Here is a 72,089-nt window from a genome sequence, read left to right on the forward strand (position 1 = left end):
GTTGACAGCCATATGTCCAACCAACGATCATCGTTTTCAGTGAAGAATGACCTCCCGCCTGCTGCAACGAGATTGGCATGCGCACTCGCCAATGCCTTCCGTCGACGCCTGTCCAACCGCTCCTCGCGGCGCCTTCGCGTGTCCTCCTCGCGGTGCCTTGCCCAGTAGTCCTTCTCGTAGGCGACGTCCTCCAGGTGGCGCCGGCGCCACTCCGCCGTGACCCGCTCGTCCTCCTGAGCGACGAGGAGGCGGCGCTGCCGCGCAGTGTGCTCCGCACGGTCTTGTGCAGAGTTAAGACGAGGCGGCGGGGCGACGTCTAGCGCCTGCTGGAGCGTGTAGACGTCCTGGAAGTTCATCTGACGGCGCGGCCTGCCTAGGCGCCACGCCGCTGCGTCGAACGCGCGGGCGGCCTCATGCACCGTCTCGTAGGTGCCGAGGCTGAGCCGAAGATCGCCGGAGCGTATCTCGGCGTAGTACCCGCCGTTGGGGCGCAGGCGGACGCCGCGGTAGCCCGATGCACCTCGGCGGCGCGGCGGTGGCGGGGCGCTGGAACGGTGGAGGCGCGGGAGGTAGACGAAGAGAAGAGGAGCGGTGGAGGAGCGGCGGAGGCGCGTGTGGCGAGCGCCGCATTTTATAGACGCGCCGGACGCGACGCAGCAAAATTGGCGCGCGAGCTCCGCCTTTTCGCGCGCGTGCGCAAGCCCTTTCCGCGCGCGCGACTTTCCCACCACCGCTGGAGCGCCCCAAACCCTCCCGCGCGCGCGCGTCTTTTGGCGCGGCCGTTGGAGATGCTCTAATGATCCTGGCGCTGGCAGGAGGTAGTCACGTGAAGCAAAAATCCGAGATAATAGCATCCCAGGTCTAGAACTTGCACTGGATGTGATGATTTGGTCCTAGAACTTGCAAACTGATCCTATTTAGTCTCAAAACTTGCAACTCATGTGCAAACTTAGTCCACAGCCAATCAGAACGTGCCAACTGGACAGGGTAGGGTCACTCTGGTCGTTTTGCACACAGCCCCCTACGTTTGACACCAATTAACTCTCTCACCCTGTGCAAAAAGTTGATCCGCCTGGCTGCTGCGCGGTCAACCGGTTGGGAGAGAGCTGTAGATGCATGCACGTCCAAGTGCAGCCTCCAGCCTCGTGTGGAGATCCGCGATCTGACCACAAAACTCCTTTCTGCCCTGGATCTCGTCTTTCCTCATGCAGCGCAAGAAAGGAACTCGTCCAGGCAGTCCTCGATGTTAAGTGAATAATCCGTCCCTACATAAAACGCTACAGAACTCCTATGAAAGTGAAGAAGGTGCATGCAAAACCAAAAGGAAACTTCGTAAATAAATAGTTTTATACAAAATTTATTTTGTATTTCAGTTTAAGGTTAAAGGCAGAACAGTGATTTTGGCACGTCAAGTTAGATGTTTGTCCGTTTCCGAAGAGAGAGAAAGAGACAGTGGCCAGTCAACTCTGCATTACCTCTGACTAATGATCCTGGCGCTGGCAGGAGGTAGTCACGTGAAGCATAAATCCTGACGCGAGTAGACGGTGAGGATAAAAGGTACCCTGTAGCTCGACCTGAAACTTTCCCTGGAGGCCTGGGCTAGGCGTCTTGCATGTTAAACAATGTGTTTGGAGAACTGCTGGACACCCTAAACATGGGTGCGGCTATCTCATTATATAGAGGTATCAAGAGATACAGTACAAGTCATATATAGTTATATACAGACACGCTACGTATATACAGTCTAACACCCTCCCTTAATCTTAACTGTGGCCTGAAGTACAAAGCAAGTTAAAATTGTGCCTACATCCTACAAACTGAGGCTGTGGAAGAGGCTTCGTGAAGATGTCAGCAAGTTGATCCTTGGAAGAGATGAACTTGATACGAAGTAGCTTCTATGCAACACGTTCCCTGACAAAGTGATAGTCAACTTCAATGTGTTTCGTTTGGGCATGGAATACCGGATTCGATGAGAGGTATGTAGCACCGATGTTGTCACACCAAAGTATCAGAGGCTGATCTTGAGAGACTCTCAACTCTCTCAACAAAGACTGTACCCATATGAGCTCAGTTGTGGCATTAGCAACCGGCATGGGCAACACAAGCAGCAATCCATGCAACAGTCCCATCAGTGCGCTCCTTTGGACGAAAAACGCCAGCCTGACTGCGTGTACGAGGGCGAAGAGCCACAGCAGGAGGTGGCACTGGCGGCGACGAGGCTGGTGACGACGTCGAGCCAGACGCAGGAGAGGCGGTGTTTGGCGATGCTGGGCCAGCGTCCATCACTGGCGAGGCCGGTGATGATGGGCCGGGCGAGGCCGGTGCGCTCGGAGCCGGGGCAGAGCTGGCCACGGGGCCAGGCGACGAGGAGGTGGCCGGGGAGGCTGGGCCAGGCAAGCCCAGCTTGGGCGAAGCTGGGCCGGGAGAAGTTGGCGCGGGGGAGGCCGACACGGGCAAGGTCCGCACAGGCGTGACCGCCACGGGCGGCACGACAACGGGCTGGCATGCACGATCCGGCGTGCATGCGCCATGCATGGGATCGACAACACCAGCGTGATCGACTTCGGTCGCCTGATCATCCAGAAGCTCAAGGCGAGCACCACGTCCAATACCTGCAGCATGGTTAGGGAGCAACATAGGAGCATATGCAACATCTACAAATTGATCAGGCGAAGGTAAAGCGGAGTGCACAGGTGGTGTAGGAGTAGTAGAGTTGTTCGGAAGTGCAGCAAAAGGGAACACGCTCTCATCAAACACGACATCACAAGATATGTAAACGCGATTGGTAGGAACGTGAAGGCACTTCTACCCTTTATGAAGGGAACTGTACCCAAGAAAAACACACTTTTTAGACCAAAACTCTAGCTTATGTTTATTGTACGGACGAAGGTGAGGCCAACATGCACATCCAAAAACCTTCAGAAAAGTGTAGTTTGGGAGTTCATTGAGCAAGAGTTCAACAGGAGTTTTCATTTGCAGGAGTCGTGAAGCAAGCCTATTTATTAAAAAACAGGTTGTGGAGAAAGCATCACTCCAAAACCGAAACGGAACGGAGGCATGAGCTAGTAAAGTAAGGCCAGTTTCTACAAGATGACGATGCTTACGTTCAGCGGCGCCATTCTGCTGATGTGTATGAGGACAAGACACACGGTGCGAGATCCCAAGCTTGTTAAAGAACGAATTGAGATGATGATATTCACCCCCCCCCAATCCGACTGAACATGAAGAATCTTATGCTTAAGGAGATGCTCAACATGTGCTTGAAACTGAATGAAAACATCGAACACATCAGATTTACGCTTGATAAGATAAAGCCACGTAAATCGACTGTAAGCATCAATAAAACTGACATAATAATTATGGCCACTGACAGACGTTTGGGCATGACCCCATACATCAGAAAACACTAGCTCAAGAGGCTGTTGAACTACACGACTAGACTCAGAAAACGGAAGCTGATGACTCTTGCCTTGCTGACAGGCATCACAGACAGTTTCAGCAATTTTATTGGACACAACTGGAAGTTCATGACGATGCAGAACATGACAAACTATGGGAGCAGCAGGATGACCAAGGCGCGCATGCCAGTGTGAAGACGACACGCGAACACCAGTGAACACCTGGGGGGCATGCGGCGCAGGAGGTGCAGGTGGCGCATCAAGCGCATAAAGGCCATGGCGGAGACGACCTTTAAGCAGAACGGCTCTCGTGTACCGATCCTTAATAAAAAAGAAGAAACGGTGAAATTCAGCGAAGACAGGATTATTACGAGTAAGCTGAGGAACAGATAACAGACTGCGTGTAGCAGAAGGAACACGAAGAACATTATGAAGGTGCAGTTTTCTAGAATTGTGTGTAAGAAGAGCGGCCTGACCAAGATGTGAGATGTGCATACCTGCTCCGTTGGCGGTGTGGACCTGATCATGACCGCGGTATGGCTCCTGGGTGGAGAGCTTGCCCATCTCACTCGTCAGGTGATTGGTAGCTCCCGTGTCCATGTACCATGCCGGATCAATGGAGTAGGACGGAGTGTGCCCGTGCTCGGTGCCCGCCACAGCAGCAGCCGCCTGCTTGTCATTGCCTTTGCCATTGCTTCCAATGTCGAGGAAGTCCTTCTTGAAGCGTCGATGACAGTGTGAGGCGATGTGACCCTCAAGACCGCACAGTTGGCAAGCTTGCTGAGCGCCACAGCAGTTGCAGCAGGCGCGCGGGCGACCCCCGCCAGTGACGGAAGGCGCAGCGGCGCGGGGCGGTCGCCGGCTTGCCGCCAGCTGACGCCTTCTGAGGTTTGCCGCGGGCTGCGGCGTTGGCGGCGGAGAAGCTCGGGGAGGCGTGGCGCGCTTTGATACGCTGTTCGCGGTCGAGGAGGCGTGAGTAGAGCTCACGAGGCTGAAGGGGAACGTCGCGACCATTGATGTTCTCGATGAGATTATCATAGTCGTCGTCGAGGCCGTTCAGGACGTAGGTGGTGAAGTCCTCGGGGCGAAGCGGCTGGCCAATGGAGGCCAGCGTATCGGAGAGGCCAGTCAGCTTGTTGAAGTAGTCCGTGATGCTGCTGTCATGGAGCTTCGTCTCGCCCAGCTCAGTGCGGATAGCATGAGCACGAGCATGAGACTGAGAGGCGAAGCTGGTGTGGAGCGCCGTCCACGCATCCCGCGACGTAGAGGCGAAGAGGACCAGCAACGAGACGCTCGGGGTGAGCGACGACTAGATGGCAGAGAGGATGGCCTTATCCTGGGCCACCCATGTATGGTACGCTGGATGATACACCGGCGGGCACGGAAGGGTGTCGTCGACGTAACCCTCCAGGTAGCGGCTCCGAAGGAGCGGCAGCACCTGTGCACGCCAAGACAAGTAATTGTCGGGCGTGAGCTTCACCGGTATGAGGTGCGAGAAGTAGAAGGGCGACGGCGTCGCAACATGATCAGCGTGAGCCGATGGCGAAGGCGCGTAGTGATCCATCGGTTGCGCCATCTCCAGGGACGGTGCAGGAGCAGCAGGCGCCATACCATCATACGCTGACGACGGGTAGGCGCCGTAGGTCGGCGCAGGTAGGGCCCCATAGGGCGACGCAGGTGAGGCCCCGTAGTGCGGCACCGTAGGCGTGGCGTAGGGCTGCATAGGCGGCGCACCGTAGGGAGGCGCCAACCAGGAGGACGGCGGCGTCGATGGGGCCCCATAGGCAGGGGGGCCGTAGTGCGGCGCGGGCGGGGCACCGTAGGCCGACGCGTGAGGCGCGCCGTAGGTTGGCGCGGGCGGGGCTCCGTAGGTCGGTGTCGAGTGGGCGTTGGAGGGGACAGGCGCGGAGCCACGAGGGGGTGGCGGCGCGGCCACGTTGGTCGAGGCAGACGGGCCACCGGAGGAGGCCGGCGGCGGCAGATCGCCCCCCGCACCAGGCCCGACGGCAGGCGGCGGCTGAACCGATCCCAGCGAGGGCTGAACCGGGGATCGAGGCTGCCACCACGCGAGGGGAGTGGAGGCGAGGAAGGGCGAGGCACAGGCTGAGGCTGTCGCGGCGGGAGGAGCGACAGCAGCGGCTAGGGCCGGCGCTGCGGATGAGCCGGCGGCGGCGGGTAGGGCAGCGGAAGACGACATCGTAACCTAATCTGATACCATGTTAAACAATGTGTTTGGGGAACTGCTCGACACCCTAAACGTGGATGCGGCTATCTCATTATATAGAGGTACCAAGAGGTACAGTACAAGTCATATACAGTTATATACAGACACGCTACGTATATACAGTCTAACATTGCAACCGATATTTCTTGGCGCTCTTGTGAATTTTCTGAAGCCCTACCACTCTGCAATCAAAAGAGGCTCTCCCAACTTGTCCGCTGCTCTTGGTTGCCTTCGGATGACGTTGCTGCTTGTGTGGTAGATTGGATGGATAAGCAAGAAAGGAAGCCCAATAGGAAAAGATAGAGAGCGTATCCGTTGGTTCAAAACTTAATAAAATAGAGGATAAGACTGTGGTGGACGAATATCATCGGCTTATCAACAAACTTGGTGCCTCCTTCGTCTTGGAAGCAAGACGACCCTAATTTTATCTTGTGAATGCATCAATTTCAATTTTGTATCTTTTAAATTTGAATACAACATGGTACGATCGCGTACACACGCCCGCTCGAAACGTATGCACGCACACCATACCACACGAGCTGCATACATACACGCACATTCACAAGCGGTTTTGCGATCATGATCATCATTCCATAATAGGGGAATAAAAGAGTAGCATCTGGCTCAAGGCAGCTGTTCATGACCGTGCATTTTTTAAGGGATTAAAATGGAGTAGATATGTGATACTTGCAACGTATGAGCATATGATAATAAGGTTGGTGCTGTATGCATGGTTCCCTAATAAAAAACTCGACCACTATTATTCCATACAAATACAACGTCCCTAAGTTAATTACGTTCAATTAACATGTGCATGCCTTATACGGTGTCGCCACTAGGTGCAGCGGGTTTTTCCTCCTTGAAGTTAAGGCAACCACCATCTCCATGTCCAGCTCCCTGGGTTGCGCTCCCGCAGGGAGGCTCCAATCAAAGTAGTAGAGAAGTCGTGCCACCATGATCTCCAACACGGCAACCCCAAAGGTATCACCAGGGCAGACTCTTCTCCCGCTCCCAAACGGCAAGTAGTCGAACCGTGAGCCTTTGTATGTCGCCGTGCCATCCTCGAACCGCTCCGGCCTGAACTCCTCCGGCTCATGCCAGCTCTCGGGGTTCCTACCCAACGCCCACGCATTCACCATAACCCTGGTGCCCTCCGTGACCTCAAACCCGCCGACGTCGCAAGTCTCTCGGCAGACACGGGGGATCAACAGAGGCAGCACTGGGTTTAGCCTCATGCTCTCCTTGATCACCATCTTGGTGTAGTGTAGATCCACCATGTGTCCCTCGTGGTCTTGGGAGCTCTTACCGTCCAATGTGCGCCGCACCTCAGCCTGGGCTTTGATCATCACCTCCGGGTTCCTCATGAGGTCTGACATGACCCACTCTGCCGCCGACGATGTAGTCTCGGTCCCGGCTGTGAACATATCCTACACAACACAAAGTAGACGACATTCATGCAGGAGCAAAGACAATGGAATATACATAGTAAACTACTTTTTCTGTATCTAAATAATTATGGATTTGACTACATAGCCGCCGCATCCTCGTCCTGCCAATGCGGCGGCTACTAATGAATAATCACTCGCAATAGCGTGTCTCGTTGTGAGCTCATAGAATATAAAAAGAAGCTGCATGCACTGGCAGACTATCGCAAAGGTGCAGGGCAGGCATGCATACTCCAAAAAGTCAGGGGACCGACACTAAACTAGTGTCCTGTGCTGCAATACAAAGGAATAGGGTCCTCAAATCCTTCCTGGAACGTTGCATGCAACTATCAAATATCACTATTTTTTCTCCTTGACCCTAAACTGGTAAGTTGTTCTTGGTTGCCAGGTTTAAACTTCTTACTACATTACAAGTAGTTAAGTTTAAAATGTCAGTTCCCAAAATTACGAACTACTTAGTTGCCAAAATTTAAACATCTTAATTGTCAGATTGTAGGTACTTAGTTTCCTGTCCATAAAAAATAGATGTCAAATTTACATGTACTTAGTTGTCATATTACAAAGTGATTAGTTGTCATATTCAAACATATTTAGAAAATTACACAACTACTTAGATGCCAAAATTTGGAAAACACTAGCTGTGAGATTGTAGGTACTTAGTTACCTGTTTTTTCAAATTAGATGTCGAATTTACAAATACTTAGTTGTCATATTACAAAGTGTTTTAGTTATCATATTCAAACATTCTTAGCGAAATTACACAACTACTTAGTTGCCAAAATTTGAAAAACACTTAACTCTCAGATTATGTGTACTTGGTTGCATGTTTTCAAACCTAGGTGCCCAAAAATACAGCTTAGCTGTCAAGTTTTGGCAAATTACAAGTACTTAATTGCAGGTTTAAACATGTTTAAATTTTACAGTATTGTTGCCAGAATAAAACATGCTTAGTAGTCATATACTAGTAAGTAACTAATCACTAATGAAACCTGGTAATTAAACTTGACTCATTTCAGATGTGTGTGTTAGAGAGAAAGAGTAGATGTGCTAGTTGAAAAAAAGCACCGCCATAAGCAATGGGAGCATCACCTCACGTCACTGTAGCGCACAGCAAAACGCCGGTGTAACATCACGTCAATATACATATAGCTTACAACAAAATGTCAGTGTAGCACTAATTTCCTGACATATGCACATGCAACTTTTTCCATGTAACATGACGGATAACGCCCCCCGGGGGTCCGCGCGCGATCGCAACCCGCCGCACTTGTGTAATATAGATTTTCTCAATTATTATACTTCCTCCGTTTCTAAATATAAGTCTTATTAGATATTTCACTAGTAGACTACATACGGATGTATATAGACATATTTTAGAATGTAGATTCACTCATTTTGCTCCGTATGTAGACTTCTAATGAAATCTTTTAAAAGACTTATATTTAGGAACGGAGGGAGTACGAGTATACGGGAAGAACTAGTTTATTTCTCTACAACTATTATTATTTAGATAGGGAAGGAGTAGAAAATTCAATCACTTGTTACTTAATTACCATGATAATTGCCTTGACGTTATCCAGTTCCATCGGGACGGAGATGGAGTCGATCTCCCCCTTGTCCCTGATGCTAAGCAGAGAGCCGAGGACGTGATCACCTGGCCGCATCTCAGACTGAGAGATGATCTTGTCGAGGAGCTCGTCCTGCTGCCGGCGGGCTCGCCATAGCCGGCCTCTCAGCCCGGTGACCACGTCGAGGAACCACAGCGAAGGGAAGAGGTCCCCGACGCAGAGCCCCGTGCCGAGCTTGAGCACCTCATCCATCACCGCCAGGAACTGCTCCTGGAGCTCCGAGCTGCACACCTCCCCGAACGCCGTCTTGGCGGTTATGGAGTTGGAGCACAGCACCAGCAGCCTGCGGAGGCTGAACGGCTTGCCGCCCCTGCTTGCCTCGCCAACGCCGGCAACGAGGGACATGGTCTCGCCGTCCCTCACCGCCCAAAACTGCCTCACCTTCCGCTCGCTCAGGAGCTCCGCCGCGCAGATCTTGCGCAGCGCCCGCCAGTACGCGCCATACGGCGCGAAGGCCATGTCGAGGTTCCCGTACAGACTGATCTCCGACATGAGGACTCTCGGCCTCGACGCGAATGCAGCATCCTTGTCCCGGAGCACCTCCCGCGCCGCCGCCGGCGACGACACCACCACCGCGTCGACCTGCCCCAGCCGAAGGTACATCACCGGCCCGTGCTTCCTGGCCAGGTCCCGGAGGACGACGGGCAGCTTTGACGTCATGATCTGATGGAGGTTTCCGATCAAGGGCAGACGCCATGGCCCAGGAGGCTGCCGCCGCTTCTTCTTGGAACCTGGTGGTGCTAGTTGGCGGCTAATAAGCAAGGTAAGAACAAGAATCAACACTGCTGAAACGACGAACAAGGAGAGGGTGGCTCCGGTTATTAGCTCCATGATGAGGATGCTTTGATTGATTGATTGATGCAACTAGCTAGCTACGAGAGGCTCGACTTGGAAGGAGTTCCACAACCGCCGGTCCAGTGGTATATATTTATGAGAAAGGTGTGACAGCATCAGGGTGCCTAGACACTCCTTATGAACAGTAAAAATAAAAGAAATAGAAAATAAAATTAAAAAAATCTAAAAATTACAGTATCAAAGATGATCAAACTTTACAGCATCAAAGAAACACCTATAGGCAGGAAAGGGACACTATTGAAAGCTGACGATGATGTTGTTGTTGTGTTGCGTTTGCCGGTAAGCATGACACGTGCAGACAAGGGTGTCCCGGGCCGCATTGGTGGCCATCTTTCATCCAAAAACGTAGAACAAATAGATACAAATTTGTCACGGTCACAAAAATGTAGAGCACAGTGTGTGGTTCGTCTGTCTGCTGGCCTCTGTGGAGATACTATTATCTCACATGGGTCATGGGTGCTAGATAAAATATCATGCTCCTTCCTTCTGAAGCTTCATGTCATGTAGTGTATTGGGCGGGCCATCATCTTTGAAGCAGCGACTGATCAGTTTGCCTAACTGATTAAAATGGGATGTTTGCCTCAAGAGTATATGGACCGCATAAGGAATGCTAAAGATTCCAGATATACATTCCAACAAAATAAAAAAAAATATTCCAGAGATACCCAGCAGTTGATGGGCCTTTTTGGTGTTCATCAGGGGCGCGAACACACCTTGTGGTACCAGCAGTTCGTCAGAGTCGAAACTGGAATGGACACATTGCTTGCAGATTCAGTCACCCTCTTCTTAATCGGCGATTCGAACAATGTGGGTCTTCACTGATCTTAAACTTCCTCCCGAAGTTGCGGGAATAGGAGGGATCCAACATATGTTGTTTCAAACACCTTTTCATATCTCTCTCTAATAATAAAGCAAATAAAGTTTTTGATCGTCCGTTATGAAAATTATCCTTAAAGTTTGCATAAATTACCCACCATGCCGCCACCGGTAAGTAATAGAAAACGTTTCACAAAGCAAAAAATCTTGGACTGGGCCGGCCCATGTAAAACCTCCTATATTACGCTCTGCACGCTGGAAGAATATCCAGCACACCGTATGAGCCGGCCCACGCACAGGCGCCTGCTTTTAGTTTCGTTTATTTATTTATTTTCGGTTCTGTTTTATTTTTTTATTTTAAATAATTTAGAACTTCAAATAATCTTTAAAATTTTAATAAACTGAAAATTATAAATCAACATATTTAAAAAATAAAATGTTTGTGACTTCAAAAACTGCCCGGAGTTTTGTATAAAATGCTCGCATATACAATAAAATGTTGCAATTTTAGAAAACAAATTGTACAATAAGAAAAGTCCATGATTTCAAATACAATTCCATGTATTCAAAATTATTAAAGGCATTTAACAGAATGCTTTCTAATTGAAAATATGTTAATGCATTAATAAATGTCCTAAAATTTCAAAAATAGCTAATGCCTGTTTTGATAGTTTCTTTTTTTATTTAAAATTTTCCATTCCATTTTTGTTTATTTCTTATTTAAATAATTTAGAATTACATAAACTTTTGCATATTAAAAAATAGGAATTTTGAAATAAAATGCTGACGAAAACATAATGTCCATGAATTTAATAAATATATTACTGATTTATAACAATGTCCATGAATTTAATAAATATATTACTGATTTATAAAAATGTTTGTTTATTTAGAAAAACTTCATGCATTTCAAGAAATGTTTGTAAATTTAAAATAAAATCCTGCAATATAAAAACTTATGTTCGCCTTTTCTTGAATTGGTCGCCAATTCAAAAGAAAATATTTAAACCCGTTCGAAATATAAAAAACATTCATGATTTTTTATAAATGTTTGTAAATTGTAAAAAATGTTCTCGATTTTAAAATTGTTCCCATATTTGTAAAATTGTTCATGAAAGATCTAATGTATGTAGTTAAACATTAATGCTTCCAAGTCTTTGTGATAATATAACTTTGTGAATTTTGAAGAATTAACTGTTGGATGGATGGAATTATTATTGTATGTTTTCTAAATTTTTTTATTAAAATTCAGAATAAATCTTTGAGTTACCAAGATTTTTGACAACCATGATATATATTTTTTGAAAATGTAAAGATTGCTTTAACTTGTGAATAAATTTAAAAGAAAAAACATTTTCTTGCATTTGTGTATAAAATTTCAAAATCAAGCGATGATATGTGAACATAATGTGGTCACCGTCATTGGAGATTATGTTTTTTTCCGTGGCAACGCATTTCATATTATAAAAAAAGCACCCTTTCATCGGAAAAAAAAGCACCCAGGATCATAAGGGGCCTCTGACAGAATTCCATCAAAGCTTCCAAAAACCACTAGTTTCACCCTGTGTTGCTCTCGATAGGAGTATAGGACTGCCTAAAACTTGACGGTTCTCCAGATCGGTCCATAAACCTGAGTGGCGGAGGTAGTTTATATACTTCCACAAACACCATACAATGGTACTTCCTCCGTTCCTAAATGTAAGTCTTTTAAGATGTTTCACTAGAAGATAATATACGGATGTATATAGACATAATTTAGAGTATAGATTCATATATTTTATTCCGTATGTAGACACGTAGTAATTTTTTTAAAAAGACTTATATTTATGAACGGATGGAGTAGAACTGACAGTATTCAATGCAGAGTTTTCGTTATTTTAGATCCAGAATCTAGCTAAAGATTGAGGGCTTCCCAATCCCCTAGCATCCACCCTCGTGCCCTAGTGCCACCATCCACCCTAGGCGACACGGGGGAAACCGCGCCGCCGGTCCTCGGCACCTCTCCCCGATCACTCCCTCCCATTGCCACCCGATTTCACACCGGCGAAGCCCGGGCTGTGGGCTGTGATGGCAGCGACGGGGTCTTCTTCCCTCGCGCGCGGTGGCGTCCTTCCATGTCGGTGGTGACATGGACTTCGGTGACCCGACGGTGGACATGGCGGCGGTGACAATGGCGGCGCGACCTTCCTGCGGGGGAGACGCCCTGTGGCGGCGGCCGGAATCTCTGAACTCGTCGGGCCTAGATGGTTTTTGGTGGGCCGATGGGTTTGGTATGCGGCGGCAGGTTGGCGTGATGGGCCTGGCAAAGCTGTCTGCTTTGGCACCGTGGTGGTGCCGCGGCCGGTCAGGCGGCGACGGCTAGGTCCTGTTGGTCTAGTCTCCGGCAGAGAAGGCGACGATCTGTGCACAAGAAACTGGATGGATTTCTTCGAACAGATCTAGGTGAAAACCTGTTCTTGGCTAGATGCCAAGGCCGATGATGGTGGCACTTTACTGTGTCGTTTCCTTCTTGATGACATCGTCGTGGAGAAGTTCTAGACCCCGTGTAAAGCAGATCCTGCTCGAAGTCGAGCCGCCGGCGCGGCAGAGACTTGTCGCTGACGGATCCGCGCGGCGAGGGTAGGAGGAGGAGGAGGGCGAATGCTGCTGCGCGGCCGACAAGATGCATTGGAGTGACGCTGCGCAGGGGGTGTTTTATAAGAAGACGAAACATTTTTTTTCACTTTTTTGCCAAAATGCCGACAACGTATGGACATAAGCTACCCGTACTTTAATAGTAGGTATAGATAAAATTCAGAAACTTTTTTGCCCGAACACCGATGATCGTACAACGATCCGCCCTTTAATAATAATATAGATATGTATATATGGTTGATATTATTTAGAAAAAGATGGTATAATTGATTAATGTGTATGTACTCCTACTTTAGCATGCATGTGTACGTGGAGTCTATAAGAGCAGCTCTAGTAGACCCCACATTCTGCTCCGGTCCGGAAAATAACCGCCAAAATGCGGGTCGGGGCAAAAAACCTGCCCTATCAGACCCCGCATACCGTCCCAGCCCGCAAATATTTTTTCGAGGCGCGACAAAATCTCAGCCCCAACCCGCGTATTCGCGGGTTCCCCCTCGCCGCTGCGGTGCCCTGCATATAAGCGGGAAGCGGTTGGTGGGGGACATTTCAGCCCGCGCTTTCCCCACCAACCACCTCCCCTCTTCCCCTTTCGCCCAAGATTCCGGTGAAAGTAGGAGCTCGCCGAAAGGCCGCCACACGCACAAAGCCTCGCCTTCCCCCTCCCCCCCTCGCCGGCAGGTCGTTGGATTTGCGGATCTACGGACCTTCATCGCAGTGCCGCCGGATTTGGCTTTTGCCGGCCGCCGGTGGCTGCGCCAAGCGATGGAGTGGTCGGGGAGTATCTCTCGCAGCCCCGACAAGGGCGCATCAACGCATGCAGGGACGGATTCGTCCTCCCGGCGCCGCCGACGATTTGCGGGCATGGATTCGTCCGGCCGTCCACCGGGCTCAGCGAATACATTGATTTATTGATAGAAAGAAAGTTAATAGATGTCGATGCACTCCTTAGTAGAATAAAAAACAATGATGCAGCTGCATGTGCAACGTCTACTTTTTCCGAACCAAAGATGAAGAATGAAGAATCCGCAGATCAACAATGAGTGCATGGAGAAGATATTGCTTCAACTAGTTGGAGCAGTTATGGAAGTTGGAAATCTTCTAAAATGCATACTTGTGGTTCTTGTTTTCTTTGGTCTTGCTATTCTAGCAAAGATGTGGTGATGTCTTATGTATCCAAATGTTGTTGGAAAAACAAAGAAATGCATTATTCTAGCAAAGATGTGGTGCAAATCTAGGTTTTCCGGGCCGGGAGGAGCTGCGTCAGATCAGACCCTGCAAAGCCGACCCGTAAAAAAACATATTACGTGAATATGCTTTTTACGGGTCCGTTATGCGGGGTCTACATCCGCGACCGTGCGTGCCGGTCCGCAAATGCGTTTTTCCGCAAACTACAAACACGTTTTGCGGGCGAAATGGATGCGGGGTGTGCTAGAGTTGCTCTAACACACCAGCGAAACGTACGTGGGCTGGAAGAGATAAAACTAGCCAGGCCTCGCCTGTGGATCGAATTCTGAAATCACTGTCAAGAAAAAAAAAGGTTAATGGTCCCAAGTCAATATGAGATATTCCCTCCGTTCATCCAATGAGTTTTCCACAATATCATAGTAATATATATATATATATATATATATATATATATATATATATATATATATATATATATATATATATATATATACACACACACACCTATCAGAAATTGCTTTTGGACCTCGACCTTCATGGTGGCCTTTAGATTTGAAATTAAAATTCATGAAAATTCATTTTTATACATTTTAAAAAATTCTGAAAAATATAGAGATAAGAGAGGACGTAACACACATATGTGTAAATTTTCAAAAAAAAAACGTTAAAATAAGGCATGTACAGAAAAGACAAATCTGAAATTTTTAACACATGATAATATTTATCGTCCAAGGCCATGAATTTCTCTTTTTTATACAAGTCATATTTTAAGAGATTCTATCCTAAAAAAATTACATCATACACATAACATCTTTCTATACTTGCATATCTTTTGAGATTTTTTCAAAACAAAAAAGTTTGAATTTTTTACAGATTTCGAGCTCCATCGAGCTCAGCCTCCAAAGTCCGTTCCCTACATCGATCCCATAATGTAAGAGTGTTACTATCGGAGTATCTCTCCCTAATAATAAAGCACTGATGGTTTCTATCGTCCGTCGTGGCGTTTTTGCAAACAAACCCTCCTATGTTTGGTAAATCAACCTGCGGTCCCTTCTTAAGTGGATCTGAGAAAACGCTTCATTGTTTCAAAAAGCCCCTACATTTATAAGAATTTCAATCACGATCCTTTGTTTCATCTTATCCACACGCTCCCTCTCCAGCAACGACGAGGTGAGGGGCGGCGCAGGAGGAGGGAGGCGCGGATCCGTCGGCGGCGAGTCTCTGGCGCGCTGGCGGTTCGGCTTCAACCGACACCATCAGAGGCAGTGGACAAACACGATGGTGGGCTTGCCGTGGAGGTCTGGGGCGTGGTGGCGTCGTGGGGCGGCGTTCCAGCGAGGCAGGGACAACCTGTGACAGCCCGATGCCGACGTTCTAGAAGCTTCCCCTCTCTTTCCGTTTTCGTCGTGTGGCTTATTTTAATTGTCGTGTCATCATCGCATCATGCGCATCATATGCATTGCATCGGCATCTCCGTTGCCGCCCGTTTTCAAAACTTGCATTCGTTAGTAGTTGCCGGTTCTCGTCGTCGTCCGTTCTGAGTCCGACCGCTCACGCACGCGCCCGCGGCACCGTCGAAACCGTGTTTTTAAAACGCGTTTAAAACTCTTTCTGATCGAGGTGAAACTTGGCACGCGGTCGCGATTAGATATAGATAGGCCGCCTGTCGAATTTCGTCGCGATCGGAGACCGTCTGGTACCCGAACGGTCGCCCGTAGCGGCACCGTATTCGGTCTACCGTCGGACGTCTGTCGGTGTTTTAAAATTCGTGCCGCGCCGCCCGTTCTCCCTCTCGTCTCCGGGTATTCCCTCTACACGGCCACGTAGCTCGTCCCGCGTTCGGAATTGTCCGAATCCGACCCCGCGGTTGGATCCGGATCGTGATTCCGGTTAACCGAGCCCCCTTTTCCTTATAAATAACCCCCTCCTCTTTAATTTTTGGACAGCCTCTCTCCTCCCACCTCGGGATCCGTGCATACCCTAACCCTATCCTCTCTCTCTCCTCCCTCCCTCCACTGCGCAGCCGCCGGCTCGCCCCAGCCCGGATTGGGCCCTCCCGGGCCCATCTGGCCGGCCGCCGCCGTCTGCCGGGCAGCAGCAGCCCGAGCCCCGCTCCTCCCGAGAGCCGCGCCTCCCCTGCGCCTGCGCGCCGCCGCCAACCGCCGTCGGTAGCTCGCCGGGTCCCGCGCCTCCCTCCGGCCGCCAGCAGTCGCCGGCGCCCAGCCCCGGCCGCCTCGCGCCGTTCCCCGCAGATCCCCGCCGGCCGCCGCCTCGAGCGCTCGCCGGAGCGCCGGCCGATCCTTCCCCCCCTCCAGATCCGGTTGATCCTGGCCGGGTCCACTCGTCCCCGCGCCTCCCACCGTGCCGCCGGTCCTCGTCGTCGAGGGGCTCTGCGCAGGCCGGCCGCCGCCAGGGTTCGTGCGAGGGGCGAGCAGGAGCGCTCGATCCCCTCCACGTCGGGTGCCTGGGCCATCCCAGCGACGCGGCCTACCTCGGCCGGCCCATCCCCCCGGCCTCGTTCCCCTGCGAGGCCCGGCTCCCACAGCGCCTCAGCCTGCCCCGGCCTCCTTCGGCCCATCTCCGCATCGTCTCCATAGCCCAGTCCAGGCCGGCCCAAACCGAGGTGAGCTGAGATCAATCCCTCGCCCGCGTGCATTTTTCTTATGTAACGACCATGCACTGTAGGCCCATTTAGCATCAGATTCAGCCCGAGAGGCATTTTTTTTATTACCTGGCGATTTAGTATTTTCAGGAAAATAGACGATATTTAAAACGCCCGTAACTTTTGTTCCGTAAGTCGGAACGAAATGTTTTATATGTCGTTTTGGGGTAGCTTCGCGAGTAGAACACGAATATCCAACATGCATATTTGTTTAACGCTGTTTAGAGTGCCTAATGCCTCGTTTTACGTGCTGTTTAACTAGGATCCATTCCGTAGTTAATTTTTGTGCGTATCCGGATTGCCCGTATGCCATAGATTTAATGTCCATGTTTTAGGGACCATATCTCTATGTATTTTAGAGCGGTCACTCGTATTTTTCCGTGTAGGGTTTTGCCGGTAGTTTATTTTCCCGTTTAGAGGTATTATCTCGCATTATTGTGTAGCGTTATTTTGTGTTGCAAACCCCACACATTATATATGTTTCCGGGGTAGAAAAATCTCATGGATTTTTCTGTGCAATTATTTTTAGCTTTTAAGGAAGTTAGTTCGCGAGATATTTTGACGTGAAGTCCTTTTGTTTAATCCGTAGGTTTTATTCCGGGCCTCGTTTGAGTTAGTTGTCAACTAGTGATTTGATCTTGGATGTTTTGTATAGCCTCTGATATTTTTGGTTGCAATAGAAATGCATGTTTAGGTGTTGTTTGACTGCCCTCGAGTTGCTTGAATAGTGCTGTTTCAGAGGAGCTGAAATATTTCTAAGTCTGGAATGTGTTATTATTTTGTTGCTGTCTTGTCTTGCTTGCATCTTGTGATCTGTAGCTCTTTTGAGGTTGGTCCAATGGAGTTAGTTGTATCCCTTATGTTTCTCTAGCATGCTGTTAAGTTTCATGCCATTTGGACTCCTGTAGCTATAGGTTTTGCTGCTGTCAATATTGCTTCAGGCTGAAAACTGCACTTTCAGGAGGTGTTATTTTCACTAAGTCTGAAATAGCGTGTGAGGTGCCATTTTGTGTCTTCTTTTCCTAGTGCTCCTTGCTGCCATGCTAGTTGTTGTTAGTTGTTTGTAGTAGTGCGTCTTGCCCTCTTTCATGCCATGCCTTGCTTGAGTTTATCGGAGTTGTGTAGCCGGAGTTGTGAGGCGTAGAAGTTGCTATGTAGCTGTTTTGGGTAGTTTGTAGTTATTTCTTGTTTTGCTTGTAGTTGTTGAACCGTAGCTCCGTTCTGATCGCGTCCTACATGAAACTTGCTTAGAATCTTGTGTAGTTTCATTTTCTCTTGCTGGTTGTTTGTGTCGATGTGCTTGTAGACGCCGTTGCACACATTTTGCATTCATGCCATCATGTCTTGTGGTGCTTGTATCTTTTGTTCCGTAGCTCCGTTGGAGATGTTCCTTATGTGTAGATTGCTTGCCATGACACGTAGAATCACGTGAACCTATTTGTTTTGCTGTTTAACAATCAATTAAAGGTGTTAATTCAGATCTGGACAGAATTGTAAATTAACATGTGAGGTCGAATCGGAGGTGCTATATGTCATTTCCGACCTCATTTAAAATGCCTAGATAGGTAGTTTAATTTCCGCTTCACCTCTTGCATGTTTGACAACATTAATATTGCCGGGTATCTAATCGGGATAGAACTAACTAATAAACGTGGAGTTTCGTCAATATGCAACTCGTGCATATTGAACTTCACTTAATGTGTAGTGTTTGATTGTGTGATTTGTCATGCCGTGACTTGCATGTATTCAGTAGCTCATGCATCATATGTGTTGTGCATCGTGTGATGAATATCGTGTGTTGATGCTTGTTTCCGTTTTCTCCGTATCGATAGAGTTCCGCAAGCGTGTCGGATGTGAGGACCCGTTCGACTACGTCGGTTCGTCTGCTTCACGGAGGCATTCTAATTCCAAGCGGGATCTCAGGCAAGATGATCATTTCCCCAGATACCATTACTATCATTGCCATGCTAGTTTACCGCTTCTATCGTTTATGTCTCGTTGCCTACCACATGTTAAATATTAGCCTCTCAACAATGCCATGTTAACCCACAACCTGTTCAACCTAGCAAACCACTGATTGGCTATGTTACTGCTTGCTTAACCCTGTTGATAGCGTTGCTAGTTGCAGGTGCAGTTGCTTCCATGTCAAACATGGGTTCCTTGTTATATCACCATATTAAATGCTATTAATTTAATGGACCTATATACTTGGCAAAAGGTGGAAGGCTCGGTCTTTCTAGCCTGGTGTTTTGTTCCACCTTTGCCCCCTTTAGTTACCGGCTACCGGTGTTATGTTTCATAATTGAGCGCTCCTAACACGATCGGGGTCGTTATGGGGACCCCCTTGATAATTCATTTTAGATTAAAGCTGGTCTGGCAAGGCCCAACATTGGTACTACATTTGCCTAATCACCTAATAAAATTGCATAGGGACTTTCCGGACCCCGAGGATAATTAATCAACCCCCGGGCCAGTGCTCCTCATGAGTGTTGGTCCAAAACAGAGCAGCTTATTAACGCTACCCGGGGCAACTCGGCGTTTGGCGTGGTAACCATCGCTCATCCGTCGTGTCCTGAGAACGAGGTACGCGACTCCTATCGGGATCGTTGACACGTCGGGCGGCCTTGCTGGATTAGTTTTACCTTTGACGAGATATCTTGTGCATCGGGATTCCGGTGATGCTTTGGGTAATCTCAGAGTTGAGGTCTTCCACTAGGGAATCTGACGAGATCGCGAGCTTCGTGATTGAGGATTTCTATGCGGCTTGTGGTAATTTGTGATGGACTAGTTGGAGCACCCCTGCAGGGTTAAATCTTTCGGAAAGCCGTGCCCGCGGTTATGTGGCAACGTGGAAACTTTGTTTAACACTGGTTCTAGATAACTTGAAGTTAACTTAACTAAAACATGCCAACTGTGTGCGTAACCGTGACTATCTCTTTCGTGAGTTCCTCCTCCGATCGAGGACACGGTGGGGTTATGTCTGTCGTAGGTAGGTGTTCAGGATCATTCAATTGATCATCGGTAGTTCACGTCCGCTACGCGTAGATCTTCCCCCTCTTACTTCTTGTACTCGTAAGTTAGCCACCAAATATATGCTTAGACGCTGCTGCAACCTCACCACTTAACCATGCCTCACCCATTAAGCTTTGCTAGTCTTGATACCTTTGGAAATGAGATTGTTGAGTCCCCTGTGGCTCACAGATTACTACAACACCAGTTGCAGGTACAGGTAAAGGTTACTTGACGCGAGCGCGTTGAGTGTTCATTTGGAGTTGCTTCTTCTTCTTCTTCTTCTTCTTCATCTGTCTAGGATGGGTTCCAGGCCGGCAGCCTGGGATAGCAAGGATGGACGTCGTTCTCCTTTTGTCGTTTGTTTTCGTCCGTAGACGGACCCTGCTCTTACTCTTGATGATTATGTAATGTACTGATGTGACTCTGATGTAGCTTGTGGCGAGTGTAAGCCAATTCTATATATATATCTCTTCTTTTCAGTACATGTACTTGTAACGATATCCATTCTTGCGACACGACGAGATGCGCTTCTATCCCTGACGAGGCCCTCGTGCCAAATTGAGGATAGGGTCGCATCTTGGGCGTGACACAACCGTAGATCGGGGATGGACGGTTCCCTCCGTTTCCCGGCCGAATCCGGCGGCAGCTTGAGCTCCGTCGAGCTGGAGCTTGCGGGGCGCGGCCATGGCTCCATGGGGCAGCTCCTGAAGAAAAGAGAAAGAGAGATGTGGCGGTGAGGAGGAGGAGAGGGAGAGAGAGAGCAAGGGAAGGAGAGGGAGAGGGCAGCGGGGCGTCTGCGGCAGCGGCGGGGACCTCCGCTCGTGGGTCTCCGTCTCGCTGCTCATCCTCGGGGAGGCTGCGCGCGGAGGGGACTCGTTGTGGGCGCCCTACCTCGCCATCCTCCCGCGCCAGACCGACTCCACCATCTTCTGGTGAGGTGACGCTGATGTGTTTGATGAAATGTCTTTGCTGCTTCTTCACGGCCTCGTGTTGCGCGTTCTGATGCTTTCGAGTGGTTGCTTCGTGCCTCCAGTGCAGGTCAGAAGAAGAGCTCTTGGAGATACAAGGTGAGCATGCAGTGCAAAATTAAATGCCTTCGCTGTCAAAACTTGATCTTCGATCTTTCGTGGATTAGTAGTTATCTGGTCCTGATGTAGTGATTAACTTTGTATGCTTTTTTTTACTTTTGTTTCGTAGGAACACAATTACTGAGCACAACGATGGTTGTGAAAGAGTACCCTACTGCTGCTACTTCTCTCCCCACGCCTATGTTGTTGTTCCTTCTAATTCTCAGATTCCTCTGCTTGCTCTGAACTTTTCCAACACACTCTGCTGCTGCATCCGAGTGCAGCCACGGTGCTGGTCTAAGTGGCGACAAAGTGGTGTTCAAAGCGATGAGGGCCTGTAGAGGGCATGTTGGGCGATGCTGCTATAGAGAAAGGTGAGGATAAGAGAGAGCAGAGAGAGACATTGATTGCTGCACCTCCTGATCTTGTCTTGTGGAGAAAAAAAATAGATATGTGAGGAAGAGAGAGAGAGGAGAGAGATAGAGACAACAGAGAGAGATACGCACATCATTGAACCCTTTCAATTCTATTGCAAAGTCTGGCATGGAGAATGGCGGACTGTCGCACTTATTCACTCCGTCGTCTCGTTCCCTTTCTCCGACCAGGTAACCCAACACACATGGGGGAGTTCTCTGACTTAGAAGGGCCTTTTGGTAGCAGTACTGAGTTATAAAAGATACATAAAAATTCCTTCACACATGCCTAGAAAAGAAGGCGATTATGATTCTAGACTCAACTTACCTGGACAGGGGTTATTGCTTGTTGTTTTAGAGATGAACTCAAACATGTCCTGGAAGCAGGTCAGTCTGATTCCCTTGCAACACCATATGAATTCATATATATGACCTAACGTTCCTGACAAAGATCGTTCCCGTGCATGACCTTACTGTTAAGGTCAAAGAACATGAAGAGATCACACAGTTACGAAAGCATCTGGATAATTACATAATAAAGGTGAGTATTTATGTACAATGAAAAACACCATATTCATGCTGTCTTTCCCTTTCTATCTTGTACCTGACCGCAAGCTATTGCTGTTAGGAAGTACAAATACTCAAGGAAAAATCCGTCTTGGAAAGACGCATCGCTTATATGCGTGTGGTAAGATAATTATATCTGCTTTATCACAATTCTTTGGTTCCTTTGGTTGAGTACGCCGTATTACCTTTGAAACGATTTTCTTTTTCAGGCATTTGATCACCAGCAGCAGGACTTAGTTGATGCAGCATCAAAGGCTTTAGCATATAGACAAGATATTATCGAGGAAAACATCCGCCTGACATATGCATTGCAGGTAGTTTCTTTCATTGGAATTTTCATGACTAATATGCTTGTTTTGAGTGGTTGCCAGATGTTATATCTTTGCATCATCAAGTAGAAACCATTTTAAATTGGTGATGATTTTACGATATCAATTTCAAATTGAATGAATTTGTTTGTATTCCATGAACTGAAGTTTCTAATTGCATCTTGCAGTAAAAGATTCAGAATGTGTGTAAAACCATTTATAGCAGATCAGATAACACATCCACTGAAAGTTTATGAATGCATTTGTTATCTTAGTTGGGTCTGTGCCTTAGGATTGCAGCTCAAGTTTCGCGCAGGGATGTTACACATAACCATGTTTTCAATAGCCAAGGAATCATTTCACCTTAAAATACTTACTTATGGAGCTCAGTTGCTACAATAGTTTGATATAGTTATGACCATCAACTTGCAGTTTGAGAAGGAGCTAATGCACGAGAGTGCTTGGCTGAGGGTAAGGTAAACAGAACGCCAATTGGTTTTGTCAAAATACATTTTTACATTTTGGAGACTTTCCAGATTTTACCATAAGATATTGACATGGAATTTTGTAGTTAGATTTGAGTTTTATTTCTTTTAATATGTTAGATTTTCTGTGTACCTCGATCATTTCATCTGTACAACCTGTTAACATAGTAGTAAAGAAACTGAAATGATACTGATTTTTTGTTCTGTTACTGTATAGACTGCACATCAAGAGAGGTCAATGTTCATATTCTCTTTGCTGCCTATTATGTCTGAATATGAGAACCTACGTCCGTCTGTACCCGATGTTCAATCCATTGTTGGTAATTTGAAGGTATAACTTATTTCTCGACGTTTTGGCAGGAAAACATCACTGAGTAGTTAGCACCTGAAAATATTCATTGGAGTACAAGGCCAACAAGGCCCAAAAAGGTTAAATGAAATTATATTAGTGCGACTGAGAAACATGGCACAACTTTCGATGGACAATAACAACATGAGCACAACTTAAAGTTCCGAACATGCAACCAAGCTGATTCTGTTTTTGTTCTGAACTGGGTTAGAAGTGGCCAGGGTTTGAGTTAACCTTTTGCTGAATGTGTGTTCCTCTCCCTGTAGGTTTTATTTAGGCATCTGCAGGAGCAACTAATGCTTACCGAGGTGAGCCACATGAAGCTACAGTAAATATGCATTTAGTTTTAGAACCACAATACACGCATACTATAGTCGGTAGTGAGCTTGTCATGCTTACACAGCTTACTGCTGATATTTTTCTTACAGAACTTTGAAGTTGCCTTGTGCAAACTTGGATGATGCAGGAGAAAGTTAAAGAGTCCCAGTATCAGATTACCCCATGGCAAAATGAATTGCCAACTAAAACCAGTCTCCCTGCACAGTCACCTAACAATCCTCTTGAAAAAGTACCGGTAACTTCACTATAGCTCTACACTGCTTGTGTGATTATGTTGCAACACATGCTTCCTCTAACCTTTTACTTTCCCAGAACAAAAGCAGCCTTGATACTGTGCCCCAGACGCCATATCCTCAAGTACAATCTCCAATATCTTCCCCTTCCCTTGTTCAAGCCAGAGGTAACTGAAAAAACCATCAAGTAATTCCAAGTGAGGTTTCTGCAAGAAATATGGATCCATATTACGAAGGAAGGGCCACTCTTTCAACCAGGTAGTGCTTATTCTTTGAGAGCTTAAGTTACCTTTTGCTCTTTAACAGTGGTATCTACGGTATTACAGTCGCATGTTTACGGTAGTCATGCAAATACTTAGCACCGGACTACATCATCTATGTTAATTGCTCAGCAACATCTTGTAGTCATCACACCACCTGCCATTTGTAAAAATAGTATGTATATGCTCCTTGCAAACTATTACGTACAGGGTTTGGCTGGGTCTTCATGGAAATTTTCTAGAGGAGTGGCAACAGCCTTGATCAAATATTCAGGTACATGCGTCTGATATCCTGTGCGTGCATGACGTGGATTGATCTTAGGCTGGATAGAAGTGTATAAATAATTTCGTAAATGTTTGACTGAATTTGATAATTTATGGGTGCTGAATGTCAGTTACATTGTTAGTGGCTCTAAATGCATTTAGTATGTGAAATCATGTGTTAAGTACTGTTCGAAGTTGTTACCTTTCGGAAAGAGAACGCAGCGGAGATCTTTACCTAATAATAAAGAGGCTACCGTTCCTGCCGGAAAACCCGCCGTGGCTTTTTACAAAAACATCCCTGCAATTTTATGTATTCAACCCGCGGTCCCTATCGCCCCGCCTCGCCTCGCCTGCCTTTGCATCACCGAGATCCGCCTCCCCTCTGCATTGCGGCGCTTCGACGCCATTCAACCGTTGCGTGCTGCTTCGGTGCCCGTCCGTGTCCTTCGAGGACGGGGGCGTGCTGCTGGACGGCGTCAACGAGCGCCTGCTCACACAGGACCGCCACTATGTCAACCTCAGCCGGGGCAGCATCCCCGCCGCGCCCGCCGGGCAGGGCGCGGGCGAGGTGTCCTACCAACGGCTCTGCATCCCCCTGGACGATGGCGGGGTGATCACGCTTGATTGGCCCGCTAACCTGGATCTAGACAAGGAGCATGGCCTTGATTCCACGGTGCTCGCCTGTTGGAATTATGCCCTAGAGGCAATAATAAATGTATAGTTATTATTATAATTCCTGTATCAAGATAATAGTTTATTATCCATGCTATAATTGTATTGAATGAAGACTCATTTACATGTGTGGATACATAGACGAAACACCGTCCCTAGCATGCCTCTAGTTGGCTAGCCAGTTGATCGATGATAGTCAGTGTCTTTTGATTATGAACAAGGTGTTGTTGCTTGATAACTGGATCACGTCATTGGGAGAATCACGTGATGGACTAGACCCAAACTAATAGACGTAGCATGTTGATCGTGTCATTTTATTGCTACTGTTTTCTGCGTGTCAAGTATTTATTCCTATGACCATGAGATCATATAACTCACTGACACCGGAGGAATGCTTTGTGTGTATCAAACGTCGCAACGTAACTGGGTGACTATAAAGATGCTCTACAGGTATCTCCGAAGGTATTAGTTGAGTTAGTATGGATCAAGACTGGGATTTGTCACTCCGTGTGACGGAGAGGTATCTCGGGGCCCACTCGGTAATACAACATCACACATAAGCCTTGCAAGCAATGTAACTTAGTGTAAGTTGCGGGATCTTGTATTACGGAACGAGTAAAGAGACTTGCCGGTAAACGAGGTTGAAATAGGTATACGGATACTGACGATCGAATCTCGGGCAAGTAACATACCGAAGGACAAAGGGAATGACATACGGGATTATACGAATCCTTGGCACTGAGGTTCAAACGATAAGATCTTCGTAGAATATGTAGGATCCAATATGGGCATCCAGGTCCCGCTGTTGGATATTGACCGAGGAGTCTCTCGGGTCATGTCTACATAGTTCTCGAACCCGCAGGGTCTGCACACTTAAGGTTCGACGTTGTTTTATGCATATTTGAGTTATATGGTTGGTTACCGAATGTTGTTCGGAGTCCCGGATGAGATCACGGACGTCACGAGGGTTTCCGGAATAGTCCGGAAACGAAGATTGATATATAGGATGACCTCATTTGATTACCGGAAGGTTTTCGGAGTTACCGGGAATGTACCGGGAATGACGAATGGGTTCCGGGAGTTCACCGGAGGGGGGCAACCCACTCCGGGGAAGCCCATAGGCATTTGGGGGGTTCACACCAGCCCTTAGTGGGCTGGTGGGACAGCCCACCAATCCCCTATGCGCCAAGAGAGAAAAAATCAAAGGAAAGGAAAAAAAGGAAGAAGTGGGAAGGGGGAAGGACTCCCTCCCACCAAACCAAGTAGGACTCAGTTTGGGGGGGGAGAGTCCTCCCCCCTGGCTCGGCCGACCCCTTGGGGATCCCTTGGACCCCAAGGCAAGGTCCCCCTCCCTCCTCCTATATATATGGGGCTTTTAGGGCAGATTTGAGACGACTTTCTCACGGCTGCCCGACCACATACCTCCATAGTTTTTCCTCTAGATCGTGTTTCTGCGGAGCTCGGGCGGAGCCCTGCTGAGACAAGATCATCACCAACCTCCGGAGCGCCGTCACGCTGCCGGAGAACTCTTCTACCTCTCCGTCTCTCTTGCTGGATCAAGAAGGCCGAGATCATCGTCGAGCTGTACGTGTGCTGAACGCGGAGGTGCCGTCCGTTCGGTACTAGATCGTGGGACTGATCGCGGAATTGTTCGCGGGGCGGATCGAGGGACGTGAGGACGTTCCACTACATCAACCGCGTTCTCTAACGCTTCTGCTATGCGATCATCAAGGGTACGTAGATCACTCATCCCCTCTCGTAGATGGACATCACCATGATAGGTCTTCGTGCGCGTAGGAAAATTTTTGTTTCCCATGCGACGTTCCCCAGCAGTGGCATCATGAGCTAGGTTCATGCGTAGATGTCTTCTCGAGTAGAACACAAAAGGTTTTGTGGGCGGTGATGTGCGTTTTGCTGCCCTCCTTAGTCTTTTCTTGATTCCGCGGCATTGTTGGATTGAAGCGGCTTGGACCGACATTACTCGTACGCTTATGAGAGACTGGTTTCATCGTTACGAGTAACCCCCTTTGCTCAAAGATGACTGGCAAGTGACGGTTTCTCCAACTTTAGTTGAATCGGATTTGACCGAGGAGGTCCTTGGATGAGGTTAAATAGCAACTCATATATCTCCGTTGTGGTGTTTGCGTAAGTAAGATGCGATCCTACTAGATACCCTTGGTCACCACGTAAAACATGCAACAACAAAATTAGAGGGCGTCTAACTTGTTTTTGCAGGGTATGATTGTGATGTGATATGGCCAACAATGTGATGTGATATATTGGATGTATGAGATGATCATGTTGTAATAGAAATATCGACTTGCATGTCGATGGTACGACAACCGGCAGGAGCCATAGGGTTGTCTTTATACTAAGTTTGTGCTTGCAGATGCGTTTACTATTTTGCTAGGATGTAGCTTTAGTAGTAATAGCATAAGTAGCACGACAACCCCGATGGCAACACGTTGATGGATGATCATGGTGTGGCGCCGGTGACAAGAAGATCGTGCCGGTGCTTTGGTGATGGAGATCAAGAAGCACGTGATGATGGCCATATCATGTCACTTATGAATTGCATGTGATGTTAATCCTTTTTTGCACCTTATTTTGCTTAGAACGACGGTAGCATTATGAGGTGATCTCTCACTAAAATTTCAAGACGAAATTGTGTTCTCCCCGACTGTGCACCGTTGCTACAGTTCGTCGTTTCGAGACACCACGTGATGATCGGGTGTGATAGACTCAACGTTCACATACAACGGGTGCAAAACAGTTGCGCACGCGGAACACTCGGGTTAAGCTTGACGAGCCTAGCATGTGCAGACATGGCCTCGGAACACATGAGACCGAAAGGTCGATCATGAATCATATAGTTGATATGATTAGCATAGGGATGCTTACCACTGAAACTATACTCAACTCACGTGATGATCGGACTTGGGATAGTATAAGTGGATCATGAACCACTCAAATGACTAGAGAGATGTACCTTTTGAGTGGGAGTTTAGCATATAATTTGATTAAGTTAAACTCTAATTATCTTGAACATAGTCTAAGTCCACTTTGAATATATTTGTGTTGTAGATCATGGCTCATGCAAGTGTCATCCTGAATTTTAATACGTTCCTAGAGAAAGCTAAATTGAAAGATGATGGAAGCAACTTTGTAGACTGGGCTCGTAATCTTAAGCTAATCTTACAAGCTGGAAAGAAGGATTATGTCCTTAATGCTGTGCTAGGAGATGAACCACCCGCTACGGCTGATCAGGATGTTAAGAACACTTGGTTAGCACGTAAGGAGGACTACTCAATAGTTCAATGTGCAGTCTTGTATGGCTTAGAACCGGGACTTCAACGTCGCTTTGAGCGTCATGGAGCATTTGAGATGTTCCAGGAGTTGAAGTTTATCTTTCAGAAGAACGCCCGGATCGAGAGGTATGAGACCTCCGATAAATTCTATGCTTGCAAGATGGAGGAAAACTCGTCTGTCAGTGAACATGTGCTCAAAATGTCTGGGTACTCAAACCGTCTAGCTGAACTGGGGATTGAACTCCCGCAAGAAGCTATCACTGACAGAATCCTTCAATCACTGCTGCCAAGCTATAAAGGCTTTGTGTTGAACTACAACATGCAAGGGATGAACAAGTCTCCCGGCGAGTTGTTTGCGATGCTGAAAGTCGCAGAGTCTGAACTCCGTAAAGAGCATCAAGTGTTGATGGTGAGCAAGACCACTAGTTTCAAGAGAAACGGCAAAGGCAAGAAGGGCAATTCGAAGAAGAGCGGCAAGCCTGTTGCCAATCCGCCGAAGAAACCCAAGGCTGGACCTAAGCCTGAAACAGAGTGCTTTTATTGCAAGGGTATGGGTCACTGGAAGCGCAATTGCCCCAAGTATCTGGCAGATAAGAAGGCGGGCAAAGAAAAATCAGGTATATTTGATATACATGTTATTGATGTGTACTTAACCGGCTCTCGTAGTAGTGCCTGGGTATTCGATACCGGTTCTGTTGCTCACATTTGCAACTCGAAGCAGGAACTGCGGAATAGACGAAGGCTGGCGAAAAACGAAGTGACGATGCGCGTAGGAAACGGTTCCAAGGTTGATGCAATCGCCGTCGGCACAGTGTCACTTCAACTACCATCGGGATTAGTGATGAACTTAAATCATTGTTATTTAGTGCCTGCGTTGAGCATGAACATTATATCTGGATCTTGTTTAATGCGAGACGGTTACTCTTTTAAGTCTGAGAATAATGGTTGTTCTATTTCTATGAGTAACATCTTCTATGGTCATGCACCGAATGTGAGAGGATTGTTCATATTGAATCTTGATAGAGATACGCATATACATAACATTGAGACCAAAAGAGTTAGAGTAAGCAATGATAGCGCCATATTTTTGTGGCACTGCCGCTTGGGTCATATTGGTGTAAAGCGCATGAAGAAACTCCATGCTGATGGACTTTTGGAGTCACTTGACTTTGATTCACTTGACACGTGCGAACCATGCCTCATGGGCAAGATGACTAAGACTCCGTTCTCCGGAACAATGGAGCGTGCAAGTGACTTGTTGGAGATCAAACATACCGATGTGTGTGGTCCAATGAGCGTGGAGGCACGCGGCGGATATCGTTATTTTCTCACCGTCACTGACGATTTAAGTAGATATGGTTATGTCTACTTGATGAAGCACAAGTCTGAAACATTTGAAAAGTTCAAGCAATTTCAGAGTGAAGTGGAAAATCATCGTAACAAGAAGATCAAGTTCCTACGGTCTGATCGTGGGGGTGAATATCTGAGTTTCGAGTTTGGTACTCACTTAAGACAATGTGGAATTGTTTCGCAGTTAACACCGCCTGGAACACCACAGTGTAATGGTGTGTCCGAACGTCATAATCGTACTTTGTTAGAAATGGTGCGATCTATGATGTCTCTTACTGATTTGCCGTTGTCGTTTTGGGGTTATGCATTAGAAACAGCTGCATTCACTTTAAATAGGGCACCATCGAAATCCGTTGAGACGACACCATACGAACTGTGGTATGGCAAAAGGCCAAAGTTGTCGTTTCTTAAAGTTTGGGGATGTGATGCTTATGTCAAAAAGCTTCAGCCTGAAAAGCTGGAACCCAAAGCGGAAAAATGCGTCTTCATAGGTTACCCAAAAGAGACAGTTGGGTACACCTTCTATCTCAAATCCGAGGGCAAAGTGTTTGTTGCTAAGAACGGAACTTTTCTCGAGAAGGAGTTTCTCTCGAGAGAATTGAGTGGGAGGAAGATAGAACTTGACGAGGTTATCGAACCTCTCATCCCTCTGGATGGTGGCGCAGGGCAAGGGGAAACCTCTGTCATTGCGATGCCGGTTGAGGAGGAAGTTAATGATGATGATCATGAAACTCCAGTTCAAGTTTCTGTTGAACCTCGCAGGTCGACGAGATCACGCGCTGCTCCAGAGTGGTACGGTAATCCCGTCTTATCAATCATGTTGTTAGACAACAATGAACCTGCAAATTATGAAGAAGCAATGGTGGGCCCAAATTCCAACAAATGGTTAGAAGCCATGAAATCCGAGATAGGATCCATGTATGAGAACAAAGTGTGGACTTTGGAGATACTGCCTGAGGGCCGCAAGGCTATTCAGAACAAATGGATCTTTAAGAAGAAGACGGACGCTGACGGTAATGTGACCGTTTATAAAGCTCGACTTGTGGCAAAGGGTTTTTCACAAGTTCCAGGAATTGACTACGATGAGACTTTCTCTCCCGTAGCGATGCTTAAGTCCGTCAGAATCATGTTAGCAATAGCTGCGTTTTTCGATTATGAAATCTGGCAGATGGATGTCAAAACGGCGTTCCTTAACGGTTTCCTTAAGGAAGAGTTGTATATGATGCAACCCGAAGGTTTTGTCGATCCTAAAAATGCTGACAAGGTGTGCAAGCTCCAGCGATCCATTTATGGACTGGTGCAAGCATCTCGGAGTTGGAACAAACGCTTTGATGAGGTGATCAAAGCATTTGGGTTTATACAAGTGGTTGGAGAATCTTGTATTTACAAGAAAGTGAGTGGGAGCTCTGTGGCGTTTCTAATATTATATGTGGATGACATATTACTGATTGGAAACAACGTAGAGCTTTTGGAGAGCATAAAAGGTTACTTGAATAAAAGTTTCTCTATGAAGGATCTAGGAGAAGCTGCTTACATTCTAGGCATTAAGATCTATAGGGATAGATCAAAACGCCTGATAGGACTTTCACAAAGCACATACCTTGATAAAGTTTTGAAGAGGTTCAAAATGGAACAGTCCAAGAAAGGGTTCTTGCCAGTGTTACAAGGTACGAGATTGAGTAAGACTCAGTGCCCAGCAACTGATGAAGATAGAGAGCATATGCGCTCCGTCCCCTATGCTTCAGCCATAGGCTCTATCATGTATGCAATGCTGTGCACTAGACCGGATGTTAGCCTGGCCATAAGTATGGCAGGTAGGTTCAAGAGTAATCCAGGAGTGGATCACTGGACGGCGGTCAAGAATATCCTGAAGTACCTGAAAAGGACTAAGGAGATGTTTCTCGTGTATGGAGGTGACGAAGAGCTCGCCGTAAAAGGTTACGTCGATGCAAGCTTTGACACAGATCCGGACGACTCTAAGTCGCAAACCGGATACGTATTTATTCTTAATGGGGGTGCAGTAAGCTGGTGCAGTTCCAAGCAAAGCGTCGTAGCAGATTCTACATGTGAAGCGGAGTACATGGCTGCCTCGGAGGCGGCTAAGGAGGGTGTCTGGATGAAGCAGTTCATGACGGATCTTGGAGTGGTGCCAAGTGCACTGGATCCAATAACCTTGTTCTGTGACAACACTGGTGCCATTGCCTTAGCAAAGGAACCAAGGTTTCACAAGAAGACCAGACACATCAAACGACGCTTCAACCTCATCCGCGACTACGTCGAGGAGGAGGACGTAAATATATGCAAAGTGCACACGAATCTGAATGTAGCAGACCCGCTGACTAAACCTCTTCCACGGCCAAAACATGATCGACACCAGAACTGTATGGGTGTTAGATTTATTACAATGTAATTCACATGGTGATGTGAGGGCTAGATTATTGACTCTAGTGCAAGTGGGAGACTGTTGGAATTATGCCCTAGAGGCAATAATAAATGTATAGTTATTATTATAATTCCTGTATCAAGATAATAGTTTATTATCCATGCTATAATTGTATTGAATGAAGACTCATTTACATGTGTGGATACATAGACGAAACACCGTCCCTAGCATGCCTCTAGTTGGCTAGCCAGTTGATCGATGATAGTCAGTGTCTTCTGATTATGAACAAGGTGTTGTTGCTTGATAACTGGATCACGTCATTGGGAGAATCACGTGATGGACTAGACCCAAACTAATAGACGTAGCATGTTGATCGTGTCATTTTGTTGCTACTGTTTTCTGCGTGTCAAGTATTTATTCCTATGACCATGAGATCATATAACTCACTGACACCGGAGGAATGCTTTGTGTGTATCAAACGTCGCAACGTAACTGGGTGACTATAAAGATGCTCTACAGGTATCTCCGAAGGTATTAGTTGAGTTAGTATGGATCAAGACTGGGATTTGTCACTCCGTGTGACGGAGAGGTATCTCGGGGCCCACTCGGTAATACAACATCACACATAAGCCTTGCAAGCAATGTAACTTAGTGTAAGTTGCGGGATCTTGTATTACGGAACGAGTAAAGAGACTTGCCGGTAAACGAGGTTGAAATAGGTATACGGATACTGACGATCGAATCTCGGGCAAGTAACATACCGAAGGACAAAGGGAATGACATACGGGATTATACGAATCCTTGGCACTGAGGTTCAAACGATAAGATCTTCGTAGAATATGTAGGATCCAATATGGGCATCCAGGTCCCGCTGTTGGATATTGACCGAGGAGTCTCTCGGGTCATGTCTACATAGTTCTCGAACCCGCAGGGTCTGCACACTTAAGGTTCGACGTTGTTTTATGCGTATTTGAGTTATATGGTTGGTTACCGAATGTTGTTCGGAGTCCCGGATGAGATCACGGACATCACGAGGGTTTCCGGAATAGTCCGGAAACGAAGATTGATATATAGGATGACCTCATTTGATTACCGGAAGGTTTTCGGAGTTACCGGGAATGTACCGGGAATGACGAATGGGTTCCGGGAGTTCACCGGAGGGGGGCAACCCACTCCGGGGAAGCCCATAGGCATTTGGGGGGTTCACACCAGCCCTTAGTGGGCTGGTGGGACAGCCCACCAATCCCCTATGCGCCAAGAGAGAAAAAATCAAAGGAAAGGAAAAAAAAGGAAGAAGTGGGAAGGGGGAAGGACTCCCTCCCACCAAACCAAGTAGGACTCGGTTTGGGGGGGGAGAGTCCTCCCCCCTGGCTCGGCCGACCCCTTGGGGATCCCTTGGACCCCAAGGCAAGGTCCCCCTCCCTCCTCCTATATATATGGGGCTTTTAGGGCAGATTTGAGACGACTTTCTCACGGCTGCCCGACCACATACCTCCATAGTTTTTCCTCTAGATCGTGTTTCTGCGGAGCTCGGGCGGAGCCCTGCTGAGACAAGATCATCACCAACCTCCGGAGCGCCGTCACGCTGCCGGAGAACTCTTCTACCTCTCCGTCTCTCTTGCTGGATCAAGAAGGCCGAGATCATCATCGAGCTGTACGTGTGCTGAACGCGGAGGTGCCGTCCGTTCGGTACTAGATCGTGGGACTGATCGTGGAATTGTTCGCGGGGCGGATCGAGGGACGTGAGGACGTTCCACTACATCAACCGCGTTCTCTAACGCTTCTGCTGTGCGATCTACAAGGGTACGTAGATCACTCATCCCCTCTCGTAGATGGACATCACCATGATAGGTCTTCGTGCGCGTAGGAAAATTTTTGTTTTCCATGCGACGTTCCCCAACATCGTCGTGCCCGGCACCCCCGAGGGGAGCATGGACAGGGGCATCGAGATGTCCGTGCTTGACACTCTCAAGAATGGCTACTTCCCCATTGTCATGAATCCCAGAGGGTGCGCGGATCACCGCTTACTATGCCAAGGTGAAGTTATTCACTATAGCTCTTTCACAGCCTGCGATTCCGCACATTTATGTAAACTACTGTAGCAGTTAATCATCAGAAATAGTTGTGCATGCCAAATTTTCGGGCTATTATTTCGCGGTGGTAGAAACAGTGATTAAGAGTGAACTATATCTGAAAATGGCTATATTATCTGTTCTTTGGATCATATATTTTGAGTGACCACTTAAAAAAAGTGCATAGTTTAAGTACTAAATTGACTAAGATATTCCGACAGGAAATAGTACATGTTTGATTTAGAATTTTGTTCCTTCCTTGTGAGACAAGCACTAAATTGCCAAAAAAATCAGTTTATGAAAGCAAAATTAGATCAGTAAGTGCAGCTTCAAAGCTATAGGAAGTACTCTGTATTTCATAATTGCAACGTGATATTGTCAAGTAAAGTTTAACCAGTGAAGTGAAACATAGTTTTACCGTACTAGCTGCTTACATGTTATTTTATCGAGCCATTAGCAATCATTTGTGATCTAAGAATTCTTGTAATCCGGGAACACCAGGGACCTCTGTAGTGATTGCTATGCTGTCGACTTAATTGTCAATTCACCCCCTCTATATAGAGGAACATTATTGCAATAATGTACTCTGTTGATGGTTATTCACAAGTCTTGATGTGTTGCAGTGATGGATATATTGCCTAAAATCTTAGGTCTTCAAAACAAACTTCTTCTGTAGGTTATTTACAACGGCTGACACTGATGATATATGTACAACGATCCGCTTTATAAACAGCAAAAGGCCATGGACAACAATAATGGGTGTTGGGTGCGGGTATGGTGGAGAAGGGTTAGAGAGGCTCGCGGAAGGCCAACGACTCCTGCCCCGCCCCGCCAAACCTCCTGCCACGGAAGGCCAACGAGGTTGGGGCGTCGGAACCAGAGTTCAGGGTGGCGCCATGGTTGCTCGGTGGGCATCGGAACGAGAGTTCGGGGTGGCATGGTTGCTTGGTGAGCTCCTGCAAGGGAACATGGCGGGGTGAGATTTAAAGTGAGATGGGGTGAGACTTAAAGTGAGATGGGAGACAGACGAGAAAGGGAGCGGCGGCAGAGACTCTGCTACTCACCTACGAGGGGGAGGTGGTTGGGGACACGACCTTAGGTGAGCTGCTTCTGCTTTCGACTGCGATCACTAGTCCGCCAAGTCCGACGGGCGAAGGATTAGGTGAGGGCGGGTTATGGACACTTCGAGGCGGCCGATGGAGGCGCTGGCCTTGTTGGAAGGCCGGAGGAGGCGATCGGTGGCGGCTCGTCATGGCTGCAGTGCACAGGAGCGGAGGCAGGTGTTCGGTGACCAGTCGTGTGGATGCAGATGAGATCCAGTTGTGATGAACAAATAACAACAGACCGTGATGCTCCTTTCCTCTATCTGAATTATTTGCGGATGGGATCCGGTCGTGATAAACAAACAACAGCAGGTCGTGTTGCTCTTTTATCTATCGGATTTTTCGGCAATTTAGATCCATTAAGGATGAGATGGACGAGGCCGTGCTGCTCTTTGGCCCCATAAGCTCGTCTGACCATCTCATGATTTATGGATGTGTGCTCCTTTGGTGGTTACTTGATGTTGATTGAATACTTCTCCTAAGCCTTACCTGCAGATGTTTGCGAGCCTACTCCTTGGTTTGGGTAAGCTACAGACCTGCGACATATCATTTACCTTTGGTTAGTCATTTGTTTTTGTTCTGCAGAGATTCGCAACTTTTTTGTTGCTTAATGATGTTTGCAGATCCAGAGTAAATATGTGAGCTCAAGCAAAACATTTGTGAGTTAGTAACATGCCTACTTTATTTGTTGTTCAGATAGCTTAGATTCGCATAAGTCTCCCTACCGCTCGAAGTGCCACCCATCGCAAATGCATCAAAATATATCATTTGTAATGCTTTTTCCTAATGGGGCCAAATTATCTGGTCACTGCAACTTCATGATAGGTAAATTAGTCCTCTAGAAGTGTGATACTTGAATTTATCTATTCATTTTCAGTTAATCTTCAACATTGAATTAAATCTTTTTAAGAGTTATAATGCTTTATTTGTTGATAACCTATAGCGTAACGTCTTATTTTTGCTTGATTGCCAGATTTTATGAACTTTCCCTTGGTATAAAAAAGAAAATCATTTTATTAGCTTTTGGAATGTTACACTTTGCTTTAATTGCTTTGCTAAATGTATGCACTAACAGAATTTCGATATCTCGTGTCAAGTAACTGGGACTCGATTGGTGGTACATTTGCTCACTAGGTTCATGGCTATTCATCTTCCCGTTGCAACGCACGGGCACATGTCCTAGTAAATTATCATGCGAAAATTCATTCTTTCCGGTGCAACGCAAGGGCATATGTACTAGTACTAGTAGATAAATAAATTTGACAGCCGGTCGACAGAAACTAGGCAGAACCTCGCGCAGAAGCTGTTGGGTATGAATTTTATATCCTTGTTCTACACCATCCAAGATCATTCGAATAAATTCACTAGCAAATGTTGGCACAAAATCTCATTTTATTTCACGAAACTAATACCCGTACTCCAGCTCTAAGAAATCAGCCCAAAATTACACAAGCATTCGTGTGGCAGCGTTATATTAATAGCACAACATATATACTAGCAGTAGAGAATAGATCCTCAGAGGCCAAGGAGCTGGCAGTTCTCCCAGAGCGTCTTGGCGGACCGGCGGAGCTGCGCGGCCTCGGCCTCGGTGAGGTCCATCTCGGCGACGCCGAGGACGCCGGCGCGGCCGAGCCGGGCGGGCAGGCTGAGGAACACCTCGTGGCCGTCGGAGATGCCGTGGAAGCCCGCGGCGAGCACGGACACCGGGTGCACGCGGCGCTGGTCGCGGAGCAGGGACGTCGCGAGGCTGGCCACGGAGTAGCCGATGGCCCAGGAGGTGTACCCCTTGAGGCCGATCACCTCGTAGGCGCCCCCCACCACGGCGCGCCGGATGCCCTCCAGCGCCGCCTCGTCGAAGCTCCGGTGGCTGTCCCGCAGCGACTTGAGCGCCGGCATGCCGCCCACGCTGATGCTCGACCATATCGCCACCGAGCTGTCACCGTGCTCACCCACCATGTACGCCTGCAACCCAATTCGGTATATAGCTGGTTACTTTTCTGAAACATAGCATGCCGTCCATCCAGATCCAGTGTAGCATGCAGCTGGTTAATTACATACCTGCACGTCCTGCGCGCTCACGTCGAGGTGCTCGGCGACGAGGAACCTGAACCTGGAGGAGTCGAGGTTGGTGCCGGAGCCGATGACGCGGCTGGCCGGGAACCCCGACAGCTTCCACGCGACGTAGGTGAGGACGTCCACGGGGTTGGACACGACAAGCAGCAGCGCGTCCGGGGAGTGCTCGGCCACGGGCGGCACGATCTTGCGGTACAGCGCCACGTTCCTCTGCAGCAGGTTGAGCCTGGTCTCCCCGGGGATCTGCCTGGCGCCGGCCGTGACGACGACGAGGTCCGAGTTTTTCGTGACGGCGGCGTCGGTGCCGGAGACGATGCGGACGCGCGGGAGGAACGCGGCGGCGTGCTGCAGGTCGAGCGCCTCGCCGCGGAACTTGTCGGGGAGGGCGTCCACCAGCGCGATCTCGTCCGCCAGGTTCTGCGTGAGGATGGTCTGCGCGATGGCCATGCCCACGTTGCCGGCGCCGATGACTGACACCTTGGTGAGGCGGCGGTGCGGGGCGGAGGAGGAGGTGTGAGTGATCGGGCAGCCGTCCGCCACCGCGCGGAAGAAGCCCGACGAGGCGTCCCCGGCGTCGAAGCCCAGCTCCGACAGCGACGAGGTCTTGTGCATCTTCCGTGGGAATGGGAAGGAACTAGTATAATGCAGGTCGATCGATCGGAATCAAAGAAGAGATTTAGAACTGGGATTGGATGATGAACTCGATCGTGTTCTTGCCTTTGCCTTCCTGGTGGGGATGGGGATGGGGATGGGATGGGAATGGGGATGGGGAGGAAGCCGAGCAGCTCCAGTTTATAAAGGGAGACGAAACCGCTCTCCGGTTACCGCTTCAACGGCCATGGTCATGGTTTTGGACTAATCTGATCACTTTTCGACCAAGAAAAGAGAAAAACATTCCTTTTATGCTAGTAGTCTGTTGTGTTGTCTTGGAGACAAAACTAACTTTGAAAAATAGGAAAGGATTCAGAACAATTTATAGGAGAAAGTCTACTCTATATGACATTTACCTCGCCGGAGACGAGGGCCACCGATAGTCGTCAAGTTCAACAATACAAAGTGTAAATCTTTGGTTTACGAGGAAATCGATCATGCTTTGCCTTAGATCGTATCGATAGTCGTCAAGTTGAACAATGCACTGATGACGTGGTTGAAAATTGCGTACGTACGTACGTCCATCTTTGAAAATTGAAAGTAAATTTACTTGATGAGAAAGGCTTCAGTAGTTTGGCGGGAAACCGTGGACGTGGTTGACGCAGCCTCCGGTATATGCATGCATGGGGTCCGTGCATGGTTTCGTTCATCGCTTAACCCATCGGTCGACGTCCACGTACCTCTTTGCTTTAGTTGATCGATGGACGGTTACACCGTTTCTTGGTTACGTCTCCATGTGGCCGGCAGTACTTGGGGAAGAAAGAAAGAACCCACCGGCCACCACAAAGTCATCCAAACGCACGGCACCGTACGGTCCATCAGCACACCATTGTCGTACCGAGCACTCGTATTGGTTGCTTCTCTTGCGTTCCAGCACTCCGGCAACAGTTTTCAGCTTACCTTTTCATTGGTCAACATTTCTAGATTTGGTTTGAGTAGCTTGCAAAAAAAATCACAACAATGCACAAAGTATAAAAAAATACCATTTTACTAACAGTTCGCATTTTTTTTTACCAGTTCTGAGTTTTTTTTTTACGAAAACACTATAAAAATCGGTTGAACACAATTTGACATGAAATCAGGCTGTTAACCTGACGTGGCATGGAGAAACGGTTGGATGAGATTGGCCTTAAACGACCCGATCAACACCTCTTCTTCCTCCCTGAGGGCTTGTTCGGTTCCATAAGATTCCAAGGGCTTGCAAGGGGATTGAAAGTGATTAAATCTCCAGCAAGCCAACACCCACCTCAAACCCCTTCAATCCTTCCTAATCCCCTTGTGGAGTTGTGGTGGGGATAAACCGAATAAGCCCTGAGTGGTGTTTGGCATTTCGTGGAACACCTACAAGGCGCAAGCGAGTGGTTCTATTGGTGCGACTCAGCAACAATCGTCACGGGGAACAGGGTAGGGCGCGACCGCCATCAGGGCTTGGTCCAGGGCGGCCGAACAAAATCCACACGACATGTTGATGTGTTCTCTTTGTTGTGGCATCGATCAGAAGTAGAGCAGTAGCAACTGGTGCGGATAGCTGTCTCCCCATGTCGCCGTCTCCCTACAACCTGGCTCCATCGACGATGAGGTGGTGGACGTCTGCGGACGCGTCCGTTTGCGACCGTGGATACCGATCACCCACTTTTTCTCCTCGCCTATAGTGTGCTCCTCAAATGTCCACCTCTTGTATCCATACAATCCACTATGTAGATCAATATAGCAACTTTTTTTTGAAACAGACAATATAGCAACATAGATCAACATGCATATATGGCATAACTGGAATGTGACTAAAGAAAGTATTTTTACAATCAGACCCAGAGGAGCAAGTTCATCACCGAACATATTAAACAAGATACAAAATACATTCGATAGCGGAGATTGACGGCGGACATCACCATTTCCTCACAAGGCCCTTCCTCTTGCGGTCACTTGAGCGACGGTAGTAGTCCTTCGTGTAGGCGTCCATAACAGAAGGTATGCCGCCGTCCTCATGATTGCTTGTCATGCTGTTGTCCAGCGATGATGAGATGATGCCGATGAGAATTGGACGGCACGAGCATGCTCCTTCCCGTGTCGTGTCCCCTTCGTCTTGGTAGTCTCCTTCTACATCTAGAGGTCCTCAAACTCTTCGGTGCCAAGTCGGGGCACCTTCACGTTCTTGCAGTGGAGGTGCTTTGTGTCCATCTCCATTGTGGTCAGCGACAGACAAAGGATCTCGCGCCGGAGCCGTTCCTCTGGATCGACTGGCGTGGACCTCGCACGTGTGCGGGAGTAACCAACATCCTTCACTCTCTATGGGACCCGTTGCCTCTCATGGCGTGCAACTTTGGCCTCAAATTCCGGCATCCTCATATGTTGGGTACGAGCACTCAGTGCTGCCTGGGAGGAGCTGGGGACGGAGGGGGACGACAATGGCGCGTCCGGCGATGGAACTGCAGCAGGGTCGAGGCGTGACTGGCCAACGCGGTCGATGGCCTGGAGGTGCAACTCACATGAGAGGAGTTATGAAAAGGGGACATGGAAGATAAACAATGGAAATGAAGCGGAGCAGTTGGGAGGGTGGACTTTGACTAGGGTTTTGTTTAGGATAGGATATTTGTAATGTCGGATGGATAGGCATGGACCGAACGATGTGACAGACACTTTTGGGCTTCCCCATATCCGTCCTAAATATGAGCTGGGTAAGGGGGTGCCGGACAGCCAGCCCGCATGTATAGAAGCGGTTTCTGCGGTCAGCTTTAGTGGCAAAAGGTGACCAGGTAGGCCACCCGCCGGAGATTCAGGGGCAATACATGGGCTACGATTATAGACGCCCTTAGAATTTTGCCGTTTCGGTCATCAAAATCTTGACTATTATTGCACATGTTTTTTGTTCGGGTGGAAGAATTGTACATCTTTTTTGCGAACGAAGAACCGTGCATCTGCCCTTAAAAATAATTGTAATCTTCCAATCAAATTCAAACGCGTGATTTTTCCAAAATCCAATCTAGAAATGTGTGAGTGATAGTTAAGATGGAGAGCCATAAACGTGTTGCTTGGTAGGCGGAGAACAAGACGCCGGCAACGGTATGTCGTTTGTCGTAGCTTAAGAGGAAATCGATCGTGCTACTATGCTTTTTTATCATACCATACCGGCCGATCGATCTCCCACTCACTGGAGATCTGCACTCGATGTGCGTTCGGAGCGACAAAAGCATCACTAGTTTGGCGGGAAACGGTGGACGCGATTAACGCGGGCTCCGGCATGGAATTAATCAACGCATGGTTTGGCAATCGATCGACGGCTAAATTGTTTCTTGGGGAAGACGCCCAGATCGATGTGGGGAGAAAGAAAGAACAACACAATCCTACAAAAAAACAAAAAACAACAAAAAAAACACAACCCAACCGGTGGCCACTGCTCAAAACGGTGCGTGCTCCGTTCCTTCCTGCCTTCTTCCGCCATGCCTGCTACTTTTGAGTTTTGACTTTTCACTTTTTCATTGGTCAGCCTTTCTAGAAGTAAAATGTCCGAAACATACCGTCAACTCTTGGAAGAAAGCTGAATCGAACCCTGAATTTTCAGTCCATAAAATAAGCACAACAAACTCTACCACCCCGATCTATTTTTCCGATGGTATTCGCTCATGTAGCAAGTCAAGTCGGGCCGGACCATTGGACCGGTTGCACGCACGCCCAGTATGCTATGGTTTCTATTGTTTTTTTTTCCTTTGGGTTTTCTTTATTTTCATTTGTTTTCTTTTAATTTTTTCTTTGTTCGCTAGTTTTCTATGGGTTTTTCCGTTCTTTGTTACACTTTTAGTTTTCTATTGTTTCTTTCTTGATTTTTTGTATTGTTTGTTTCTTCTTCTTTTTGTTTATTCTTGGGTTTTAACTGATTTTCTTTTTTACTCTTGCCTAAATTTTTCGCAGTTAACAAAGTACATTAATACACACATGGAACATTTTTTATGAAACACTTACATTATGTATATTTTATAAAATACATGTTCTCAACATTTTTTGAATACACCATAACATTTTGCCAAATGCACATTTACCATTTTCTAAATGACAATAAACATTATACAAAACTATACAAATTCTTTTTAAATTGTTTAAAAAGTTTTTCCCATTTAGAAAAACAAAAGAGGACATTAAAATTTTGTTCAGTGTTTAAATTTTGTTCCATTTTATTTTAAATGTTTGTGTTTCAAAAAGTGTTTACTTTTATAAAATTGTTTCTGTTTTCAAGAAGTGAATATTTTTTCAAATAATAATTCAGAATTTTTCTCACATATTTTTTTAGGTTTCAAAAGTAGTCCCGTTATGAAATTATCAAAAAGTGTTTGCACTTTAAAATTTTATTCAGGTTTCAAAATATGTTTCCATTTGGTCAGAAAAATTTTATGTTTCAAACGGTGTTTGATTTTTCCACATTTATTTTGTTTTTGAAATTTTGTTTGTTTTCATAATTTTTTATATATTTTCCATATTAGTTTGTCCTTATTTTTTTCCTAATCTCTATTTTCCAGTGTGTGTTTAAATAATTCAGCCCTATCAAGAAATCACTAACAGCCATTTATTCTAGCGGCATGCGTGAGGAGTTGAGGAGCACAAGGTCATAAGCTTGACTCTACAGTTTGTTTATTTCGTGTGTATTATTACGTACTTCATGTATTTTTACTTTGCATACGACAAAAAAAAAGAATTGAAAAAAAAGTCTCGCTTCGTTACTGTTTGGCCGGCTCAATCACGTCCACACTCAACTATTCCGGGATTCAAGCTGCGACGTCGACAATCTGTGTTTGGAAACGCCCTCAAGTTTTAGAATAGACCGGGATCAAAAAATTCGTGTGCTGATTTCAGAAGTTGAAAATTTAGGGTTCAATTTAGTTTTTGTCTATAAGTTTGAGGTTTATTTTAGACTTCTACCTTTGTAGAACTTTGCCACGCGTTTTTTTCTCTATCAATTTTTAATTTCCGATGCAATAAATGTACCATCCTGTGACAGCCCGATACCGACGTTCCAGAAGATTCCCCTTTTCTTTCCGTTTTCGTCGTGTGTCTATTTTCTGTTGTCGCATCATCATCGCATCATGCGCATCATCAACATTGCATCAGCATCTCCGTGCCGCCAGTTTTCAAAACTTGCATCCGTTGTTAGTTGCCGGTTCTCGTCGTTGTCCGTTCTGAGCCTGACCGCACACGCACGCGCCGCACCGTCGAAACCTTGTTTTTAAAGTGTGCGTTAAAATTTCTCTGATCGAGGTGAAACTTGGCATGCGGTCGTGATCATTTATAGTTAGACCGCCTGTCGAATTTCGTCGCGATCGGAGTCCGTCTGGTACCCGAACGGTTGACCATAGCGGCACCGTCTCCGGTTATTCGTCGGACGTATGTCGATGTTTTTAAATTCGTGTCGTGCCGCCCATTCTCCCTCTCGTCTCCGGATATCCCCTCTACACGGCCGCGTACCCATACCCGCGTTCGGAATCGTCCGAATCCGACCGCACGGTTGGATCCGGAACGCGATTCCGGTTAACCGAGCCCCTCTTTTCTCTATAAATACCCCCCCGGTGCATTTTAGACAGCCTACCACTCTTTCCTCCTCGTTTTTCGTGCAACCCCCACCTAACCCTAGCCGCCACCCCAGCGCTCTCTCTCTCCCACCGGCCGCCGGGCCCGCCCGAGCTCGAGTCAGGCCCGCCCGAAACCCATCTGGGCCCGAACCTCAGCCGCCGCCCCGAGCTCCCTGCTCCCGTTGCCGAGCTCCACCGCGCGCCCCTCCCGCGCCCCAGCACTTCGTCGGCCGGTGCGCCCCCGCCGCTGCCGCCTTGCACCTCGCCGCCGCCTCTCCCTGCCCGCAGTGCTCGCCAACTCCGGCCACCCCGTGCTATCCCCTGCCCCAGCGCCGCCGTGCCGTTCCTGTCGCGTATCCCTTCGCTGCGCCAGCCCCACGTCCAGATCCGGCGGCCTCGAGGCCGGATCCGCCGGCGGCGGCCTTGGCCCGGCAGGTCCCTCGTCGGAATCCGGAGCCACAGTCGTGTCCTGGCTGCGCCGCCATGGCTGCGTGAGGAGCACGGGTGAGCTCGCCTGCCTCGACCGAGCCAGCCCCGCTCGGCTGGGCCCCGAGCAGGCCCCGGCTCCCGCGGCCCCTCCTCCAGGCCGGCCTCGGTCCAGCTCCTCCCAGCCCAGGTCGGCTCCTCCACCAGGGCCTCCCCGGGCCCAGTTGTCCCTCGGCCTCCAGCTCCCTCCAAGCCGACCCATCTCGAGGCAGGCCCGAGGTGAGAAGCTCCTTTTCCCCTCGCCCCGAACGCCTTTTATTTATCTTGCGCTCAATGCCATGTGTAGATTCGGCCCGTTAGCCTTTTTTTTTTTGCGATATAATTAAAATTCCAGAGATATCGTATATTAAAACATTTGTAGTTTTTAATCCGTAAGTCGGATCGCGTTGAATTATATATGTATTTGGTGTAGAATTTCACGTAGTATCCGTTTTCGCAACTTGCATAAATGTTTGATGAGGTTTGACCCACTGTTTGCCTAGAGTAACGTGTTGTCCCCTTAGAATAGTGCTGTCCCCTTAGAATAGTGCCCAGATTACCCGTATACCTTAGATAAAATGTCCATGTTTTAGGGACCATTTTTTCATGTATTTTAGAGCGGTCATTTGTATTTTTGCGTGTAGGAAATTGTCGGTAGTTTATTTTCCCGTGTATAGGTTATTTTCTCGCATTTTCGTGTGGTATTAATTTGTTGTGCAACCCCACATATTTTATATGTTTCCGGGGTAGAAAAATCCATGGAATTTTTCTGTGCAATCAGTTTTAGCATTAGAGCGAGTTAGTTCGCGAGATATTTTGCTATGTTGCCCTTTTGTTTAATTCGTAGGATTTATTCCGTGCCTCGTTTGAATTAGTTGTCAACTAGGGAGTTGTTCTTTGATGTTTTGTCTAGCCCCTGGTATTTTTAGTTGCAATAGAAATGCATGTTTAGGTGTGTTTTGATTGCCCTCAAGTTGCTAGAAATAGTGTTGTTTTAGAGGAGCTGAAATATTTCTAAGTCTGGAATCTGTTATATTTTGTTGCTGTCTTGTCTTGCTTGCATCTTGTGATCTGTAGCTCTTTTGAGGTTGGTCCAATGGAGTTAGTTGTACCCCTTGTGATTCTCTAGCATGCTGTAAATTATCATGCCATTTGGAGTCCTGTAGCTATAGGTTTTGCTGCTGTCAATATTGCTTCAGATCGAAAACTGCACTTTCATGAGGTGTAATTTTCACTAAGTCTGAAATAGTGTGTGAGATGCCGTTTTGTGTCTTCTTGTCCTAGTGCTCCTTGCTGCCATGCTAGTGGTTGTTAGTTGTTTGTAGTAGAGCGTCTTTCCCTCTTTCGTGCCATGCCTTGCTTGAGTTTATCGGAGTTGTGTACCCGTAGTTGTAGGGCGTAGAAAGTGCTATGTGGCTGATTTTGGCAGATTGTAGTCAGTTCTTGTTTTGCTCGTAGTTGTTGAACCGTAGCTCCGATTTGAACGTGTCCTAAATGAAACTTGCTTAGAATCTCGTGTAGTTTCATTTTATCTTGCTGGTTGTATGTTTTGAAGTGCTCGTACCCGTCGTTGCACACATTTTACATTCATGCCATCATATCTTGCGGTGCTTGTAACTTTTGATCCGTAGCTCCGTTGGAGATGTTCTTTATGTGTAGATTGCTTGCCTTGACACGTAGAATCACGTGAACCTATTTGTTTTTCTGTTTAACAACTAATTAAATGCATTAGTTCAGATCTGGACAGAATTGTAAATTAACATGTGAGGTCGTCTCGGAGATGCTATATGTCATTTACGACCTCATTTAAAATGTCTAGATAGGTAGTTTAATTTCCGCTTCACTTCTTGCATGTTTGACAACATTAATATTGCCGTGTAAATAACCGGAAGTGTACTAAATAATTCATATGTGGAGTTTCGTCAATATGCAACTCGTTGCATATTGAACTTCACTTAATGTGTAGTGTTTGGTTGTGTGAATTGTCATGCCGTGACTTGCATGTATTCAGCTGCTCATGCATCTTTTGTCTTGTGCATCGTGTGGTGAATTCCGTGTGTTGATTTGTGTTTCCGGTTTGCTTCGTCTCGATAGAGTTCCGCATCGTGCCGGATTGTGAGGACCCGTTCGACTACATCGGTTCGTCTGCTTCACGGAGGCATTCTTCTTCCAAGCGGGATCTCAGGCAAGATGATTATTTCCCCAGATACCATTACTATCATTGCCATGCTAGATTTATCGCTTCTATCGATTATGTCTCGTTGCCTACCACATGTTAAATACCAGCCTCTCAACAATGCCATGATAACCTTCAACCTGTTCGACCTAGCAAACCACTGATTGGCTATGTTACCGCTTGCTTATCCATGTTGTTAGCGTTGCTAGTTGCAGGTGCAGTTGCTTCCATGTGAAAACATGGTTCCTTGTTATATCACCATATTAAATGCTATTTAATTTAATGCACCTATATACTTGGTAAAAGGTGGAAGGCTCGGCCTTTCTAGCCTGGTGTTTTGTTCCACCTTTGCCCCCTTAGTTTCGGCTACCGGTGTTATGTTCCATAAATGAGCGCTCCTAACACGATCGTGGTTGTTATGGGAACCCCCTTGATAATTCATTTTAGATTAAAGCTGGTCTGGCAAGGCCCAACATTGGTACTACATTTGCCCAACATAATAACTTGATAATATTGAAATGCATAGGGAGTTAGCGCTACCCGAGGAGTAATTCTACATAATACAGGGGGGCCAGTGCTGTTGGTGCTGGTCCAAAACTAGAGCCGTTTGCGCGGCCAACCCGGGGCAACTCGGGAGATTTCTATCAGGCCACCGTACGCTGTGCTTATCCGTCGTGTCCTGAGAACGAGATACGCGGCTCCTATCGGGATCGTCGACACGCCGGGCGGCCTTGCTGGATTAGTTTTACCTTTGACGAGATATCTTGTGCATCGGGATTCCGATGATGCTTTGGGTAATCTCAGAGTTGAGGTTTTCCACTAGAGAATCCGACGAGATCGCGAGCTTCGTGATTGAGGATTTCTATGCGGCTTATGGTAATTTGTGATGGACTAGTTGGAGCACCCCTGCAGGGTTAAATCTTTCGGAAAGCCGTGCCCGCGGTTATGTGGCAACGTGGAAACTTTGTTTAACACTGGTTCTAGGTAACTTGAAGTAACTTAATTAAAATATGTCAACTGTGTGCGTATCCGTGACTGTCTCTTTCGTGAGTTCCTTCTCCGATCGAGGACACGGTGAGGTTATGTCTGACGTAGGTAGGTGTTCAGGATCATTCATTTGATCATCAGTAGCTCACGTCCGTTATGCGTAGATCTTCCCCCTCTTATTTCTTGTACTCGTAAGTTTAGCCACCAAATATGTGCTTAGTCGCTGCTGCAACCTCTCCACTTAACCATACCTCACCCATTAAGCTTTGCTAGTCTTGATACCTTTGGAAATGAGATTGCTGAGTCCCATGTGGCTCACAGATTACTACAACACCAGTTGCAGGTATAGGTAAAGGTTACTTGACGCGAGCGCGTTGATTGTTCATTTGGAGTTGCTTCTTCTTCTTCTTCTTCATCGATCTAGGATGGTTTCCAGGCCGGCAGCCTGGGATAGCAAGGATGGACGTCGTTCTTCTTTTGTCGTTTGTTTTCGTCCGTAGTCGGACCCTGCTCTTACTCTTGATGATTATGTAATGTACTGATGTGACTCTGATGTAGCTTGTGACGAGTGTAAGCCAATTCTATATATATATATCTCTTCTTTTCAGTACATGTACTTGTAACGATATCCATTCTTGCGACACGACGAGATGCGCTTCTATCCCTGACGAGGCCTTCGTGCCAAATTGAGGATAGGGTCGCATCTTGGACGTGACACATCCTCCCTTTCATTGGACTTGCATGGTGCATGTAGAAGAAGATGCATGCATAGCCATTAATTTCCTTTCTCTTATATCTACGAATTAAATATGGCGTGAGACTCAAAGCACTTTAGCTCAATTTGACTTAAAATGAGCCTTGTATAATGGAAATCTATTTTTTTTTAAGATAAGCCCTATAACCCGAAAAGGAGGGAGTATATACTAAATGATACCCCACGCATTTTTGTGGGTATCACTTGTAACCCATTTCAATTATATTTGATTGTGTAATATATTATTTTGATTAATAACTTGTGAACTAGAATAAATAATGTATATGACTTATTATATTTGATTGTGTATAGTTTTAAAATATTGGATGAATATAATTACAATAATGGAATGAAAAATAATTTCCCAAGCATGGTTGCATGTGGTGGTGGGTTATTTCTCATGCATGGTTGCATGTTGAGATGAGTATTATCCCATCCATAATTGTATGATAATGTGGCATGCTTACATGTTGAGATAAGTAAGATAATGAGATGAACTTGTTAAAGATGTAGGATTAGTCGTAATTTCTAACATGAGAAGTAAAGTGTGAGAATCTTGGACATGGAATGAAGGAGTGCATGGATGTTTTCTTTTTTATGCCCTCTATCAAACAACCTTGAGTAAAAAAAATGGAAAGGCCAGTCCGTCCAAACGCACAAAAGCAGGTACCCAAAATGAATGAACTAAGTTTCTGGTTAAAAACCAGAATTTAGTCCCTGCCCATCTAAAATGATAAACAATGAGAAAAATTGTCATATAGTCCGTGAAGACAAGCGATGTTAATATTAAGCACCCGGAAGACAGAACAGTTCATAATAACACACAGCTTGGAGGTGGTGCTACATGAGAAACTGGTTCTAATTTGCCCAAAAACCTTGAATCCCAACAATTAATATATTTGGATATTACGCCTAAACACTGAAAACTATGTTCAGGTGGCAGCTGGAATGTTTGTGTCGGAAATAATATTGTAGCTGGAAGCATTTCTAGAAACCTAAACGAACACCCACTGGTGCTGGTTTAATAAACAAAATTGATGCAGATTATCGTTAAGAACAACCTAAACTATATGCTTGTAGTTTCAGACTTTCAGTATCACTTGACATGTAAAGATGGCTATGATCAGAAGGATAGATGGATATGCATATTAGTGTTTGTCCTAATCAGTCTGCGATAGCTCAAAAGTTAAGCAAGCATGGTGTGCACATGAACCACGCTCCTAATTCATTTCTAATAACATCACATGATTTTTTCATTAAAAATAAAAGTTAATCAAGCACGGTGTGCATCCAAAACAGTTTTCAACCTACTCGCATTCACTACATTTGCTTTCATCAAAATTAACGAGTCATCAGCAAATAAGAGGTTCATAACGGAAGGGGCATCGCGACAAACCTTGAACCCCATTAGATCACCTGATTGCTCCGCATGGTGAAGAAATGTCGTCAGTCCCTCTGTAACCAGCAAGAATAAGTATGGAGATAAAGGATCCCCTGATGAAGGCCTCGAGATGGTTGGATAGTAATTGTGTAAGAGGCTTGCAACTTATAGTGTAATTGTGTAATGCTAATTGTTCTCTGAGATTTACTCATGGCGAACTTGCTCTTTGGTGGGGGCGGTCGCGCGTCCACCACATTAGGCCGGCCCACCCCGACCCTACTATGTCCTAACAAATATCTTCAATCCGAAAATCCTACCTCACTCCGCTCTCGCTCAGTCTCTTCTTCTCCTCTTTTGATTTCTCCGATTCCGATCCAGTCCGACAACTCCGATGACCATATCGAGCTCGATAGTTGCTTCGACTCCGACCTTCATGCCGACGAGGAGTTGGCCATCTGCATTGCCCTCGAGAGGTCCAAGGTGGCCAAAGGGGCCAGTTCTGGATCTGCCATCTTGCCTATCCCCTGCCGACGCTGCGAGGATGCCAGCACTGGTCACTCTCGACCCGTGCGCAGCTCGGTAAGGGCTGCATAGTCCGCTCCTCCCCATGTCGTCCATTGCCCCTGCCGGTTGCTGCTCCCCCACGCGGGCAGCGGTGGGTGTTTGTGCCCGCCCAGCCATCCGAGACACGCACACCGGAATAGGAGGCGCGCGCTGCCCGCCGGAAGAGGTAGCGGACAAGGAAGAGGGATGCAACGGAGAAATCTGAGCACCGTCGCCACAGGTTTTCGGCGTAGACGAGGACGAGTGGCTCCTTGCTTGGGTCTATCGTCGGTTGCTTACGACGACGGAGACGGGCACTCAGTCGTTCCGTCGTAAGAATGTCAAGGCGCTATGGCTTGCCATTGTGCAGTCCGAGCGCGAGGCCACATAGGAAGCGACGGAGCCGGATTAGCTGGTGAAGCTCAAGCGGCGGTAGGACAGAGCCGTCCGGCGGTTCAAAGGGAGTATCATTCTCTCCTCCTCCGACAACTACGACGACTATGGTGCCTCGTTCGACTACTTAGACCATCCTCCATCAACCGTCGACGCCTACAGATGCACCGGCGACCGGAAACGGAAAGGACCGGTGAGAAAATGTCTACGGGCATAGAGGAGATGTGCATGGCGACATAAGCGGCCAAGTTAGGCCCTGTTTGGATACACTCAGATTATATAATCCGGTTTTTATAATCTATTATGTCTCCAAACAGGATAGATTATATTGCAGTTTATAAAAGCTAGATGGCCAGATTATTAAAAACTCATAATCTACTCTACCCCAGCTAAAATCAGATATGACCCATCACCCTTGGAAACTTGAAGATAATTACCTATTGCCACCGTCATCGTCCTCCAAACATGTTCATCTAGATTATTACCTTTGTAGTTAAAAAACAGGACATACATGTCATTGTACAATATAAAACCTGGATTACAGTTTATATAATCTGGCCTCCAAACATGTCCACCTAGATTATTTTTATAAACTAGATTATATAATCTATCTTCATAATCCAGATTATTATAATTTATTATGATTTCAAACAGGGCCTTAGGCACCGCGTGCTGGTGAGGCGAGGCATTGCCGACGGAGTTAGCCATGACGATGCTGCTCGATTCGAGTAGGACCTCGCGCCGGGTTATGAGTTTTTACAAGAACGACTACTAGTCGTTTTTCTAAAAACTGGCTTTTGGGGTTTTTACAGAACTCATTTCTACCTATCCACGATTTAGTTTCATAACCCAAAACAAGGTTTTAGGCGGTTAGAACTGATATCACGTTTTTAGGAATCTAGTTTTCTATAATCCTCGTATCCAAACAACCCCTCTTGCTTGCTTAAAGCACGGCTAATCTCATGTGAGAATTAGCAAACCCGTATTTCTGAACCTAGAGCTGCAGTTAACCTCTAACACCCACAGCTACACGGCGCTCATCAATGTCCCAGGGCCTGAGGCTCTTGCACACCCCACATAAAATGGACACGTATTGATTCACATGGCACACGCTACATAATACGGCCGGCAGGTCAGTAAGTTTGTGTGCTCCCGAAGGATGGCAAGCTAGCTAGGACGCCCGATCCAAGACATCGCTTCGCCCGCAATTCTTGATCCCCGGACCCTCTGGGGATCACTTCCTCAGGTTAAATAAGCTCAGCTACACTGTCCCCAGTGGGGAGCGCGTTCTCTAGAGCAGATTCTGCCTGGATCCTGCTTCGCTCGTACCGTTAGCAGATGTAGTAATTAACTAGGCAGTTTCAGAAATTAAAAGAGAAAGGCATCTACATATCCATGGTTGGACAGCAAGAACTTAAGCACATCAATATTATTCCAGATTTGCTAAACGTGTGGAAGTAAATGTTTTATCCGTTGATCTTTGTGAGGAGAGGAGAAGAGGCATCACAGCACCGTCTGGAGGGACGCGCTGTCCGTGTTAAGTGTTTTTTTCTTTGAAACATTCAAAAAATAACATTTCAAAGTATCATTTTTTTGAAAAGAATTCCACATTGACATGTGGATGTACACTACGTGTGTAAAATTTCAGGAGAAAATACATTGATTCGTGAGCTACAGGAAAAAAAATGAAAATTGCTGGTTTTGACACATTTTACTGTTTCCAATGTCGGCAACTTGTCTTTTTTTGAATGAATTTTTTTATAGTGAACAATAAATCCATGTGATACCGTTGAATTTCAGAAGCATTGAAACTTTTGTTTGGATTTTTTTTCTATAAAGACGAGCTTCATGTAGCTCGAGCTCCAAAAGGAATTTCTGAGGCTCTCCAACATTATTCATCAATGCTTACACAAACATGTTCTACGTCGGCCTACATGTTCCACACGTCACCCCTCACAGGCTTACACACACTGAAGATCGATCTGATCTTGCATATTCAAATCAAGTCATATGGCTTGCTTCCTACGTGGATAAGCTAACATGCATGCATGACAATTGGACACATGCATCGTCCTCACGGGTGGCCGCTGCTACCGCCGGCGCCGCCGCCTTCACCGCCACCGGATCCTCCCGGCCCGGAGCCGGAGCCGCTCCCGCCGCCGCTCCCCGTGCCGTAGCTCGCGCTCCCGGAACCTTGGCCGCTCCCCACGGCATTGCCTGCCCGTCCAACCCCGCCGCCTCCGCCCGAAGCACCGGCACCTGTGCCGTCACCTCCTCCGCCACCCTCACCGTGCGTCACCGTGACAGTGAAACCTCCTCTGCCGATGTGGAAACCGATGCCTGACCCGCTGCCAAGACCCACAGTGGCGCCCCCGTTGTGCGCGCTCGCGGCGCCGCCTCCGCCGACACCGAGGCCCACGTCGATGCCGTGCTTCCCGACGTCGAGGCCGACCCCGGCGCCGACACCGCCGCCCGCACTGCTTCCCTCGTCATCGCGGGTGCTTCCCACGCCGCCGCCCATGCCGCCTCCGGCCACGACGGTCGTGTCGGACCCGTTGCGCGACACGGCCCAGCCAAACCCGTGGCCGTCTCCGGAGCCATGGCCATGGCCACTGCCGGAACCGTCCCTTGAGAACGGCCAGGAGAATTTGGTGCCGGCGCCATGGATGCGAGGGAAATGCCTCGCGTTGGCAGGTGAAGGGAGAAGTGTAGCAAAACACAAGAGCGTGAGGAAGAGGGTAGAGATGGCCATTCTCGTTTGCGTTGTTGCCAAGGGTCTCAGCATGCTGCTAGGGTTTATATAGCCATGAAGGAACCTTGACCATTTAATTAGGTCCGGATCTAGAGGCGGTGATTAGCTAGTTGGCTTTGGATCGAACAGCTTGCATTGCGTGCGTTGCATGAAACCTGCAGGTAATAGGGCTAGCTTGCATGCAGAGCTATCGTACGTTGACCATTCATTTGGATGTATCTTGTGGGTATATGAGTGTCCAGTCTCATTTCCAAATGGCTGTATATCCCACTGTCAAGGTGATTTTCAACATTGTTTTTTTCGAAAAGGCCAAAGGCCATATAGGTATTAAATAACACGTGCTCTTACAAATTTCCTTTGCGGTGTAAAACTGAAGTTTTAATTCATAATGATAGGATTACAGTCAAGTGGCAAAAGAGCCTCGATACAAAGAGAAAAAATGATGTAGCCAAACTACACTGCTACATTCAATTCGGCTGTAAACAACCAGGACGATCTGCTACCCTATTTTTGCACATAACAAATGTTTTAGGGATAAACTCTCTATCTTTTTTTTTGTGAAATAAGGTTAACCCCTCAGCCTCTGCATCAATCTATGTATATGGACGTCATTATTTATTATTCAACATAGGTTTAACAAAAACATATATCAAGCCATCCAAAGCCACCACTCACACCTACAAAACTCGATAATGTGGAGTGCTCTCACTTCTCATATCTAAAATCGGTGTCGTCGTCGATCCATTCACATAACGTATCGAAACTCACAGCTGGTGCAGCAGACCTAAAGCGTACACCACATGCACACGTTTTAGACGTCGTCATCATCATCGAACCGCTGACCCATCTTTAGGAGAGAGATCTGCATCATCCTTCTCAGTCCGTTCATCCGTCAACGCCACCACGGCGCCCAACAGCCCCGCGCTCATCCGTCCAAACACGAAGATTCTAGAAGATCTGTTGTGCGTAGCACCTGTCGGCCAGGCATGACTTGACATCTCCACCGAAAACTTCCTGCAAGACGAAGCCGCTCCATCTTCTGCCTCTGTCTTCCAGCTTCTCTCCACAAATGATGCCCCAAAAGAGAAAACGAAACCGTGGTATCGTCTGTTGGGGAACGTCGCATGGGAAACAAAAATTTTCCTACGCGCACGAAGACCTATCATGGTGATGTCCATCTACGAGAGGGGATGAGGGATCTACGTACCCTCGTAGACCGTACAGCAGAAGCGTTAGAGAACGCGGTTGATGTAGTGGAACGTCCTCACGTCCCTCGATCCGCCCCGCGAACAATCCCGAGATCAGTCCCACGATCTAGTACCGAACGGACGGCACCTCCGCGTTCAGCACACGTACAGCTCGACGATGATCTCGGCCTTCTTGATCCAGCAAGAGAGACGGAGAGGTAGAAGAGTTTTCCGGCAGCGTGACGGCGCTCCGGAGGTTGGTGATGACCTTGTCTCAGCAGGGCTCCGCCCGAGCTCCGCAGAAACGCGATCTAGAGGAAAAATCGTGGAGGTATGTGGTCGGGCAGCCGTGGAAAAAACGTCTCAAATCAGCCCTAAAACCTCCGTACGTATAGGTGGGAGGGAGGGGACCTTGCCTTGGGGCTCAAGGAGCCCCAAGGGGGTCGGGCGAGTCCAAGGGGGAGGACTCCCCCCCCCCAAACCGAGTTGGACTAGGTTTGGTGGGAGGGAGTCCCCTTTCCTTCCCACCTCCTCCTTTTTTTTTCTCTCTTGATTTTCTTCTCCTTGGCGCATAGAGCCTTTTGGGCTGTCCCACCAGCCAACTAAGGGCTGGTGTGCCACCCTCAAGGCCTATGGGCTTCCCCGGGGTGGGTTGCCCCCCCCCCCCGGTGAACTCCCGGAACCCATTCGTCATTCCCGGTAACTCCGAAAACCTTCCGGTAATCAAATGAGGTCATCCTATATATCAATCTTCGTTTCCGGACCATTCCGGAAACCCTCGTGACGTCCGTGATCTCATCCGGGATTCCGAACAACATTCGGTAACCAACCATATAACTCAAATACGCATAAAACAACGTCGAACCTTAAGTGTGCAGACCTTGCGGGTTCGAGAACTATGTAGACATGACCCGAGAGACTCCTCGGTCAATATCCAATAGCGGGACCTGGATGCCCATATTGGATCCCACATATTCTACGAAGATCTTATCGTTTGAACCTCAGTGTCAAGGATTCATATAATCCCGTATGTCATTCCCTTTGTCCTTCGGTATGTTACTTGCCCGAGATTCGATCGTCAGTATCCGCATACCTATTTCAATCTCGTTTACCGGCAAGTCTCTTTACTCGTTCCGTAATACAAGATCCCGCAACTTACACTAAGTTACATTGCTTGCAAGGCTTGTGTGTGATGTTGTATTACCGAGTGGGCCCTGAGATACCTCTCCGTCACACGGAGTGACAAATCCCAGTCTTGATCCATACTAACTCAACTAACACCTTCGGAGATACCTTAGAGCACCTTTATAGTCACCCAGTTACGTTGTGACGTTTGATACACACAAAGCATTCCTCCGGTGTCAGTGAGTTATATGATCTCATGGTCATAGGAACAAATACTTGACACGCAGAAAACAGTAGTAACAAAATGACACGATCAACATGCTACGTCTATTAGTTTGGGTCTAGTCCATCACGTGATTCTTCTAATGACGTGATCCAGTTATCAAGCAACAACACCTTGTTCATAATCAGAAGACACTGACTATCATCGATCAACTGGCTAGCCAACTAGAGGCATGCTAGGGACGGTGTTTTGTCTATGTATCCACACATGTAAATGAGTCTTCATTCAATACAATTATAGCATGGATAATAAACGATTATCTTGATACAGGAATTATAATAATAACTATATTTATTATTGCCTCTAGGGCATAATTCCAACAGTCTCCCACTTGCACTAGAGTCAATAATCTAGCCCTCACATCACCATGTGAATTACATTGTAATAAATCTAACACCCATACAGTTCTGGTGTCGATCATGTTTTGGCCGTGGAAGAGGTTTAGTCAGCGGGTCTGCTACATTCAGATCCGTGTGCACTTTGCATATATTTACGTCCTCTTCCTCGACGTAGTCGCGGATGAGGTTGAAGCGTCGTTTGATGTGTCTGGTCTTCTTGTGAAACCGTGGTTCCTTTGCTAAGGCAATGGCACCCGTGTTGTCACAGAACAAGGTTATTGGATTCAGTGCGCTTGGCACCACTCCAAGATCCGTCATGAACTGCTTCATCCAGACACCCTCCTTAGCCGCCTCCGAGGCAGCCATGTACTCCGCTTCACATGTAGAATCTGCTATGACGCTCTGCTTGGAACTGCACCAGCTTACTGCACCCCCATTAAGAATAAATACGTATCCGGTTTGCGACTTAGAGTCGTCCGGATCTGTGTCAAAGCTTGCATCGACGTAACCTTTTACGGCGAGCTCTTCGCCACCTCCATATACGAGAAACATCTCCTTAGTCCTTTTCAGGTACTTCAGGATATTCTTGACCGCTGTCCAGTGATCCACTCCTGGATTACTCTGGAACCTACCTGCCATACTTATGGCCAGGCTAACATCCGGTCTAGTGCACAGCATCGCATACATGATAGAACCTATGGCTGAAGCATAGGGGACGGAGCGCATATGCTCTCTATCTTCATCAGTTGCTGGGCACTGAGTCTTACTCAATCTCGTACCTTGTAAAACTGGCAAGAACCCTTTCTTGGACTGTTCCATTTTGAACCTTTTCAAAACTTTATCAAGGTATGTGCTTTGTGATAGTCCTATCAGGCGTTTTGATCTATCCCTATAGATCTTAATGCCTAGAATGTAAGCAGCTTCTCCTAGGTCCTTCATAGAGAAACTTTTATTCAAGTAACCTTTTATGCTCTCCAAAAGCTCTACGTTGTTTCCAATCAGTAATATGTCATCCACATATAATATTAGAAACGCCACAGAGCTCCCACTCACTTTCTTGTAAATACAAGATTCTCCAACCACTTGTATAAACCCAAATGCTTTGATCACCTCATCAAAGCGTTTGTTCCAACTCCGAGATGTTTGCACCAGTCCATAAATGGATCGCTGGAGCTTGCACACCTTGTTAGCATTCTTAGGATTGACAAAACCTTCGGGTTGCATCATATACAACTCTTCCTTAAGGAAACCGTTAAGGAACGCCGTTTTGACATCCATCTGCCAGATTTCATAATCGAAAAATGCAGCTATTGCTAACATGATTCTGACGGACTTAAGCATCGCTACGGGTGAGAAAGTCTCATCGTAGTCAACTCCTGGAACTTGTGAAAAACCCTTTGCCACAAGTCGAGCTTTATAAACGATCACATTGCCGTCAGCGTCCGTCTTCTTCTTAAAGATCCATTTGTTCTGAATAGCCTTGCGGCCCTCAGGTAGTATCTCCAAAGTCCACACTTTGTTCTCATACATGGATCCTATCTCGGACTTCATGGCTTCTAGCCATTTGTTGGAATCTGGGCCCACCATTGCTTCTTCATAATTTGCAGGTTCATTGTTGTCTAACAACATGATTGATAAGACGGGATTACCGTACCATTCTGGAGCAGCACGTGATCTCGTCGACCTGCGTGGTTCAACAGAAACTTGAACTGGAGTTTCATGATCATCATCATTAACTTCCTCCTCAACCGGCGTCGCAACGACAGAGGTTTCCCCTTGCCCTGCGCCACCATCCAGAGGGATGAGAGGTTCGACAACCTCGTCAAGTTCTATCTTCCTCCCACTCAATTCTCTCGAGAGAAACTCCTTCTCGAGAAAAGCTCCGTTCTTAGCAACAAACACTTTGCCCTCGGATTTGAGATAGAAGGTGTACCCAACTGTTTCTTTTGGGTAACCTATGAAGACGCACTTTTCCGCTTTGGATTCCAGCTTTTCAGGCTGAAGCTTTTTGACATAAGCATCACATCCCCTAACTTTAAGAAACGACAACTTTGGCCTTTTGCCATACCACAGTTCGTATGGTGTCGTCTCAACGGATTTTGATGGTGCCCTATTTAAAGTGAATGCAGCTGTTTCTAATGCATAACCCCAAAATGATAACGGCAAATCAGTAAGAGACATCATAGATCGCACCATCTCTAACAAAGTACGATTACGACGTTCGGACACACCATTACGCTGTGGTGTTCCAGGCGGTGTCAACTGTGAAACAATTCCACATTTTCTTAAGTGATCACCAAACTCGAAACTCAGATATTCACCCCCACGATCAGACCGTAGGAACTTGATCTTCTTGTTACGATGATTTTCCACTTCACTCTGAAATTGCTTGAACTTTTCAAATGTTTCAGACTTGTGCTTCATCAAGTAGACATAGCCATACCTACTCAAATCGTCAGTGAAGGTGAGAAAATAACGATATCCGCCGCGTGCCTCCACGCTCATCGGACCACACACATCGGTATGTATGATTTCCAATAAGTCACTTGCACGCTCCATTGTTCCAGAGAACGGAGTCTTAGTCATCTTGCCCATGAGGCATGGTTCGCACGTGTCAAGTGAATCAAAGTCAAGTGACTCCAAAAGTCCATCAGCATGGAGTTTCTTCATGCGCTTTACACCAATATGACCTAAGCGGCAGTGCCACAAAAATATGGCGCTATCATTGTTTACTCTAACTCTTTTGGTCTCAATGTTATGTATATGCGTATCGCTATCAAGATTCAATATGAACAATCCTCTCACATTCAGTGCATGACCATAAAAGATGTTACTCATAGAAATAGAACAACCATTATTCTCTGACTTAAAAGAGTATCCGTCTCGCAATAAACAAGATCCAGATATAATGTTCATGCTCAACGCAGGCACTAAATAACAATGATTTAAGTTCATCACTAATCCCGACGGTAGCTGAAGTGACACTGTGCCGACGGCGATTGCATCAACCTTGGAACCATTTCCTACGCGCATCGTCACTTCATCTTTCGCCAGCCTTCGTCTATTCCGCAGTTCCTGTTTTGAGTTGCAAATATGAGCAACGGAACCGGTATCGAATACCCAGGCACTACTACGAGAGCCGGTTAAGTACACATTAATAACATGTATATCAAATATACCTGATTTTTCTTTGCCCGCCTTCTTATTTGCCAGATACTTGGGGCAATTGCGCTTCCAGTGACCCATACCCTTGCAATAGTAACACTCTGTTTCAGGCTTAGGTCCAGCTTTGGGTTTCTTCGGCGGATTGGCAACATGCTTGCCGCTCTTCTTCGAATTGCCCTTCTTGCCTTTGCCGTTTCTCTTGAAACTAGTGGTCTTATTCACCATCAATACTTGATGCTCTTTACGGAGTTCAGACTCTGCGACTTTCAGCATCGCAAACAACTCGCCGGGAGACTTGTTCATCCCTTGCATGTTGTAGTTCAACACAAAGCCTTTATAGCTTGGCGGCAGTGATTGAAGGATTCTGTCAGTGATAGCCTCTTGCGGGAGTTCAATCCCTAGCTCAGCTAGACGGTTTGAGTACCCAGACATTTTGAGCACATGTTCACTGACAGACGAGTTTTCCTCCATCTTGCAAGCATAGAATTTATCGGAGGTCTCATACCTCTCGATCCGGGCGTTCTTCTGAAAGATAAACTTCAACTCCTGGAACATCTCAAATCCTCCATGACGCTCAAAGCGACGTTGAAGTCCCGGTTCTAAGCCATACAAGACTGCACATTGAACTATTGAGTAGTCCTCCTTACATGCTAACCAAGCGTTCTTAACATCATGATCAGCCGTAGCGGGTGGTTCATCTCCTAGCGCAGCATTAAGGACATAATCCTTCTTCCCAGCTTGTAAGATTAGCTTAAGATTACGAGCCTAGTCTACAAAGTTGCTTCCATCATCTTTCAACTTAGCTTTCTCTAGGAACGTATTAAAATTCAGGATGACTGTCGCGTGAGCCATGATCTACAACACAAATATATTCAAAGTGGACTTTAGACTATGTTCAAGATAATTAGAGTTTAACTTAATCAAATTATATGCTAAACTCCCACTCAAAAAGTACATCTCTCTAGTCATTTGAGTGGTTCATGATCCACTTACACTATCCCAAGTCCGATCATCACGTGAGTTGAGTATAGTTTCAGTGGTAAGCATCCCTATGCTAATCATATCATCTATATGATTCATGATCGACCTTTCGGTCTCATGTGTTCCGAGGCCATGTCTGCATATGCTAGGCTCGTCAAGCTTAACCCGAGTGTTCCGCGTGCGCAACTGTTTTGCACCCGTTGTATGTGAACGTTGAGTCTATCACACCCGATCATCACGTGGTGTCTTGAAACGACGAACTGTAGCAACGGTGCACAGTCGGGGAGAACACAATTTCGTCTTGAAATTTTAGTGAGAGATCACCTCATAATGCTACCGTCGTTCTAAGCAAAATAAGGTGCATAAAAGGATTAACATCACATGCAATTCATAAGTGACATGATATGGCCATCATCACGTGCTTCTTGATCTCCATCACCAAAGCACCGGCACGATCTTCTTGTCACCGGCGCCACACCATGATCATCCATCAACGTGTTGCCATCGGGGTTGTCGTGCTACTCATGCTATTACTACTAAAGCTACATCCTAGCAAAATAGTAAACGCATCTGCAAGCACAAACGTTAGTATAAAGACAACTTTATGGCTCCTGCCGGTTGCCGTACCATCGACGTGCAAGTCGATATTTCTATTACAACATGATCATCTCATACATCCAATATATCACATCACATCGTTGGCCATATCACATCACAAGCATACCCTGCAAAAACAAGTTAGACGTCCTCTAATTTTGTTGTTGCATGTTTTACGTGGTGACCAAGGGTATCTAGTAGGATCGCATCTTACTTACGCAAACACCACAATGGAGATATATGAGTTGCTATTTAACCTCATCCAAGGACCTCCTCGATCAAATCTGATTCAACTAAAGTTGGAGAAACCGACACTTGCCAGTCATCTTTGAGCAAAGGGGGTTAGTCGTAACGATGAAACTAGTCTCTCGTAAGCGTACGAGTAATGTCGGTCCAAGCCGCTTCAATCCAACAATACCGCGGAATCAAGAAAAGACTAAGGAGGGCAGCAAAACACACATCACCGCCCACAAAAACTTTTGTGATCTACTCGAGAAGACATCTACGCATGAACCTAGCTCATGATGCCACTGTTGGGGAACGTCGCATGGGAAACAAAAAATTTCCTACGCGCACGAAGACCTATCATGGTGATGTCCATCTACGAGAGGGGATGAGTGATCTACGTACCCTCGTAGACCGTACAGCAGAAGCGTTGGAGAACGCGGTTGATGTAGTGGAACGTCCTCACGTCCCTCGATCCGCCCCGCGAACAATCCCGCGATCAGTCCCACGATCTAGTACCGAACGGACGGCACCTCCGCGTTCAGCACACGTACAGCTCGACGATGATCTCGGCCTTCTTGATCCAGCAAGAGAGACGGAGAGGTAGAAGAGTTCTCCGGCAGCGTGACGGCGCTCCGGAGGTTGGTGATGACCTTGTCTCAGCAGGGCTCCGCCCGAGCTCCGCAGGAACGCGATCTAGAGGAAAAATCGTGGAGGTATGTGGTCGGGCAGCCGTGGAAAAAACGTCTCAAATCAGCCCTAAAACCTCCGTACATATAGGTGGGAGGGAGGGGACCTTGCCTTGGGGCTCACGGAGCCCCAAGGGGGTCGGCCGAGTCCAAGGGGGAGGACTCTCCCCCCCCCCAAACCGAGTTGGACTAGGTTTGGTGGGAGGGAGTCCCCTTTCCTTCCCACCTCCTCCTTTTTTTTTCTCTCTTGATTTTCTTCTCCTTGGCGCATAGAGCCTTTTGGGCTGTCCCACCAGCCCACTAAGGGCTGGTGTGCCACCCTCAAGGCCTATGGGCTTCCCCGGGGTGGGTTGCCCCCCCGGTGAACTCCCGGAACCCATTCGTCATTCCCGGTACATTCCCGGTAACACCGAAAACCTTCCGGTAATCAAATGAGGTCATCCTATATAGCAATCTTCGTTTCCGGACCATTCCGGAAACCCTCGTGATGTCCGTGATCTCATCCGGGACTCCGAACAACATTCGGTAACCAACCATATAACTCAAATACGCATAAAACAACGTCGAACCTTAAGTGTGCAGACCTTGCGGGTTCGAGAACTATGTAGACATGACCCGAGAGACTCCTCGGTCAATATCCAATAGCGGGACCTGGATGCCCATATTGGATCCCACATATTCTACGAAGATCTTATCGTTTGAACCTCAGTGTCAAGGATTCATATAATCCCGTATGTCATTCCCTTTGTCCTTCGGTATGTTACTTGCCCGAGATTAGATCGTCAGTATCCGCATACCTATTTCAATCTCATTTACCGGCAAGTCTCTTTACTCGTTCCGTAATACAATATCCCGCAACTTACACTAAGTTACATTGCTTGCAAGGCTTGTGTGTGATGTTGTATTACCGAGTGGGCCCCGAGATACCTCTCCGTCACACGGAGTGACAAATCCCAGTCTTGATCCATACTAACTCAACTAACACCTTCGGAGATACCTGTAGAGCACCTTTATAGTCACCTAGTTACGTTGTGACGTTTGATACACACAAAGCATTCCTCCGGTGTCAGTGAGTTATATGATCTCATGGTCATAGGAACAAATACTTGACACGCAGAAAACAGTAGCAACAAAATGACACGATCAACATGCTACGTCTATTAGTTTGGGTCTAGTCCATCACGTGATTCTCCTAATGACGTGATCCAGTTATCAAGCAACAACACCTTGTTCATAATCAGAAGACACTGACTATCATCGATCAACTGGCTAGCCAACTAGAGGCATGCTAGGGACGGTGTTTTGTCTATGTATCCACACATGTAAATGAGTCTTCATTCAGTACAATTATAGCATGGATAATAAACGATTATCTTGATATAGGAATTATAATAATAACTATATTTATTATTGCCTCTAGGGCATAATTCCAACATCGTCATCGTCCGATCTAAAAGAGCAGATCCTAGGGTTTCCCCAGGAGCAGCATGAGTCTTGTTGAAATTAGAGATGGGCCTTAGGCCCATAAGACAAATTTCAGAAAAATCTCCAAGGGCCCATGTAGGTGGTGGCATGACAAGGTGGTGGGAAGTTTAGTCCCACCCCGCTAGTGGAGGAGAGTTTGGACCCCTTTATAAGGGTCTCTCTTCCACATGCTATTGGAGAGTGAGAAGAGAAGGTGCCCTCGCGCACTCCTCCTCCACCGCCCGCCTCGCCACGCCACGCCACGCCTCGTCATGACGCGTCGCGGGTTGCGGGAATGAGCCGAGCCGAGCTCATACCTACGCACTTATAAGCAGGCGATCCCCTACCCTAGCCGTCACGAGAATCAGATCACATCTGCCTCACGCGTTCCTTCCTTGACTGCTGCTGCCGCCGGCGACTCCGTCCCGTTTACCACGTACACGGTCGACGGGAGAGCAGGCCTCCGAAACCTCGCCTCTCCGGTTCCTGTACGGGAGAGGGGCGATTAGGTTTTTGGGAGCGATCAAGTGACTGCTCGCCTCCATCCGTCCGCGTCGCCCTCGTCATCGCCATGTCTTCACCAAGCGAAGCTGACCGTCTCCGCGAGAAGGCCGAAGCTGAGAAGAAGGCGGCAGAGGATACCGCCGCCGCTGCTGCTACGGCCAACTGGCCGATCGGAGGGTATGATGTGTTCGTCTCTCTCATGTTTGTGTCTGCACTGGTAGTATTGCCTATATGCGTAGATGTTTCTGCTATATGCGTAGTACTTGCTAGTATACTCCGTGATCAGTATGTCATGAACCTAGTCAATGCCATGTTAGTAATTATTTCATGGATTAATCTGCTCGGAAAATTGCCTATTTACTCAACAATCCAAAAACCTAATTTTTGTAGGAATTTTTCGAGTAATGGTTTTGCTGCTGCACTGAAACCGGATAAATTTACCGGTACCTTTTTCAAGCGTTGGCAAACGAGAACCACCTTATGGCTCACACCTATGAACGCGTTCTGGGTAGCCGGTGTCACTCCTACGGAAACTATCACTCCTGAACAAGAGAAGATGTTTAAGGAGGTGTTGGGGAACGTCGCATGGGAAACAAAAAATTTCCTATGCGCACGAAGGCCTATCATGGTGATGTCCATCTACGAGAGGGGATGAGTGATCTACGTACCCTTGTAGATCGTACATCAGAAGCGTTAGTGAACGCGGTTGATGTAGTGGAACGTCCTCACGTCCCTCGATCCGCCCCGCGAACAATCCCGCGATCAGTCCCACGAAATAGTACCGAACGGACGGCACCTCCGCGTTCAGCACACGTACAGCTCGACGATGATCTCGGCCTTCTTGATCCAGCAAGAGAGACGGAGAGGTAGAAGAGTTCTCCGGCAGCGTGACGGCGCTCCGGAGGTTGGTGATGACCTTGTCTCAGCAGGGCTCCGCCCGAGCTCCGCAGAAACGCGATCTAGAGGAAAAACCGTGGAGGTATGTGGTCGGGCTGCCGTGGAAAAGTCGTCTCAAATCAGCCCTAAAACCTCCGTATATATAGGTGGGAGGGAGGGCACCTTGCCTTGGGGCTCAAGGAGCCCCAAGGGGGTCGGCCGAGTCCAAGGGGGGAGGACTCCCCCCCCCCAAACCGAGTTGGACTTGGTTTGGTGGGAGGGAGTCCCCCTTCCTTCCCACCTCCTCCTTTTTTTTCCTTTTTTCTCTTGATTTTCTCTTCTTGGCGCATAGAGCCCTTTTGGGCTGTCCCACCAGCCCACTAAGGGCTGGTGTGCCACCCTCAAGGCCTATGGGCTTCTCCGGGGTGGGTTGCCCCCCCCCCCCCCCGGTGAACTCCCGGAACCCATTCGTCATTCCCGGTACATTCTCGGTAACTCCGAAAACCTTCCGGTAATCAAATGAGGTCATCCTATATATCAATCTTCGTTTCCGGACTATTCCGGAAACCCTCGTGACGTCAGTGATCTCATCCGGGACTCCGAACAACATTCGGTAACCAACCATATAACTCAAATACGCATAAAACAACGTCGAACCTTAAGTGTGCAGACCCTGCGGGTTCGAGAACTATGTAGACATGACCCGAGAGACTCCTCGGTCAATATCCAATAGCGGGACCTGGATACCCATATTGGATCCTACATATTCTACGAAGATCTTATCGTTTGAACCTCAATGCCAAGGATTCATATAATCCCGTATGTCATTCCCTTTGTCCTTCGGTATGTTACTTGCCCGAGATTCGATCGTTAGTATCCGTATACCTATTTCAATCTCGTTTACCGGCAAGTCTCTTTACTCATTCCGTAATACAAGATCCTGCAACTTACACTAAGTTACATTGCTTGCAAGGCTTGTGTGTGATGTTGTATTATCGAGTGGGCCCCGAGATACCTCTCCGTTCACACGGAGTGACAAATCCCAGTCTTGATCCATACTAACTCAACTAACACCTTCGGAGATACCTGTAGAGCATCTTTATAGTCACCCAGTTACGTTGCGACGTTTGATACACAGAAAGCATTCCTCCGGTGTCAGTGAGTTATATCATCTCATGGTCATAGGAATAAATACTTGACACGCAGAAAACAGTAGCAACAAAATGACACGATCAACATGCTACGTCTATTAGTTTGGGTCTAGTCCATCACGTGATTCTCCTAATGACGTGATCCAGTTATCAAGCAACAACACCTTGTTCATAATCAGAAGACACTGACTATCATCAATCAACTGGCTAGCCAACTAGAGGCTTGCTACGGACGGTGTTTTGTCTATGTATCCACACATGTAAATGAGTCTTCATTCAATACAATTATAGCATGGATAATAAACGATTATCTTGATACAGGAATTATAATAATAACTATATTTATTATTGCCTCTAGGGCATAATTCCAACAGTCTCCCACTTGCACTAGAGTCAATAATCTAGCCCTCACATCACCATGTGAATTACATTGTAATAAATCTGACACCCATACAGTTCTGGTGTTGATCATGCTTTGGTCGTGGAAGAGGTTTATTCAGCGGGTCCGCTACATTCAGATCCGTGTGCACTTTGCATATATTCACGTCCTCTCCCTCGACGTAGTCGCGGATGAGGTTGAAGCGTCGCTTGATGTGTCTGGTCTTCTTGTGAAACCGTGGTTCCTTTGCTAAGGCAATGGCACCAGTGTTGTCACAGAACAAGGTTATTGGATTCAGTGCGCTTGGCACCACTCCAAGATCCGTCATGAACTGCTTCATCCAGACACCCTCCTTAGCCGCCTCCGAGGCAGCCATGTACTCCGCTTCACATGTAGAATCTGCTACGACGCTTTGCTTGGAACTGCACCAGCTTACTGCACCCCCATTAAGAATAAATACGTATCCGGTTTGCGACTTAGAGTCGTCCGGATCTGTGTCAAAGCTTGCATCGACGTAACCTTTTACGGCGAGCTCTTCGTCACCTCCATACACGAGAAACATCTCCTTAGTCCTTTTCAGGTACTTCAGGATATTCTTGACCGCTGTCCAGTGATCCACTCCTGGATTACTCTGGAACCTACCTGTCATGATTATGGCCAGGCTAACATTCGGTCTAGTGCACAGCATCGCATACATGATAGAACCTATGGCTGAAGCATAGGGGACGGAGCGCATATGCTCTCTATCTTCATCAGTTGCTGGGCACTGAGTCTTACTCAATCTCGTACCTTGCAGAACTGGCAAGAACCCTTTCTTGGACTGTTCCATTTTGAACCTTTTAAAAATTTTATCAAGGTATGTGCTTTGTGATAGTCCTATCAGGCGTTTTGATCTATCCCTATAGATCTTAATGCCTAGAATGTAAGCAGCTTCTCCTAGGTCCTTCATAGAGAAACTTTTATTCAAGTAACCTTTTATGCTCTTCAAAAACTCTACGTTGTTTCCAATCAGTAATATGTCATCCACATATAATATTAGAAACGCCACAGAGCTCCCACTCACTTTCTTGTAAATACAAGATTCTCCAACCACTTGTATAAACCCAAATGCTTTGATCACCTCATCAAAGCGTTTGTTCCAACTCCGAGATGCTTGCACCAGTCCATAAATGGATCGCTGGAGCTTGCACACCTTGTTAGCATTCTTAGGATCGACAAAACCTTCGGGTTGTATCATATACAACTCTTCCTTAAGGAAACCGTTAAGGAACGCCGTTTTGACATCCATCTGCCAGATTTCATAATCGAAAAATGCAGCTATTGCTAACATGATTCTGACGGACTTAAGCATCGCTACGGGTGAGAAAGTCTCATCGTAGTCAACTCCTTGAACTTGTGAAAAACCCTTTGCCACAAGTCGAGCTTTATAAACGGTCACATTACCGTCAGCGTCCGTCTTCCTCTTAAAGATCCATTTGTTCTGAATGGCCTTGCGGCCCTCAGGCAGTACCTCCAAAGTCCACACTTTGTTCTCATACATGGATCCTATCTCGGACTTCATGGCTTCCAGCCATTTGTTGGAATCTGGGCCCACCATTGCTTCTTCATAATTCGCAGGTTCATTGTTGTCTAACAACATGATTGATAAGACGGGATTACCGTACCACTCTGGAGCAGCACGTGGTCTCGTCGACCTGCGTGGTTCGACAGAAACTTGAACTGGAGTTTCATGATCATCATCATTAACTTCCTCCTCAATCGGCGTCACAATGACAGAGGTTTCCCCTTGCCCTGCGCCACCATCCAGAGGGATGATAGGTTCGACAAACTCGTCAAGTTCTATCTTCCTCCCACTCAATTCTCTCGAGAGAAACTCCTTCTCGAGAAAAGCTCCGTTTTTAGCAACAAACACTTTGCCCTCGGATTTGAGATAGAAGGTGTACCCAACTATCTCTTTTGGGTAACCTATGAAGACGCACCTTTCCGCTTTGGGTTCCAGCTTTTCAGGCTGAAGGTTTTTGACATAAGCATCACATCCCCAAACTTTAAGAAACGACAACTTTGGCCTTTTGCCATACCACAGTTCGTATGGTGTCGTCTCAACGGATTTTGATGGTGCCCTATTTAAAGTGAATGTAGCTGTTTCTAATGCACAGCCCCAAAATGATAACGGCAAATCAGTAAGAGACATCATAGATCGCACCATCTCTAATAGAGTACGATTACAACGTTCGGACACACCATTACGCTGTGGTGTTCCAGGCGGTGTTAACTGTGAAACAATTCCACATTGTCTTAAGTGAGCACCAAACTCGAAACTCAGATATTCACCCCCACGATCAGACCGTAGGAACTTGATCTTCTTGTTACGATGATTTTCCACTTCACTCTGAAATTGCTTGAACTTTTCAAATGTTTCAGACTTGTGCTTCATCAACTAGACATAACCATATCTACTTAAATCATCAGTGAAGGTGAGAAAATAACGATATCCGCCGCGTGCCTCCACGCTCATCGGACCACACACATCGGTATGTATGATTTCCAACAAGTCACTTGCACGCTCCATTGTTCCTGAGAACTGAGTCTTAGTCATCTTGCCCATGAGGCATGGTTCGCACGTGTCAAGTGAATCAAAGTCAAGTGACTCCAAAAGTCCATCAGCATGGAGTTTCTTCATGCGCTTTACACCAATATGACCTAAGCGGCAGTGTCACAAAAATATGGCGCTATCATTGTTAACTCTAACTCTTTTGGTCTCAATGTTATGTATATGCGTATCGCTATCAAGATTCAATATGAACAATCCTCTCACATTCGGTGCATGACCATAAAAGATGTTACTCATAGAAATAGAACAACCATTATTCTCTGACTTAAAAGAGTAACCGTCTCGCAATAAACAAGATCCAGATATAATGTTCATGCTCAACGCAGGCACTAAATAACAATGATTTAAGTTCATCACTAATCCTGACGGTAACTGAAGTGACACTGTGCCGATGGCGATTGCATCAACCTTGGAACCATTTCCTACGCGCATCGTCACTTCATCTTTCGCCAGCCTTCGCCTATTCCGCAGTTCCTGTTTCGAGTTGCAAATATGAGCAACAGAACCGGTATCGAATACCCAGGCACTACTACGAGAGCCGGTTAAGTACACATCAATAACATGTATATCAAATATACCTGATTTTTCTTTGCCCGCCTTCTTATCTGCGAGATACTTGGGGCAATTGCGCTTCCAGTGACCCATACCCTTGCAATAGTAACGCTCCGTTTCCGGCTTAGGTCCAGCTTTGGGTTTCTTCGTTGGATTGGCAACGGGCTTGCCGCTCTTCTTCGAATTGCCCTTCTTGCCTTTGTCGTTTCTCTTGAAACTAGTGGCCTTATTCACTATCAACACTTGATGCTCTTTACGGAGTTCAGACTCTGCGACTTTCAGCATCGCAAACAACTCGCCGGGAGACTTGTTCATCCCTTGCATGTTGTAGTTCAACACAAAGCCTTTATAGGTTGGCGGCAGTGATTGAAGGATTCTGTCAGTGATAGCTTCTTGCGGGAGTTCAATCCCCAGCTCAGCTAGACGGTTTGAGTACCCAGACATTTTGAGCACATGTTCACTAACAGATGAGTTTTCCTCCATCTTGCAAGCATAGAATTTATCGGAGGTCACATACCTCTCGATCCGGGCATTCTTTTGAAAGATAAACTCCAACTCCTGGAACATCTCAAATGCTCCATGACGCTCAAAGCGACGTTGAAGTCCCGGTTCTAAGCCATACAAGACTGCACATTGAACTATTGAGTAGTCCTCCTTACGTGCTAACCAAGCGTTCTTAACATCCTGATAAGCCGTAGCGGGTGGTTCATCTCCTAACGCAGCATTAAGGACATAATCCTTCTTCCCAGCTTGTAAGATTAGCTTAAGATTACGAGCCCAGTCTACAAAGTTGCTTCCATCATCTTTCAACTTAGCTTTCTCTAGGAACGTATTAAAATTCAGGATGACTGCCGCGTGAGCCATGATCTACAACACAAATATATTCAAAGTGGACTTAGACTATGTTCAAGATAATTAGAGTTTAACTTAATCAAATTATTCGCTAAACTCCCACTCAAAAAGTACATCTCTCTAGTCATTTGAGTGGTTCATGATCCACTTACACTAGCTCAAGTCCGATCATCACGTGAGTTGAGTATAGTTTCAGTGGTAAGCATCCCTATGCTAATCATATCATCTATATGATTCATGATCGACCTTTCGGTCTCATGTGTTCCGAGGCCATGTCTGCACATGCTAGGCTCGTCAACCTTAACCCGAGTGTTCCGCGTGCGCAACTGTTTTGCACCCGTTGTATGTGAACGTTGAGTCTATCACACCCGATCATCACGTGGTGTCTCGAAACGACGAACTGTAGCAACGGTGCACAGTCGGGGAGAACACAATTTCGTCTTGAAATTTTAGTGAGAGATCACCTCATAATGCTACCGTCGTTCTAAGAAAAATAAGGTGCATAAAAGGATTAACATCACATGCAATTCATAAGTGACATGATATGGCCATCATCACATGCTTCTTGATCTCCATCGCCAAAGCACCGGCATGATCTTCTTGTCACCGGCGCCACACCATGATCTCCATCAACGTGTTGCCATCGGGGTTGTCGTGCTACTCATGCTATTACTACTAAAGCTACATCCTAGCAAAATTGTAAACGCATCTGCAAGCACAAACGTTAGTATAAAGACAACTCTATGGCTCCTGCCGGTTGCCGTACCATCGACGTGCAAGTCGATATTTCTATTACAACATGATCATCTCATACATCCAATATATCACATCACATCGTTGGCCATATCACATCACAAGCATACCCTGCAAAAACAAGTTAGACGTCCTCTAATTTTGTTGTTGCATGTTTTACGTGGTGACCAAGGGTATCTAGTAGGATCGCATCTTACTTACGCAAACACCACAACGGAGATATATGAGTTGCTATTTAACCTCATCCAAGGACCTCCTATGTCAAATCCGATTCAACTAAAGTTGTTGAAACCGACACTTGCCAGTCATCTTTGAGCAACGGAGTTACTCGTAACGATGAAACCAGTCTCTCGTAAGCGTACGAGTAATGTCGGTCCAAGCCGCTTCAATCCAACAATACCGCGGAATCAAGAAAAGACTAAGGAGGGCAGCAAAACGCACATCACCGCCCACAAAAACTTTTGTGTTCTACTCGAGAAGACATCTACGCATGAACCTAGCTCATGATGCCACTGTTGGGGAACGTCGCATGGGAAACAAAAAATTTCCTACGCGCACGAAGACCTATCATGGTGATGTCCATCTACGAGAGGGGATGAGAGATCTACGTACCCTTGTAGATTGTACAGCAGAAGCGTTAGTGAACGCGATTGATGTAGTGGAACGTCCTCACGTCCCTCGATCCGCCCCGCGAACAATCCCGCGATCAGTCCCACGATCTAGTACCGAACGGACGGCACCTCCGCGTTCAGCACACGTACAGCTCGACGATGATCTCGGCCTTCTTGATCCAGCAAAAGAGACGGAGAGGTAGAAGATTTCTCCGGCAGCGTGACAGCGCTCCGGAGGTTGGTGATGACCTTGTCTCAGCAGGGCTCCGACCGAGCTCCGCAGAAACGCGATCTAGAGGAAAAACCGTGGAGGTATGTGGTCGGGCTGCCGTGGAAAAGTCGTCTCAAATCAGCCCTAAAACCTCCGTATATATAGGTGGGAGGGAGGGGACCTTCCCTTGGGGCTCAAGGAGCCCCAAGGGGGTCGGCCGAGTCCAAGGGGGGAGGACTCCCCCCCCCCCCCAAACCGAGTTGGACTAGGTTTGGTGGGAGGGAGTCCCTCTTCCTTCCCACCTCCTCCTTTTTTTTTCCTTTTTCTCTTGATTTTCTCTTCTTGGCGCATAGAGCCCTTTTGGGCTGTCCCACCAGCCCACTAAGGGCTGATGTGCCACCTTCAAGGCCTATGGGCTTCCCCGGGGTGGGTTGCCCCCCCCCCCCCCCCCCGGTGAACTCCCGGAACCCATTCGTCATTCCCGGTACATTCCCGGTAACTCCGAAAACCTTCCGGTAATCAAATGAGGTCATCCTATATATCAATCTTCGTTTCAGGACCATTCCGGAAACCCTCGTGACGTCCGTGATCTCATCCGGGACTCCGAACAACATTCGGTAACCAACCATATAACTCAAATACGCATAAAACAACGTCGAACCTTAACTGTGCAGACCCTGCGGGTTCAAGAACTATGTAGACATGACCCGAGAGACTCCTCGGTCAATATCCAATAGCGGGACCTGGATGCCCATATTGGATCCTACATATTC

At 47.1% G+C, this 72,089-nt stretch overlaps 2 protein-coding genes and 3 long non-coding RNA genes across 6 annotated transcripts; 3 read left to right on the forward strand and 2 right to left on the reverse strand.

Annotated features, from left to right (window-relative positions):
• Positions 1-6,303: 6,303 nt before the first annotated feature.
• Positions 6,304-9,634, reverse strand: LOC123429332 (9-beta-pimara-7,15-diene oxidase-like). The gene is made up of 2 exons (XM_045113385.1): positions 8,621-9,634; positions 6,304-7,049 (listed from the first exon to the last, which is right to left on the reverse strand). Exons 1-2 carry the CDS (start codon positions 9,524-9,526, stop codon positions 6,426-6,428), a joined length of 1,530 nt encoding a protein of 509 aa, XP_044969320.1. The 5' UTR covers positions 9,527-9,634; the 3' UTR covers positions 6,304-6,425.
• Positions 9,635-20,735: 11,101 nt separating this feature from the next.
• On the forward strand, positions 20,736-21,094 carry LOC123429334. Its single transcript, XR_006622644.1, has 3 exons — positions 20,736-20,791; positions 20,898-20,926; positions 21,057-21,094. It is a non-coding gene; the product is annotated as an uncharacterized LOC123429334 (long non-coding RNA).
• Positions 21,095-21,996: 902 nt separating this feature from the next.
• Positions 21,997-22,976, forward strand: LOC123429335. The gene is made up of 3 exons (XR_006622645.1): positions 21,997-22,027; positions 22,116-22,220; positions 22,917-22,976. It is a non-coding gene; the product is annotated as an uncharacterized LOC123429335 (long non-coding RNA).
• LOC123429336 lies at positions 22,969-23,606 on the forward strand. 2 transcript variants are annotated; one of them, XR_006622646.1, is made up of 3 exons: positions 22,969-23,030; positions 23,315-23,356; positions 23,515-23,606. It is a non-coding gene; the product is annotated as an uncharacterized LOC123429336 (long non-coding RNA). The 2 variants fall into 2 exon arrangements; XR_006622647.1 differs by having other exon boundaries at positions 23,477-23,594.
• A 12,786-nt stretch (positions 23,607-36,392) lies between these two features.
• On the reverse strand, positions 36,393-37,853 carry LOC123429337 (L-lactate dehydrogenase B). The gene is made up of 2 exons (XM_045113386.1): positions 37,091-37,853; positions 36,393-36,994 (listed from the first exon to the last, which is right to left on the reverse strand). The coding sequence occupies exons 1-2, from the start codon at positions 37,715-37,717 to the stop codon at positions 36,548-36,550; spliced, it is 1,074 nt and encodes a 357-aa protein (XP_044969321.1). The 5' UTR covers positions 37,718-37,853; the 3' UTR covers positions 36,393-36,547.
• Positions 37,854-72,089: the final 34,236 nt, after the last annotated feature.

The sequence above is a fragment of the Hordeum vulgare genome, chromosome 2H (genome assembly GCF_904849725.1).
Source record: "Hordeum vulgare subsp. vulgare chromosome 2H, MorexV3_pseudomolecules_assembly, whole genome shotgun sequence".
Lineage (NCBI taxonomy): Eukaryota > Viridiplantae > Streptophyta > Magnoliopsida > Poales > Poaceae > Hordeum > Hordeum vulgare.

Bases quoted from the DNA above. Each gene is read 5' to 3' on its own strand.
- LOC123429332 (XM_045113385.1), bottom strand. From the start codon at position 9,526: ATGGAGCTAATAACCGGAGCCACCCTCTCCTTGTTCGTCGTTTCAGCA. The intron at 7,050-8,620 runs GTAATTAAGTAA...TGTGTTGTGTAG, and splicing joins ACGTCAAGGCAATTATCATG to GATATGTTCACAGCCGGGAC.
- LOC123429337 (XM_045113386.1), bottom strand. From the start codon at position 37,717: ATGCACAAGACCTCGTCGCTGTCGGAGCTGGGCTTCGACGCCGGGGAC. The intron at 36,995-37,090 runs GTATGTAATTAA...ATTGGGTTGCAG, and splicing joins TGAGCGCGCAGGACGTGCAG to GCGTACATGGTGGGTGAGCA.